Genomic DNA, 72,089 nt, shown 5'->3' with positions numbered 1-72,089 from the left:
TTTGCTTTTTGGAACGTAATACCAGCAACGCTTGGCACGCAGCAGTAATCTTGTTGTTCATCTAATTTAATATACACAATCAGTTACTCACCAAGCCCGATGACCTCGACACCTAGCAGGTCCAACAGGTCCTGCTCCCGGTCCAGGATGTCGGACCACCGGTGAGCTAGCTGGTTGTGGGTGCGCCGGATCCCAGTGCACCGGAACACGGCCCGGCGCACCTTCGCCCACCGACGGTGCCGCTCCTGGGTAGCGTACCCGGAGCCGGGCCTGCCGCCTGCTGCCAAGGTCAAGGGGAGGAGGCGCTGGATGAAAAAAACAAGAGCCGCCACCTCCTCCTCCCCAAACAGTTGCCGGGCCTGCACCCCTGCAGGACGCATTCTGCCGCAAGGCAGGCGGCGCTTCTCTGCGCCTGCAGGTCCCTTGCCCTTGGGACTTGGTGTGCCCTTGGCCATGGTTCTGGGGTGGGTGGGAGGCGGAAAAGAAAAGTCAGAAGGGGAAAAAAGTTAGGGGGAAGAAGATAGAAAGAACTTTATAAAAGTAACAAAAACACAGTAAAAGTAGAAATAAAATGCAAAATATAAACTGAGGCAAACAGAGAGATAGATAATAACTAAAAAAAGTCAGGAAAAAGGCTTAAAAGACAAAGGATTGCTGAGATAAAGGGAGGATACAAAAGTAGGCCCAGAAACATGGCATAGAGTGAAAAACAAGATGGCCGCGCCCATTCGCGACCGCGTGGGTAAGTTCGCGCGATATTTCTCGCGAACATGTACAATTTATCGCGAACAAGTAAAATGCGCTCCCGAACACGTCAATGCACATCGCGAACACGCTATCCGCGACCCGGAACAGGAAATAAGGCATCGCGAGCGGGCGGGACTATATAAAAACAAGATGGCCGCGCCCATTGGCGACCGCATGGGTAAGATCGCGAGATATATCCCCCGAGCATGCAAACAGTTCCCCGAACATGCTTACCGCGCTCGCGAACAAGAAAAAGCCATCGCGAACAGGTTGCCACAAGCAACTACGCAAGCTCGCGAAGCTACGCGAAGGTCGCGTAGTGCAATGACATCTTCGCGAAGCTTCGCGAAGCGCGACTACGCGAACTACGCCCAGGGTTAGCTGACATACGGGGGTACGGTGTTGACATGTGCGGGATGAGGGGGGCTGTACAACTCGTATTCGGGCACAAGTTTACCCGTGTACATGTAGGCTACTGGGTTTGCTCCATACGGGGCCTTTTACATGCGGTTGTGTATTCCGTCGGGCGGTACGGATCGTACTTGCGCGCTCGGACTTCTGTTTCACGATTTGCACGTTAAAATGTCCGGCTCCCACTCAGACCATTTTCCTGACGCAATTCGTATGCATTTTTCACGTACGAATCGTACTTCGCAGTTTGTACGGTACTTGTACGATTCGTACGTAAAAAAAAACGGATACGAGTCGGACGGTAAATTTTTTTCACGGATCGGAATCGGCACCTAAGTGTTATCATTTGGTGTCGTACAGCAAAACATGCAGTGCAGTAGTCCATTCTCACCGTATAATACACACAATTGTATTTGTACCCAAGAATAAGTATGAGAAACGTAATAGTGGGAAAAATGCATACCTCAGCACATCTCATCACATAAAAACGGTTTGAAGAATACATCAAAAATGATAGGTGTTGCAAAGGGGGTGACTATTCACTGTTTGTAAAAATGGAGTACATAAGGATAAAAAGTATTCAAAGAAATTATGGTTGAAAGTATGTAATATGTCTAATGGAATAGGAGATAATAGTAAGAGCAGTTACACATAGACTTTGCTACTAGCAAAAGCCCCCTAATTTTACAGCTACACAAGTAAACGGCATTATATGAAGTGGCCAGTCAAAGCCTATTTTTAGTTCAAGTATTTTATTAGATTTTGAGAAAAAGATGTACAGTCAAGGTATACTGCGATACAATTGTGGCAAAATTGATAAGTATATGTAAGAATTTAAACATAGTCACATTACATGAATACGACCAGATACATATTGACAGAAAGCAAACAAATTCAAATACTCCAAACATTAATTATCTTTCCAGAGTGTGGAAGTTAAAAAAATTAGTACAAAAATCAATGCCCAAAAACATTTTATCAATAATGCCATGTGTGGCAGAATATAGATCGCCTGCGAAATAAGGTATAACACAAGAGGGTAGGAAAGAGGGAGAGACAGAGGAAAAGGAGGAACAAGATGGGGGGAGGGGAATGCTATAATGGGAGATCTGCTTCACTTATTTTGAGAACGACAAGAAAGGGATCAAAATGGATGCTGACCACTAGAGCCACTAGACCCAGAGTAGACAAATTCATGTAGTTATCCAGGGAACGCCATACAGAGCTAGCAATTGGAGGTGCAGACTGTTTTCCCCTTAAAAGTGTATGAGCTCCTCTAAAATAAGACACCCATGCCCACCAAGTGTGATATGACAGGAGATGAAAAGATTTCCATTCTGTGAATTATGATTTGGAGTGCAATGACTAAAAGCAAATCTAATTGTTCCGGATCTGTATTATTTAGAGGGAGGGGAGAAGCTGCAGCCAATGGACACAACATAATCATGGAAAAGGAGAGATTAATGGGTATATTAAAGACTATAACATGTGTTGATGAGTGCCCGATTCTGGGTTGAAGTTCGTGGAAAGATCGTTATCACGTACTTTCAATTTATGTAAGAGAACAGGAGTCCAGTATAGGAGATTCATAGTGAAAAATTTGGATTGAATAAGCAATGGAGCAATTTTGTTATGAAGGGATATTTTCAAATCATGGGAAATGTGTTTGAAGAAATCCTTAGGCCTGGGCGGTAAATTCCGTTCCGCTTGCGGAATTTGCGGAATTTAGGTAATTTCGCGTTCCGCGGAGAACGCAAAATTGCCCAAAATTCTGCTTTCCGCAACCTCGCAAAATTTTTTGCTTGTTCGCGTTCTCAAAATGCGTGTTCGCGAGATATTTCTCCCCGAGCACACAAACAGCGATCGTGAACAGGAAAAAAGCATCGCAAACAAGCAATTCCGCGTGATCACGGAATTTCTGCGTGTTCGCGGAGATTTTATACCGTTTCGTGGAGATTTGCGTAACGCGATTATGCAAATTCCGCCCACCCCTAGAAATCCTCCTCAAAGTGGTGAGACCATTTAACACAAGTAATTGTGAAACGTGAAGAACATTGAGTAGTGAGAAATTTATAGATTTAGGAGGCTATATGAACTGGGCTTAGCCATAGGGAAAGAAGTGAGACCACATCCAAGTCTGTAGAATAGACTAATTTAGAGAGTTGAACTTTATTTATTTTTTTAAATATAGAAATCCATGTTGCTAAGGTTATACTTTTTAGCCAGATAAGAAAAGGGAAGAAGATCCTGATTAGTATCATAGAGGTCCCTAACTAGTCTGATACTATTAGAGGGCCACTGCGAGGCCATACTAGATTCAATGTCAGTAATGAGCATAGAATTCTGCCATAAAGAACTACATCTGGACTTATGGATGGGTTTTGAGAGTAGTCTATCAAACCATTTAAAAACACTAACTGTATCAGAGATAATACACTGAGAATGTTCTGTTGTGGATTTTGAAATTTTGAGGAGGGAGAACGTGCTAAAAGGAAAGCACAAGTCTCATTCTATCTGTATCCATGGTGGGATATGAGAGTCTGTTAGAAACCAAATTGCTACTTGGGCCGCTAGGAAAGATAATTGGTATAAAATCCAGTCTGGGAGATTGCAACCTCCTAATGCAGGTGAATTACTAAGATACTTGTAGGAAGTCCTCGCTCTCTTATCACTGCATAGAAACCCCCAAGTAGTATATCAATTTCATGGAAGAAAGATGAAGAACGTTTTAAGGGAAGCATGGATGATAGAAAATTAACAATTTGAGTAATCATCATTTGAAGTGTTAGTAGTCTGTCTCACCAGGAAACATATTTAGGTGACCAGCACGACAAGAAATAGTTCACCTTATTTATTGATAATTTTCATGTAGAGTATAGTATCTGCAAGGTCCCTACAAAACCAGAACCCTAGGTATTTAATGCATGTAGATTGTCATTTAAGCCCTGAGTCACTTAAGCAGGTCTTGCTATAAGAACTGTAAATAATCAAATGTACAAATTGTATGCTTTCTACCATTCACCAGGTAACAACTCCCCTTTCATAGACCAGTTAATGGAGATCATCACTACTAACCCTAACGTTCACACCAAGGATATATTCCTAGGTGACTTTAATTTACATTGGGACGATAGTAATGAAAAACTGGTCAAGGTTCTCAAAGATTTCTTAGCAGGCCTGAATCTTAATCAAGCCTGTACTCTGCCGAAACACTTAAGCACACTCACGAAATCACTACAACTCAACGATGATGAAGATAATCAACTCCTCCGTGCCTGTAAGACATTTGTTTGCTGTAACACTTTTCGCCCTAAGTGGGATGGGTACGCCCAGACGTGGGTCCCTTGCTCACTGTGCCACTGGATTCAAGCTAGCCTGGCTAAAGAAGGGTGACATACCCTGAAACCGGTTCCAGGATGCTTGTTTCCGGTCCAGGGAGGACCTCGCCTGGCAGTTCGGTCTAGACTGTTCCCATGAGGCACAGGGTCAAGACTGATTTGCATATGGCTGGGTTCAAACTGGGGTGGCTTAGTGGGAAAAAGAACATTGGATTTAACTCAGATCTTTTGACTGGGGGAGTATGTTTGCATTGTCAGCATTCCGTCCATCATTTGTTTGCTGTAACACTTAATGAAGAAAGGCATAAGCTGAGACTAGCTGAAAGGAAATGGAGACGGCACCGATTATCCCTGAAATAAAAACTCTCCGGAAAACTAGAAACGATTACAACAAAAGCATTTTTAGATCCGAAAGGAATTTTTTAGATCTGAACTGGATAATCCCAAAAAGTACAGACCTTGGAAACTCTTTGAGATGTTAAAACAACAATCCAATAAATTGGCCAAATATGCTCAGGAATGTATAAAAACCCAACTGAGCTGTGTGGAAATCTCAGCCTTTTTTACAGACAAAGTCAACTCTCTAGAAAGGGAGCACAGGATGTCAGCAGGCAACCTCTTTAGCCCATTGTCATCACAGAATGATGTTACCATGCACACAGCACAATCTATGACTAAAAATAAAGCACAATGGGGCATATGTATCAAAAATGCATTTTGCGAGTCCTTAATAGCGATTTTTTGCGAATTGCTAAAAAGGACTCGCAAAATGCAATGTATGTAGGTTTTGCAATAATAATTGCGATTCCTACATATTCCTTAATTGCGAATCGCAAATTGTGATTTGCAATTAAGGAATACCTTCCCATTCATTCCTATGGGCCTAGAGGCCCATAGGAATAAATGGGAAGACATTCGCAATTTGCGAGTACCCAATAGGTACTCGCAAATTGCGTATGCAATTTCAAGGGTGCATAGCTGCCAAAAGGACACCCTGTTGCACACCTGAAATATGCATGTGTGCATATGTGGCTCGCATACATGCACTAAGGGCATGTATGAGTTCCACATGGCACTTTGAAAAATGCAAAAACGTGCATTTTTCAAGAGAATCTCAAATTACCACCAACTTGAAGTTGGTGGTAATAGGTGATTTCTTAAGGCAAAAGTTGGGTGCTTCCAGAATTGTATTTAATAAATCGCAAATTGCGATTCCTTAAATGCATTTGCAAAATAGGGAATCGCAAATTTTGTGATTCCTTATTTTGTGATGGCCTTTTGAGATGATACATCACAAAAAGGTTTTTTCCTGTTCGCAAACAAGCCGATTCTGAGAATCGGCCCGTTTGCGAACGGGAAAAACGCCTGATACATATGTCCCAATGGTCGGCCTTCAAGTTATACGACCAGAATTCCATTGCCAAAACTCTCTTAACTGTTGAACCAAATAACCATTAAAATGACCCCCTCCCCTCAAAATGCTTGAAAATAATCAACCACGTCGTCGTCCCCATATGAGCAACAATAATCAATATTTCGCTGTCTCAAGGCTACTTACCAGACTGCCTAAAAACAGGTCAAGACCTCCCCATCATTACAAAACCTACCCAAACAATTTTGGTCCAGTGACCAATATTTCATTATTAGCCAAACTACTAGAAAAAGGTGTGCAACAACAACTGAGCCAACACATTGCTAAATTCAGTCTGTTGGACTACTGCCAATCTGGATTCAGACCAGGCCACAGTACGGAAACAGCAATCCTACATATAGTGGATGATGCACTACAGGCACTGGAGCACAATGAAACATGTCTACTAGTTCTTCTTGACCTATCTTCTGCTTTTGACACGGTAAATCATAAAAAATGTATAGCCCATCTTGAAGAAAGGATGGGATTATCCAGAAATGTGCTTAAATGGTTTAAATCTTTCCTACAGAACAGAACGCAAAGATTCATGGTCAACCAAGCACTGTCTCCACCATTCCCTAATTCGATTGGTGTTCCACAAGAGTCAACATTATCTCCATCACAATTCAACCTATTTGGCGAACCCCTTGCAGAAATTCTCCAACAAGCTAACATCTCCTATCACATGTATGCAAACGACATTCAGATCTACATCAAGATCTCTTCGCTGGAGGAGATCAAGAAGAAGAATAATGCGTTAAGGGGGTCATTACATTGGTTAACTAGCAATCATTTTAAACTAAATATGCAAAAACATAATTCCTATTACTATACCCCCTAAGAAGCTCCTCAGATGGGAAGAAATGGACCAAACTGATCACGGCGCGAAATTACACCCCTGTCCTAGTTGACTCAACCAAATTGTTAGGAATCACACTTCATAAGAACCTAGACATGCAAGCCCAGATCAAATCAATGGCGAAAAGTACCTGTTATCACCTGAACTACCTTAGAAAATTTAAACCAATCATTACTATGTCGGACCTCAAATTGGCAGTTCAGTCCTTAGTCATCTCAAGGATGGAATACGGCTGTACGACATTACCAGGACCACCTAAAATCTCCACAGCACAACTAACAGCCTGTCTCAATGAGGCCGCAAGCCTCATTACAGGTTCAAGAAAATACAACCATATTTCCCCACACTTGAACACATTAAACTGGCAAATATGAGGCCAGAATTCAGCATAAACTGGCAAGTATTGCCCACAAAGCGCTCCACTACAAAATACCAATGTACCTAGCCCAGAAAATTGAGTAATCTGGTGGAGGCAGACCATACCGGAGTGCCAGAGACCTGATGCTGAAGCCTCCCATCTTTCATAAGAAGAAAGCATATGACAGAGCATTCTCCGGAGCTGCCCCAGAATCTGGAGCTCTCTCCCTCCAAACATTGGAAGAATTCCAGACATGTCAACCTTCAAGAAGGAAGCAAAGATCTTCCTAATGAGCAAATCCCTACCATAAACCACTACTGATCATCATCTGCATGGTGGTCAGTTGCTAGGTTTTGCTAGTCCTTCTCAAATGGATTCATCCTACTCAGGAAGGATGACAGAGGCACCATAACTGTCCTCACCACTGACCAAGGAGTTAGTGCCAATTAGATCTAGTAGAGGAGTTTGCCTCAACAGGACAATAACGTATTTAAGGGTAAACTTTCTAGATCACTACTAATGCACTTAGGCTGTACATTACTACACTTAATTGGTCCTACTGTTGTTATTGTCATACCCAGGTACGAAAGGTATGCATTGGAACTGTATGTTTGTTACTACTTCTATATATGCTGTATCCTAAATGATTTACAACATGTAACTTTAAAGCGCTCTGATACCCATGGGTCATGTTCCCACTATATGAAACTCGGAATAAAATTAAAAATTAATATCAATAAAACAAGTGTGAGGGAAGAAACAGTGGATTCAAGGCAAACACCTCAGTTTTCTCCTTGTTAAGGGTATATCCAGAGAATCCTGAAAAATCCTGAATTGTATGAATTATAGAAGGGATCGCTGAATCAACATCTTCAGAAAAAATAAGAACATTGGCTACATAATCTGAATTAAGCAATCAGAGAAGTGGGTCGATAGACAAAAGGAAAAGCAAGGGTGAGAGTCAGCACCCTTGTCTCGTTCCTTGATAAAGTTCAAAATAGGAGGATGACATACCATTAATTCTAAAATTAGCCCTAGATTGTGAATAAAGAGCCATGACCATATTGATGAAGGAGTTGCCGTGGTTGTGTGATTCTGGAAGAGAATATAAAAAAAGCCAAGACACATTGTCTAATGTGTTTTCGGCATCATGGATGATCACCGCAAACGGCAATGAAGAGAGTTTTGATTTCTCTAGAATGTGACAAAACATGAGAATATTACCTTTTGCAAGCCTACCTTTAACAAAGCCCGTATGTGAATCATGAATAAGGTTGGGAATGTGACTTTCCAATCTATTTGCTAGGATTTTCACGAACATTTTTGCTTCCATATTTAATAAAGAAATGGGACGGAAGTTCCTTGGGCCTGAGTGATCTTTACCTTCCTTAGGCATAACTAGGATAGTGGTTTTTGAGGCTGTACCCCAAACTTTGCCCGCCAAGACTTAGTGGTCAAAAACCCCTTTAAGATATTTGATGATCGAGGAAGTAAATGTCTTATAGAAGGCAATAGGATAGCTGTCCAGACCAGGAGCTTTCCCAGAGCGAGGAGCTTTGATCACCTTAATAATCTCCTCTATTTCAATTGGTTTACCTAAATTGATTTTGTCCTCATCCGACATAGTAGCTACAGGAAGAGAGCTTAGAAATAACTGGCAAGATAATTTAGTACAATTCTTTTGTGGGGTATACAATTTTTCGTAAAATTCTCCAAAGACTTCAAGAATCTCTTGAGTGTGAAACCTTTTCAAGCTATTTTTATCAGTAATGTCGGTAATTTGTGTAGTACTGATCCTCTCTTTGTTTGTTTTCATCACCAAAGCATTGGAGATCTCTCCTAATGTCATCATTGCGTTTAGACTTTTTTTTATTGATGTGACCCTTATAGCACCCTTGAACGCATCCCATTGTACTATCGGGGAATCAACCAAAAATGTGTGTCCTTCGAAGCAAAGGACCAATATCGTCATTGAACTCCTTGACCTCAGAATAATCTTCTCAAATGTCTGTATTTAGGCGCCAAGTATCCTTTTGTATCTGCAAGGCTATGAAAGGATAGCGAAATTGCTGCATGAACAGAGAAAACTATTGGGTGAATCATAGCATTTGTTGTGTTTTTTAAAAGGGAAGCGTCAACAAGAAGGTAATCGATATGAAAAAAACTTGAATGGGGTGAAAAGAAAAATGTGAACTAACTACCCGTAGGATTATGGAGTCTTCACACATTTAAAAGATGGACTGAGGAGCACATACTAAGTAGTTGTGTATGTGCCCTGGGAGGTCCGAATGTAAAATCAGAGTTACCGATTCACAAAAGTAATCTGAGACAACTCCTAACTTTACAACTTTCGGTATTTACAAAAGGCATTTAGGAGTAGCAAAGTTAGGAACCCTAACTTTACTACTCCTAAACTGAGAAAAATCTTAACTTTATGACTTTCAGTATTCACAAAAGGAATTTAGGAGTAGCAAAGTAAGGAATCCTAACTTTACTACTCCTAAATGCCTTTTGTGACTACCGAAAGTCATAAAGTTAGGATTTTTCTCAGTTTAGGAGTAGTAAAGTTAGGAATCCTAACTTTACTACTCCTAAATGCCTTTTATGAATAACGAAAGTCATAAAGTTAGGATTTTGTCTCAGTTTAGGAGTAGTAAAGGTAGGAATCCTAACTTTACTACTCCTAAATGCCTTTTATGAATAACGAAAGTCATAAAGTTAGGATTTTGTCTCAGTTTAGGAGTAGTAAAGGTAGGATTCCTAACTTTACTACTCCTAAAGGCCTTTTGTGAATACCATATGGCGTAAAGTTAGGATTTTGTCTCAGATTACTTTTGTGAATCAGGCCCCCAAAGTGTCTATCTAAAATAGGATCCAAAGGGAGATTAAATTCTGCTCCAACAATTGTTTTAGACTTTTATGGAATATCTATACATTTTTTGTTTACTGCATGCCAGAAGTTAGGGTCATATGTATTTGGAGAGTATAAATTAATAAAATATAAATAGTCAGAACTATTAGTTAGTCCTGTGAGTAACCAGTTCCCGTTTGTGTCATGTTCTGCTGAGACTATAGACCGGCAAGATTGTTTAGCAATATGAGTAATAACCCCCTTCTTCTTCCCATTAGATTCAAAACAGGTTACATCCAACACCCTTTCTCTTCTCATAAGAAGGGTTCCTTTAAAGCCTATCTTCGACTCTTGGATTAAAATTAAATCACCAGATAGGCTCTTACAATAATCTAAAATATTGGCTCTCTTTACCGGTTGGTTCAAACCCTTAACATTAAGAGAAACAACATTCATACCACACATTTGTGTACATATTTTGTGAACATGAGACAAATCTGAGTAAGGGGCTCAGTGTAAGCCATAGGGTGTATTTGGAGCAGAAATAATGAAGCAGATATCCCATTAGTAAGGTGAGAGAGAAATGGGGGTAAAAAATAGGAAAAAGTAATGAGGTCCCAAACATTCTCCAGATATATCCGGAGCAACACTAAGGCCCTTTCCCACCAGGGGATGTCTCTAAGAGACATATTGCATGGGAGAACAAACGTGGATGAACAACAGCAACAGCTTCCATAACCGGTATAGATGATTGTATCAGGGAATATCAGAAAAACAGGAGAAACAGCGGAACCGAATTATGTTCAAAGGTTTGCATGCCGACATCAGACATGTGGTAATAATGGAACAACAAGCAAATCTTAAATTGTTCAATGTGATGGGGAAGACACATACATGACAAGATGACACAGTAATTCCTTTTCCTTCTCAGCCCAATACGTGGGCTGTGTTTCCCTGACACCACCCCACAATGGATATATGTACCCTTATGAATTTGAATCGATGACTGATGACTAGATATGTGGATCTACTATCCCTGACTGACCCATCTACTTACACACAATTTCTCCAGGTACCTTCTCTAATAGTCCTGTCTTCTTCTATTGTATATTGCAGTTTACTTAGCAGATTTAAAAACTCTTTCAAAGTTTACATTGGTTGGTGCACAAATTTTGCTCTCAATAATCATACACACAAGTGCTGCTGTCTAAATAGATGGCTTCTTAAACCAATAGCTAGCCCACATGTAAAAAGACATTTATCTTTCGGTCATGATTTAAACTTTTCTGACTATATCAAATCAATTATACACATCTAATAGTGTATGGCTCAGATAAAAAATGAGTTGAGATCTACCGAGTGAAAAGTTAATGTAAGGGTGTACAAAATGTGCATAATTACTTTTTGCGTGCTCACAAGAAATGTTGGCAAAATTATGACATGAGACATATTTATGCAAAATGCAAAGCTGTAATTTAGTGCAACATTTTAGTTCAAAACGTGTCCTGTTGTCAATTTTTGATAACGGAAGCATGTCGATATTGTGCAAAAATACCCCACCACAAATAACATCTGCTACCATTCTGTTGTTTGCATGCATTTGCAGTCAATTTTTACAGTGATTGGTTACATTTGTAGTTATTCTTTGCATCAAATGGTACATAAGTATGTGAAGTAGCATAATGGTGAAATGTTGCAAAGCAAACATATCATGACATTTCTAAAATTATGCAATTTATGCTGGTATAATTTAAATTTTGCCCAAGCTTAGTTGATGCCCTCTTAGCAAGACCAAGAACTCCCAAATGTCTTATAAGAACATGCTGAAAGTAACTAACTCAGAAAAAAGGTTATTTTATTTTACTCACAAGATGTCACCAACATACAATCACATGGTGAAATTAACATAAATATGAATCAAAAAAGATCAATAGTCAATCTGTTTAGAGCATCATCAACTGTTTAATAGTTAACACAGGTCACAAATTATCATCCTGTCATATCTAACCACCAATAAATTCTTAACTTGTGGTAATCATAGAATGTAATTTTAGCGTTGAGTTGAGTTTTTACGCACTCTCTTCTATGTCCTCCTGAAGAAAAGGTTTTTCCAAGAAGGTATTATTTTGTTCAATCAGTAGTCCTTCAATTCCGTTTGAACAGATACACGTTCAAACTGTCCTACCTGGTGGTAATTAGGGGTTGATTTCAATTGATGATAGATACTGATAGATTGAAGACTTGTCAGCCACAAATGGAAGCTCTCCAAAGGCAATTTACAATATGGTCCCTTTGCCTAGAAGCATAGTGTGATATAATATGTGTTTTTCAAATCCTGAGTGTTCCATACAATTTCCAGCTACTATGTTGAGGAAATGACAAAAACCGAAGATATACATTTTGTCCTCCGCTTAGCCTTTCCAGTGATTTTTTGACATCCTGCAGTATTTTGTGTTCCGTCCAATCGTTCATCTTCTGCAGTCCTACACATAGTCTCCAATAAGTCTTGAGTTTGATTTGACTAGCCCATTCTATAAAGTGTTGGGTTTATTTCAGACTGCCAACAAATATTCTCAAGAACAAAACACATGAAAGGCATGGCAGGTGGTTATCCATACCCATATTTTTTAAGTCACTGTTAAACTGAAAACAATGTTCAGGATTGTGGAAGACAGAAATTGGCCTTCGTACTGTCACAGAGATAATTATTTTTCGGGAAAATTAGTTTTCTCAGAGCTTAGATTGGAAAGATCTCAAGTTTAAAGAAGGAGCCAAATATCTCAAAAATAGTTATAGCTACCTTTTCCACTACCACACATATATGACAATGTGACCATGGTTAATTCACTATCATTTCAATGTGTCATCTTAAAGCAGAAACTCTTCCTTATTTTATTTATATTTGCCCTGGCCTGAAATAAAAGAGTCAAACGTTTTTAGGACCTGTGTTTAATGAAACAAAAGTTGCATACTTATCTCCCAACCACCATTTTTACTTTAGTGTTCTAAATACTAGAATGTCTCAGACACACTAGTCTACCAGCTCTTTTTCAGAATCTTCTCTGTGCCGGTTCGAGTGCTGGTTCTCCAATGTGATTGATTCTGTTATTATTTTAGTTTTTTTGAAGATTTCTTGTCCCATAGTATATTTGGCTGACAAGTGCTCCAAACTATTTGTAGTTTTTGTATCCTGACAGGTGATTTTTAGTTTTTTATACTTACATATTTTTCATAATGAATTATAAACAGATCTTAAGAATTAAGAGTCCGAGTAAGAGTTTGCTGGACATGATACTCTGTCACAAATGTGACAGAGCTCCCCGCCCGCCAATCCCTGGGTCTGTTCTCCTCACTTTGAGATGAACTGAACTTAAGCATTTCATCATTGGAGCCCAAGGTGGCTCCGTCAACAGAATGCTTGCTCTGCCAGCCCGACAGAGTAGGGGCCATTAGAGGAAAGCCATTACAACAGCTGCATTGTTTAGGATGGATGGTGTAATGTCTTTTTTTTGCTGTTCGTCACTGCCAGGAAAACCTGGCAGTGAAGAACAAGAAATAACCATAACAACTCTCATACCCTTGGAGATTTCTCCCAGGATGTCGAATTCATTTGTTTTTTTGTTTTTCAAATACAAACTTTCAGGTTAGAAGTTTGTCTTTGAAAAATAAAATATTGCCAATAGTTTGGTGCAAGGGGTGTCAAATTCAATGGCGGCTGTACACCAAACTTTTAGCACATTGTAAGGAACCATGACAGTTATTCCTTTCAATGTACAGAGATGACAGAATGTTTGTGGGTGGAGTATCCTCTGGATGACAGAGGTGAAGTCCTCTGCATTCCCAACAGACACCACTCCATCCACCACCAGTAAGGCTGCAATTGACTTCCCTTCATTACTGGTCACTGTATGCTTATGAAATACATATGGTTTCTGTACTATATCTCTTTTCTACCTCAAAGGCAATACACAAGATAATAATTTACATTTTATTTTGTGCCTAATACTTTACTTTTTACTACTTTATAATGCATGTTTTTATTCTAAGCAGGCATAATATGTTAAGCAATTTCTCTGAGACTAACGAACAAAGCAAAATAATAGGTGCTTACCATGCTGCTCATGAAAACAAGATAACCCTAGGTAATATTTCACTAATACCTTAAATTAAAATAGGATTGTGATTTAATTGTTTAGATTAAGTAAGTACAAAGAGTCTCTGCCTATGAAAGGTCCATGTTTTTCATTCCTTAATAAGTTTGCAAAGGGCATCTTCTATTACAAGACTTTATGAAAAACAGTATTGATATAAAAGCTGTAACCTGCACTGTAAACCGGGGAAACACACAATAAAAGAAGCAAAATCATTAGGATTTTCAAATAACAATGACAAGGCTACATGGTCTCAGTTACTCATATAAGATAGACGTTGCATGAATGAACATGTGTTGAAAAGATAGATAATGAATTTGCAACATTGCTATGTATACAACTGAACAACTGAATGAACATGAAGAAGACCCCGTTATTTATCCCTTAATTTTTATAGCTCACACTTGCACTTACTCACAACTTTCTTACATCCACACACCTCGCAATTGTTTATGTACAGGGCGGGCCACTCGCTGTTAATGGGTAAATTAACTTTGTGAACCACTCTTTGACACTTAATGAGCATTTTGGCAATCTGCACAATTCTGGTAACAAATTTTATTTTATGTCATTGGTGCTTCATTTGAGAAATTGGTTTGATGGTTGAATGGGGTGTTAACACTGGTCAAGAAACATGATGCCAATCAGGGTGAACCACAAAAGTCACTGAATTAACGTGTGCTTCACCTTCTGGTAGCTTGGTACAAACTCAGTCAGACTTAGTGTAGAAGCAATGTGTAAAGTATTTATCCAGCACACAAAAATGGAAACACAACAAACAAAAAATCCCATACCAATTTACAAAAAATAAATTAACATTTAATAAACTATTTGGTACCAAAATTGGAAAATTCCAATCATTACAACAGGAGTTATGACATTTTAAATTTTATGGTAAAAACTTGTGCCTAAAAGATCAAAGCACTAACCGCGAACATCTAGACATGCAATACAGGGTCAAAGACGAAAAACATGGCTGACTGCAATGTAGCATGGGTAGGATGCAAAGTGATTTAGCCCAGCATACACTTACCTTCGGACTTAGAAGAAATTTTGAACAAAATGTTCTTCAGCAGGGCAAGGCTGCAGGTGGTGTCTGAGGAGGAAACGTCATCATTGGGGAGGCACTGGACGAAGTCTGAGTGAAGATTTCTACATTTGGACTTAGTCTCTTTTTGTAAGTTGAAAATCTTCAGCTGGATGAAGCTGGAGGCTGAACCCGGCAAGAGTTCCAGGAGGCCAGATATCACTTTGATCAAGGTATGGCTGAACAGGATTTGCTGCTGCAAAGAAGCACGCAGCAGGAGCTACAGTAAAGTCAGGCCGACCGATGAAGCTCCTTGGATGGATCGATAAGCAGGTTTGTTCCAGTATTCCCTCAATTCTCAGAGCAGGTTTTAGCCAAAAATTCCCAAGCTTTGTGCGTTGGCTATTTAGGCCCCTTCAGCACCTCCACTAACAGTTCAGGACTAGAGGGGCACCCCTTGGGTGTTTGGACTCAATCAGGCTGTGTCCAGGTGCCGGTTCAAGATGGTGGGAGCCATTTCTGTCCCTGTGCCTCTGAACAGGAGACCAGCAAATGTGCCTACACTTTGAATTTATCAACAAAATTGAGTGCGTTTGTTTTCACTTTTTTCCATTTATCTGACGACACATGCATGTCACCAGTTGTGATTGTGCGACATCAAGCGGATTACTTTGGACATGTTTAGGTGTAGCTGATGTGGCATGTCTTTGGTCGGGGAGGTGCCGGAGAGGGGGGTTCCTGGGGTGGTGGCGGAGGGTGTTGTTGCCCTTTCAGCCCTCTGGGCTGCATGTTCAGTTGCCCGGGTGCATCTGTTGTTCTTCAGGTGTGGCTGTGGGCTGTGCTCCCTTTTATGGTGCAGGCTGCGGTCGTTGCACCAGGACAGAGCAAGTGTTATTTTCCTGCTGCTAACGCGCATTATCGCCTGTTTTGTGTTCTTATCGCAGTTCTGTCTGGTCGTTGTGAATTTTGTGGAGTGGTGTTGTTGCGGGTTTTGGCACTGGAACGCCTACTCTGCATCTCATTAGCGATAGTTGAGGGGGTTATCTGTGGCAATATTTTTTGCAGCTGCTATCACAGGGAAACTGGTGGTATCGGTTGTTAGCACTAGCTTGTGAATAGGGCTATACTTTTATCGCCACTTTGGCTGCGATAAAATGCTGCTAACTCGGCGATAAGTCCTTGTGAATATCACCCTTGGAGTAAAGTCCATAGGTGTATAGGCTGAGGAGTAGGAGTGCTGCTGAAAATCTAGATTTCTGGGCGAATGCCAGGTGATTTGTTTAATCAGGAAAGTAGACAAAAATAGGAAAATCAGAGGCAGGAACCTATAATACATATTGTATCCATATTTTTATGAATTGGCCACAGATTGTTTTTTTTACTATTGTGCATTTTTGATCAATGTCTTTGCATATGCTTTTCCATCGCTCCATTTCAAAGAAAAAGTAATTTTAAACATACATATTCTTTAGCATTTTCCATTTGACAGCTTAAAAGGCACAATATACAGATCTGAAAATGTAGATCTTTTAGACTACTAAACCTGAAATGTAACACCGGGAAGGATTGTTAAAGAGTAAAAAACTGCAATGTGGTGTTAATATTTATTGTTTTCATAATTATAAAATAACACGTACATTGATTATTAACATGTTTTCAAATTTTCATAGGAGAATATTGATCAATTACTGGTTAATAATTCAGGTTTTTATGGACCGTTATAATGAATTGTTTTAACTTGCATTTTATTATAATTGATTGCCACTACATAAATGAATGCTAATAGTTCATTTCATTAACCACACGCTTCAAACAGCATTCATCTTACATTCTAATAACTTTACTGCTGATTCCTTTTTAATAGCATTATTCTTCAACATGTCCATATGGTAGCCATACCTTCACATGAACGCGTTACAGCAACTAATGGCATACAATCAAAGCCTCCATAAAACACGTTAACATTGATCCATACTACCTTACTTCTGAAGAACAGACACTCAGAAAATCCCAGTCTCTTCCCTTAGACATACACATCGCTAATATTATATATTAACTCTTTTCACCATAAAAATACATTAATTTATTGTTTGTGTTAAAATGTTCTCCCAAGTCCGATTCTCAAATGTTATAAAGGAATCTAAAAAAAAGAAAGAGTTTACATACCACAGATATTTATTCATGCTCTCCCATTTTCATAAAAAAATAAAAGAAATCATGATTAGAAGGTTTATACTTATAATAACTTTCACAATGATGGTTCCTAATAATGAGTCACAAAAACCACTGATCAATTTAGCGAAATCTTTAAAAATTGCCAATTTCCATGCATATGCCTAACTCTAAGCAAGACCATTTTCTGTCAGCGAAATTTTTACGTATTCACAGATTTTTCATTCTTTTCTCCATTGGACAAATACTTTCAGGTTGAAGCAACGCCTTTCCCTGTATATGTAGCAAATATGGTGGTGCTCTTAGGCTTGAACCCGATTTGAACTCTATTACGCCAGCCTTGTTTGCCAGTAGGAGTATCGGTTCAAAAAGGTTTTAAATATCCATTATTAAAGTTTGTGACTACACATAATTTTGCAACTTTTTCGGTGTCCACCCCCCCAGTTGTCACCAATACTCCTCCGCTGGTAACATAAGGGTAACATCAGTGCTCATACCATTTTTGGAACTTTCTGCAAATATTCTGCACAGAAAAGTCTGGAGTCTGAAATCTACGAAATCTGATTCTGTGGCTCAGTGTTTGACATTATGTATAAAAATGTCAGATTCTGAACAACCAAAATATCTGAGATGTGTAGAATGGTTTTGGAAAATGGTCCTTTCTTTACTCAGAGCCTTATTGTGAGTTTGGCAGTCCGTGGACCACCGTATCCGTGGTCTTGGAATGGGCCAATAAGGGTGCGAGAGTCTCGGAACGCCAGTGAAACCGCTGTCCCAATTGCGAGTTGCTTTACATCCGGCGTGACCGTGGTGGTCCAACCACCACATCTGAGACAGCAGGAAGGGAGGTATGTAAGGCCAAAACTCACCTCTACATACCTTCACACGTCTTCTGCCGTCATGGAGCCCATTGGACACATAATGATGCTGCTGTACCTGCTCAACCAAGTTTCAAAACCCACTCCGTTGTGGAAGAAATTGGTAGTAGGTCATAAAACTACCAGTTTCCATGTACTCCTCATCAAAACAATGCCCAGCAATGAACCGGGCAAAGGAGTAGGGGTCCCTAAGTAATATGCACGTGTAAAGGGAACCTGTCTGAGATTGTTTCATAAGAATAATCAAAAATACATCTGTAGGATGCCCTCCTAAGACAAAACACTGGTAATGCACAGACACACTGTTTACAAATGAACATGTGTTTGCAAATTATACACAGTGATAAGGATATGTGCATTATTTTGCGTTCCACAACTGCATCCCTCATCAATATCACACCTATTAATCTCTGTCATACATATATCTTGCCCTTTATAACTTGTCTGCCATGTTACTACTGGTCTTCACTCATCATGCAGCTTACCATTTGTCAAGTGTTGATAAAGTGAGATTGAAGTGACTACAACTACCAAGAGGCCCTCTCACTGCAACTCTAACCAAGATCCTATAGTGAATATGACACACTCACATAGCACACACTCCTGGTCTTGTTTTTATATCAAAGAAACATCCGCATGGATGTGTCATACAACTCTGTATTGGACTCTCACACATTACCCACATAAAAAGGCAATGACAGCCAATGGGATTACATAGAATCAGTGTGAGAACCATTCTAAGAGCACAATGGAAACACTCTCTGCGGGATAGCTATACCTCTATCAGGGGTAACCCTGAAAGGCTGGGCCCTGGGGCACAGTAGATTTTGCACATGTCTGATAAACTCCATGTGCACTGGACCTGTGAACTGAAGTATATCAGGGATAACTAATAGCATAGCCAAGGGCTGTGCATGTGTAGGCAATGGGCAAATGCAACTTATGAATACAAATGCAGCACTAACAGCATTGATACCTTGCTGAATCACTAGTTCCATACCTACTGCTCATGCTAATTGCTCACCTTTTATTTGACTACTTTGCCTCTGCTATTTCCCAGAGCCCCCCTCTAAGGTGACTACCTTTCTTCCCCTATCTCTAAGTTTTCTCCTCTAATCAGGACTACTTCACCTCCTACATCTGATTGCTACCCACATCTTGGCCCAACCCACCTATCGCTCACTCCTCTGACCTCCTTGCGCAATCAGTTCTGAATTCTGAATGCTTTTACTAAGACAAACGCCTATGCCTTCACCTTGTGAAAAGTTACGGAAGTTCAGGAAGCCTTTGAAATCCTCTAGGGCCTTCAGCTCTTCCTTTTCGGATGAGTTGGTCTTCTCAGACTGTTAGGGCCTTCGGCTGATGACTCACTGAATCTTTAGTTCCATACCCACTGTTTCACTTTAAGTGCTCTCCTTTTATCTGGCTTCTTTCCCCCTCTATTTCAAAGTGCCTTCCCTCTTCCGGGACTTCCTTTCCTGCCACTTTCTCTTAGTAATCTCCTCTAAATTGACCTTCTTCACCTTCTCCCTTGGATTGCTACACACATCATGGACCAACACACCTATCCCTCCCCTGACCTTCTAGCCCAAGCAGGTCTGAATTCTTTTAAGATTATCTACCCCTCCAACTTGACGAAGAATACGAAAAAGAACTTCAAACACAACCTGCTCAAACGCTGGCCTAAACCGCTTATATCGGACACTTATATCTCCTCCAAGGGCACTGTGGTGACAGGCCTCATTCTTTACACTAACTTTACTGAGAACATGAGATAATAACTCACTTTACTCAGTGAGGTGTCTACTCCAAGGGATGTCATTTGTGTGTGGTTCCAGATCAGACAGACGATAGCCACAGCACAACAGCATGCATCTACTACTGCACTTACACTAACAATGACTCATCTTGTGTGTGGCACATGGGCTACCACCAATATGGTTGGTGAAATGCCTGTCTGTAACACTCAAAGTTGATAATATGACATCTAATAACCTGGCCAGGACTCACCCCCATGTAGCTGCAATTGGGCCCTCAACTGCCCATGAATTGGACAAGTTAGCAGAGGGGGTGCTAGAAACATTCCCTCAGCTGTATGGGGGCAGGGACCAGCTAAACAATGCAGCGCGCACTACAGTCTCAACCAACATTGCGGAGCACTGCAGTGCAGTGGGTGTGTACCACAGACGGGCCAGGGCATACCGTAAGTGCTGGCAGGACCTAAAATGCTGGTTTCGTCCGAAGGCCCAGGAAATATTGTGCCAGTCCTCCCTGCACCATGTGCATCTTCCTGCCTTTCACCACTGTTCATGAGGGTCCTGAGGGCAGTCTGGTTTACCTTCCATGCTCAGCTGGAGCAGTATGAGCAGCAGAGAGATGGTAAACACATTACCTGCAATTCGTGTATGAAAATATGATGTGAGGGATGACAGAGCTGTACCATCAGGAGTCCCATGTCTTCATTCACCCAATTTGAGTGGATGCAGCAGTTATTATAAGGCCAAATGCCCATTGTACCATAGAAAATTAACTGAGCAGAGTGAATTCTTGAACATGTAGTGTTTGTCAGCCACCGAGAGAAAAAAGCCTCACACATGCATCTGTAAGCAAAACTGCACTGCCAGCACCATTACTGGTGAACCATGGGCCTTATAGCTGCTGTGTGCATTGGGTGAGGAATGGTACAGACACTGTCTAGTGTGTAGACAAGAGGACTTTGATTGTTGAATGCTGTAACTTGCATGCCTTTGGTGAGAGTCTCATGTCTCCATTTACCCAATCTGCACAAATGCAACAGCCATCATACTGCCAAAGGCCCACTGTACCATAGAGAATGAACTGAGCAGAGAGCATTCTTGGACATGTAGTGTTTGTAAGCCACTGGGGTAAAAAAGCCTCAAATGTGCATATGTAGGTGAACCGCCACTGCCAGCACCATTACTGGTGAACCAAAGGCATTATAAATGCTATATGCCTTGGGTGGGGAATGGTACAATCACTGTCCAATATGTAGATGAGAGACCTCTGGATGCTGGAGGCTGTAACTTGCATTTCTTTGATGAGGTTGGGTTCAGATTAAGACAGATAATCATTTGCCATGGAGTAAAGCCAGACTTTGAGATCCTTGTCTCATTTTTAAGCGATAACACTTTTTCCAATGGGGTCCACAAACATGTCTTCACACCATGTGGCATGTTTAGCATGTGTCCTATCAATGTAGCTGTCACAACTAGACACAACTGGTCCCCTGGCACTAGACTTTCCACTGTTGCTAGGGAATATCATTAAACTTACCACTTAGCAAAGCTAACATCCACGTCCCTATTTGGATATGTACACCCAAACCTACATGTGTGTTGTGTCAGACAATGATACACAGCAGAATTGGTTTGATAGTAATTGTAAGTGTGCAGAACTACATATCACAGGATCTCCCAAAACCATCAGGACTTTCTCCCATTTCCTTTTGCTGACTGGCATTGAAAGATGCCTATGTTGCAATAACAGGAAACACAGATTACAAGAATGCTTAATGTGAAGGTTCGTCAGTACAGAAGTGTTGCCATCTACATTCAAGTAAGATGTCAATGTATGAGTCAGGAGGGCGTGGCCGGACGCTGATGGAGCAGGGCACCTGAACCGGAGCTCCAGCGGGTGATCCCCCATTTCAGACCATCCTGCCTGCCAACGGGGAACCTCCGACCTCAACTGCCCACCCTCTGACCCCTGAAGGGCAAGAGAACCAGCTGAGATGGGCGAAGGTGACAATGAGAAACGTCCTCGCTGAATAATCGTCCCAGTCAGGGCACCTGCGGGGCTCACCAACATGGCGCCCGTGACCTGAGACTGCCATCCAAGGATTGTCCAGACGCTGGCTGGTCAGCGCAACGGAGACAGACGTGGGCCTGAGATGGTAGAACTCCGGCCTGGTGTGGATCAGAGAGTACCGGGGTGGCAAGGCAAGCCTGATACGAAAGATCGGCTGTATTGGGGGAGTGCAGAGGCTATTCAAGATGGTGCAGTTGGCCCGGGATACGCAATACTAGCAGGGATCTGAGGCTATCAGCAGACGCAAGACGATGAGGAGCCGGGCGTTCAATTTAAAGGAGTACCAAGCGGAGTAGGGAGGTACCGTGGTGGAGGGCCCCAGCAGTAGAGATACGGGAGAACTTTCTCCACCATCCCTAAATAAATGCGAATGCCTACTAGCTAGGACCGCTGCGGGCGGCCTGCCCAGCGCAGCCTGAAGACCTGGGGCACTGCCGCTGGACCCCTGCAGCCGTGGACAGTGTCAGCTCCAGAGAGTGCCCACCTCTCGAAACAGGAACGGTGTACCACTCCGGTGAGTAGGGGCTGCCCGGGACAGTGTGGGATGCCCCTGGGGACAAAGAAGCAGCTGCCTCCTTCCTACCTCGCTTTCCCTCTTGGGCCTCTGCGGGGGAAGCTTCGCGGGCAACCTGCACCATGCTTACTGGACCCTGGGCCCTGCCTGAAGGAGGAGGTTCATGGAACATTGGCTCCCAGCGCTATCGCTCAAGCCATCTGCCTGAGGCCCGATCCCGGTATTCACAGCACCGGCATCAGTGAAGTCACTACCGCCTGGGCTAATTCCTGAGGGTGATGCCGGGGCGGGGCTGCACCCGCCTGCTGGGACCTGTGGTGTGTGTACCCCCGCCTGTGGAGTTTTACCCTGAATGCCACAGATACCTTCAAGGGTAACTAGGCACAGCACTACCCACTCAGCTGACACTGCAGCCCAATCACGTCCCACCAAGCTGGCCTAGAGGACACCCGATTCTGAGGGGGGTGCGCCAGCCAGTACTGCCACCTGAACGATCTGCCCTGTAGCCTGCACCGCCAGCTGAATACCTCTTAAGTGCCCACCGCAAGGCACAGTGGGCACTCGGGCACAGTCGACAACAGAAGGTGCATATGCTTAAGCCATACGGCATGAATGAGGCCGACTGGTGGAAGCAATGAGAACCTTTACCCCTGGGCACACACGAACTGGGAAAGACAGGAGGAACAAAGGCCCTCCCCAGGGGACTACAGTCACCATGGGGCGCGTTAACAAAAGGCGAGACGTAGAGCAGCAGGATTCAGTGAGAAGACACCGGGGGGGGGCGCGACCACACACAGGATCTCATTACAAAAAGACAGCAGCCCAAGATGAACCGTCCTTACATGACATCCTGCAGGCCATAGAGGCGTCGAGGACAGCAGTGGAATCTACAATTGACACTCTCCGAGGGGATCTGGGCTTACTGCGAGCAGACCACAGGAAGCTGGCGGACCGTGTCTCATCGGTGGAAGGGGATGTCAGAGACCTGAAACCACAGGTAACTGAGTCTACCCATAAACTCACGGACATTGAAAAACAAATTCAACTGTTGGAACTGCGAGCCGAAGATGCCGAAAATAGGGCACAACAGAACAACATTAGAGTCACTTGACTGCCAGAAAAAGTCGAAGGGAACAATATATGTGGCCTTCCTTGAGAACTGGATCCACCTAGAGGTGGCTGAGGAGGGTCTATCGCCATACTTCGTCAATGAGCGGGCGCACAGAGTTCTTGCATGGGCACTCCCACCTGGGAGGCCCCCAAGACCGGTGGTGGCTTGTCTTCTCTTCTATAAGGACAGAAACCATGTGCTGAGCCAAGCACGACTCAAACGCCAACTCAAAATAGAAAATAGCATCGTACGGATCTTCCCGGATTTTTCCCGAGATGTGCAGCGACAGCGAGCCTCATTCGTCGCGACCAAATGGAAACTGCGCAAATGGGGGTGTCATACTCAAGGGCTTGTAACCAATGCTGCTGGTGGGCTTGCAGCACTGATTGTGCCACCCACCGGAGCAGCTTGTAAACTGTGTCTCAGGTCTGCCATTGCAGAGCCTGTGTGCAGTCTGGTACTGCCATGCTGACTGGGCAAGTGCACCCACTTGCCAGTCCCTAAACCTTCCCTTTTATACATATTAGTCACCCCTATGGTACGCCCAAGGGCAGCGTGCATTGTAGGTAAAAGGTAAGACATGCCCTGGTGTGCGTGGCATGTCCTAATAGTGAATTACAGCCATTTTCGTTTTTCACTATTGCAAAGCTACCTGTTCTCCATAGGCCAGAATGGGCAGCTTGATTATTACATTTTATAATCCTAACTGACTCAGGGAACATGGTAGAAATTCGAGTTTAGTGTGCCGGAACTCAGAATGATAAAATAAATCTTTTAGTGAAGTTGGGTTTAACATTCTGTGTTTGAAAATGCCACTTTTAGAAAGTCTGCATTTTCTTGTCTAACCATGCAAACCTGCCTCTGCTAGGCTGTGTATTCCTTGTCTGAAGTTTGAGTGACAGGGGCTGGGGGATTCCAGGAGACAGGGTCAGTCAGCACAAGGCTGTATAGAGAGATCTGCATCTAGATGGGTGGGAGGGGTTGCACCTGGAACCTGAATAGGGCTGGGCCATCCCTCCACAATGCTGGCTCCACCTCCTGTGGTGTGTCTGATGTCCCTGCCCTGCACTGTGAAAGGAAAGTAGGAGATATGTCAACAAAGTGCTCCAGGACTGACCAGAACTGGTTTGGACTAGGCAAAGGCCTCTCTGCCTTCAGAGAACAAAGGGAAAAGGAGTATAAATATTGGGACCCAGACCCAAGAACTTTAGTTCACTTCTGGGAATCAAGACAAACCTTTGCTGAGGAGAAGAACCAGGAAGCTGAAGGAGGAGACTACCCCTTTGCTGTGTGTTTGGGGGTTGGCCTGCAGTGGTTACTTCATTGCCAAAGAGAGGAGAAAAGGACTGAGTGTGCTTTCTATCAACTTGAAGAAGAATCTCTAAGGGCTTGAACTAGAGCTTGCCTCCTGCCTGAAGTCTCAAGCATACAAGACTTCACCAACCAGCTCCCCCCTGAACTCCCTTGCTGGGAATTGAAGTGCCTGCTGTTGTGCTGGGCTTTCTTAGAGACTGCGTATCGCTGGGATCTGGAAGCACGATGCAACAACGAGAAGTGATCATCGCATCGCCAAAGCGCAGCGCATCGCCGGAGAAGCGGGATGCTGCCACAGAGGTCATCGTCGCATCACCGGAGAAGCGCATTGCAGGGCCTGTCGCGGCACCAAAGATCATCTAGTCGCTGCACGGCCGTTGGGCGTGCACGCATCACACCAACGTTGTTGCATCACAACCAATAGGCCATTTTGTCGCATCGCACTGGAGAAGAGTATCGCATTGAGGTGCCAGCATGTCGCATCGCACCGGAGAGCAGTAAGAAACCGACTCATCAACTCCCCACACAGTAAGGAAGCGAGCATCAACTCCCCTGTGCAGCAGTAAGGAACCGACGCATCCACTCCCCTGCGTATAAGGAACCGACGCATCACCTTCCCTGCAACCCTTTTGTTTTCTTTGCGCTATACATCAAAGGTACATTGAGAGTAAAGTGTCGCATTTACAACTTGAGAGAACTGAGCTATTTTATAACATTTGAGAGACTATTTTTGAGTACAGTATTGTGGATTTTTGTCGTTAGGTCTTGTGTTAAGTATATATAAAAATACTTATTTTTATAATACAACCTGTGTGGTGTCCATTTGTAGTATTGTCACTGTATTACTGTATGTGTTCACAAATGCTTTACACACTGCTTCCGAGATAAGCCTGCCTGCTCGTGCCAAGCTACCAAGGGGGTGAGCAGGGGTTATTTTAGGAGTGTAGTCCCTTACCCTGACTAGACGCAAGCGTCCTTATTTGTCACAGGTACCTACCTATGCCAACTAGAGACCCCCAAATCTAACAATACCCAATTGGTGGTATCTATTACCAATGACATAGAGGAAGTGGCTGAGCAATTTAACAACTGTATGAGAGCCATGGTGAACTGGATGAGCAGATATCATCCTAAGTTAAATTCCAACAAGACAGTGTTGCTCATCTTTAGTAATGATATTTCCTTTTGGGACAATACGTGGTAGTCTCAAGATTTGGGTGATCTGCCTACTCCTGTCCCAAAGGTAATACATTTGGGAATAATGTTTGACCCCAAACTTACCTTTTCGGATCAGATCAACCAGCTTGCATCATCATTTGTGCTAAGAACGTAAATGAAGATTCTACCCTTCATACCACTTGATCTCAGGAAGGCAGTTATTATCTCTATTGTCTTTTATAGACTGGATTACTTTAATGTCCTTTATTTGGCCATACAGCAAGGACTGTTAAAAAAGCAGCATAAGATTCAGAATGCACCAGGTAGACTGCTTTGTAACATCAAGAAATGTGATTCTGTTTTGGCAGCACTGGTAGACCTGCATTGGCTAGAAGATAAGAAAAGGGTGGCCTTTAAAGTGGTTTGTACAGCCTATAAAGCTCTCAATATGACTGGCCCAGAATATTTCAAGAAAAGATCTTTCTGGTATCTTCCCAAAAGGAATCTGCGGTAAGAAAAATCAATAGTACAAAGGATTTATAGAGCCTTCTGGAGTGGAAGAGGTTTTGTGTATCAGGCCTTGAAACTTTGAAATTGTATTCCAGAACAGCTGAGAGGCCAATCTAATCTGATGACCTTGAGAAAACAGCTAAACACTTGGCTTTTTGCTTTCCCTCTTTAATTCTGGAATGGTCCAGTGCAGGGGTCCCGCTTGCAGTCACATTGCACCTAGACGACTTTGGGCATTCATCACGCTTTATACATTTTTAAATGTAAATTAAATTCAAATTCAAAGCACATTGGGAAGGGTAGCCATTATTGCTACTTTTGAACTGAGAGTGGAAGTCCATTGCTATATTTCTGACATGAGATTTTCACTGACAACAGACTGTAAGTGATATTAGGTATTAGATTGCCAGAAAGAGATTTCACAGGTATGTGAATGAGTGTTTACTTTTAAAAATTATATAGAGAATAAATAAATATAGAAAGTTAAGAGTGTACTGAGGCTGAAAGAAGAAGCATGGGTTCAGTAAAAAGGAAAATAGAAGAGAGCGTAGATGAGGAAATTATGTAACAACATAGTGAGCAGTAAAGGAGGAAGAGAAACGGCTATAGAGAAAATGTAGTTCTTTAATGAAGCTACTATGAATTAGTATGTTTGGAAGGAGATGAGGGTGATTGATTACAGTATATAATTTAATAGTATATGATGTGTACACACTCACACAGTCAGGCAGGAATACACACACCTGGTTACAGTCCCAGAAAAACGCTTATGTACCCACCATTCATTTAGCCAGACTGTAACTGACATACTCAGAAAGACAACAATAAAACCATTCAGACACCAACTTACTCAGCTGTACATCCACTTAGACAGTCATTCATATACCCATATAGGCATTGTTGCATCCACTCAGAGACCTATAGAATCATGTATCCAACACTCAGTCAGTAACAGACACACTTACACAGCCATACACGCAGGTATACCTCTAGTCACCTACCCATACATTCACTCACATACCTGTTTACAAAACCATACAGACTCTCACAGATCCAGTCAGATAGTGACAGAGGCACGTGCACATCCACTCACATACCCACAAAGCACTTATGTATCAAGCACTAACAAAGCCAGTTGCACACATAGTTACATATCCAAGCACCCACTAACACAGCCAGTAACCAATCCATACAGACACTTAAATACCCATTTAGAGACCCATTGAGTTACTAAGACAGCCAGTCACACACCAACTTAGTTACTTATACATCCAATGACACACCCACACAGGCACTGATACACTCACGGGCATATGTACTGACACACCTAGTTACCCTTCTGTACAATAACTTATATGCATATTTATACATCCATACTGAACGACTTACATAGCCTGTTACACACTGACATAACCACTTATGTAGCTACTTACTTGATTATAGTATATACTTAATAATGTAAAGGTATGTATTGTTTATTTTCTTTTCAAACATCTACTTGTGCTTATAGAGGAGGATTTACAATGCCGAAAAAGACACAAACAATTAAAAAAACGGTAGGTTAAATCTTCTTAAAACTCAGAGTCAAAAGGTAAATGATGTCGAGAATGTGCTGCAAAAAAAGAGCTGCTGGTAGGAGAACTAAGGAGTTTCTGAAAATAGTGTGTGGAAAAATGCAAATTTGGGAAAATTTGCACATAAAAAGTGAGGTTTGAAATCAACTCAGAAAAGAGAAGGAGTAAGAGGAATTGAAAGTAAAAAATATTTTAGGAAAAAAGTTAGTTTGACAAGGATACAGAAACAATTAAATGAATATGAATAAGAATGATTCAAGAGCAAGAGAAGGGCAGTAATGAAGCGAAAACAATATATTGAGAATATAGTTGATAAAGCATTTGTCTTGAAGTGGAAACTATTTACCTTAATAAAAAATAGAATGAGAACACTAGATACAACAGTGTTGTTTATGAAAAGAAAAAGGTTCAAAAAGGTTTATTAATAAAAGTAATTTTTGCAAAATGTTCGAAGGAGAATGAAAGCATACATCTATTCCTGAGGCTTTCTTTAAGAAAGCTACTTACAAGAGAACACATTAGTGCAGGCAGTTGAAACAACTGGCCCATGCTATGAGGTAAAATATGATTCTCCCATTGCAAAAAAGGATATGGCTCCTAGAAATGTAGAGGATGAGATCGCTGAAGAAGTACAATGAATGCCTGACATACCCCTTTATATAAATGGGACTGCAGTAGTATTAGTAGTGTTCACCAGGAATCAAATAATATATAAAGAACTTTTTTGCATAACTTTCCAGGTAAGAGAAAATTGCAACATATATATTTTTTTCTAGATTTCCATAAAAAAAATCTTAGTCCTCAATCGCCTTAGATAAAAACAGAGATAGTTGTGGATTCTCTGGGGCCCCATTACTTAATCGGCGCAAACCAGAAAACTCTGTTCCAAAGGTATTGCACTTTACAGAGAGCTTCTCCTTACATGGTTAAATGTGCCTCTCTCTCAGCACCATCCAGAAGGTAACTCGAGTGGTGAAGTATCTCAGTGTAGAGGCATAATCATAGGACTATATCTACCACAGATTCCAGCCAGCTGGCACATGGTAGCCAAATATCGCCCTTCTTTTTCGGTGATGACCTATCCAACTTATATATTTCACAGTGTTGATCCAATCTCTTATAGTCCGAGGGGCATATTTAATCCAGTTTTTACACACTTCCCTTCAGGCCAGTAGAATTAAATAGAACACCAATTTATTGTTATCAACAGATAAAGATTCATGATATACCGGAACCCCAAAAAAGACAAACTCTGGGCTTACCTGAAGTTGACTTCAGAGTATTGTAGAGATACTATTATTTATATCAGCCCAGAAATGTTGCAATGTTGGACAATACAGGAACATGTGGGTATCATCTACCTTTTCTTTGAAGCACTTGCGGCATTTCGGAGTGGCACTCTTCCCAAATTTGGAGAGCATTAAGGGTGTCCAATAAACCCTATGGAGACAAAAAGTGCGGTTCCTCTTTAAATTTGCAGCCTGCACTGAGGAATAAAATAAGTCACAAGATACTTGCCATAATTCTTCTAGCTGGATCCTAGGCAAGCTGTTTTCCCACAGCTCCATCGGCAGTTTAATGTCCCCCTCCGAAAGACTGATCAGGAGCCAGGATAGGTTTGCCACCTCTTTATTTCTTGCCACTTTCTTTGTTTGCGCAGATTCTCACTCGTTTGGGGTGCCAACACTTAGTCCGACTGCTTGGTGCCAACTTCTCAATTGCAAATATTTGAATATAGATAACTCATTATCCTTTAATTTATGTCTAACAACTTTTCCAAAGGAAGTAGAGTACCATCATCGACTAACCGCTTCCAACACAATATTCCGGCTTTCCTCAGAGGTGCTGGTAAAGAATCCTTTGTCCATTCCGGAGAACCGGGAGCATCCCAAATTGGAGCTAACGCACTATAATAGTTATTTTTGAGCTCCTTTCTGATTTTATACCATGTGGTGGCTAGACATGGTAGAGAACTCCTGTAAGGAGCTCTACAGAATCCTAAAATAATTCACAACTCCTCCCACCCAGTTACTAACCCCAAATTCCCAAGAATGGACTGATTCTCTCTCCAATTTTTTGGAAGACAAAATCGCCACAATTCATCATTCCTTTCCATCCCAAATAACTAATGCTCATTCCGAAAATGTGTCTAGCCTGTCCTCAGCTCCTCCGTATACCCTGCAAGAATTTGTTAGTTGTAACATCGAGTCAGTGGCAACTGTTATGCAGAAAATAAAATCAGGTTCCCCCACCGGCACTGTCCCTCCTAAATTCTTCCCAATCATCGCACTGGTGTAATTGGAAATCTAACCAACTTATTTAATAAATCACTATCGGATGCTGAATTCCCGAAACTATGGAAAGCTGCCAGGGTAAAGCCTATTTTTAAAAAATCGACAGCCGATCCTAAACTCTGCCTCAACTATCGCCCCATTTCGCTGCTTCCCTATTTCGGGAAAATGCTGGAGTCATTAGTAAACTAACAGCGTGTCACTTATTTAGAGAGCCATGGGCTACAGGATCCCTCACAATTGGGTTTCAGGGCGGCCTATAGCACAGAGACAGCATTGGTGGAGGTAACAGACAACATCAGATTAGCTCTGGATAAATGTCAGTCAACAATTCTCATCCTGCTCGACCTGTCTGCCGCCTTTGACACCATCTCCCATAGCATTCTAGAACATCGGCTCTGGGAGATTGGTGTCAGGGGAACGCCCTGAAATGGTTTAAAAGTTATCTAACAGACCATGTTACAATGGTCCAGGTGGGAAACACTGTTTTATGTAACAGACCGGTCAAGATGGGAGTAGCACAGGGCTCCATCCTGAGTCCGACTCTTTTTAATCTGTACATGACGCCACTGGCCAAGGTGATCAGATCTTATGGTTTTGATGTAATGTCGTAGGCTGACGACACGCAGATCCTGGTCACTCTTGGACCAGATCCATCAGAATCAAAACAGCGCTTTAAAAGTTCTATGTCCCACATTGACAGGTGGATAAGTACAAACCATCTCCAATTAAACAGAGGTAAGTCCGAGATCATGCTCTTCGGCAAGACTCACGAGCATTGGTCTCAGGACTGGTGGCCCCCGAACCTTGGCCCTTGTCCAACACCCAAACAGACGGTACGGAATCTAGGCTTCCACATGGACAGTCAAATGTCACTGAAAAATCAGACCAATCACATTATCGGCTCATGTTTCGGAGTGATGCGTAATCTACGAAAGGTCTTCAAATGGATTCCGATGGAGGTCAGGAAACCGTTAGTCCTGGGACTGATAATGACTCGCATGTACTATGGAAATGCCCTACTGTTCTCAATAAACAAGGGCCTTCTCACTAAACCCCAGATTTTGCAAAGCACTGTGGCCAGACTGGTTCTGAATCTCTCGCCAAGATCCCCGTCTGCCCCTTGTTTGAGATCTCTACATTGGCTCCCAGTCAGACAGAGAGTCCTAGTTAAGACTCTCTGTCTGAAACATAAAAACATGTATGGAAAAGGCCTGGGGTATTGTTCTAAAAAACTACTATGGTACCAGCCTTGTAGGTCGCTAAGATCGAGCTATGAATCCCTCCTCACACCCCTTAGAATCCGTACTGTGAGATATGGAGGGAGGTCTTTTTCCTGTCTTGCTCCTGTCTTCTGGAATAAACTTCCCCTGAACTTACGTACCATCTCAGATCATAACTGCTTTCGCAAAAAGTTGAAATCATGGCTATTTGACAACTAAACGAGTACTCTATCATAGCCTGAAATACGACTAAATTGGGAAGCCAGATAAAACAGTATTGGAACCATAGAGGACAGATCTGAGGTGTACATCATTAGATCATCAGCGTACAAGGCCATCTTCTTTTCCCACCTGCTATATTTAAAAGGGGGGATTCTGTCCTCCTGCCTGATTTTTATGGCCAGGGGCTCTATATATAAATTAAAAAGTAAGGGAGATAAAGGGCACCCCTTTCTAGTTCCACTCTGGATTTTGAAAGGGGCGGATAGATTTCCGTTCACCAAAACCCTTGCTGTAGGTGTTTGATATATCAGGCTCACAGCCCTAATGAGGGTTTTTCCTAAATTGCACAGCCTTAAAAATGTTTGCAGATAGGGCCAGTTTACCCTATAACACTTTGTTGGCATCTAAGGTGATGATGGCCAGGGGAGATTTATGAAATTTAGCTAAATCTGTTGCTCTAATTAGGTTGTAGGTCAGGTCCTGAATACCTCTCCCTTGAACAAAGCCTTTTTGATCCTTGTGCAGAAGGCCTCCCACCATCCCCATTTAACCTCTCTGCTAAAATCTTAGCGAAAAATTTGTAATCGCAATTAAGCAGAGAGATAGGCCAATATGGATCACTAGAGTTGGATGGCTTTGCTGACTTTAGAACCAGCGTGACTGTGGCTTCATTCCAGGATGTTGGCATATCTCTACCTTTCTCGAAGATGTGTGAAAATAGCTTCTCCATTATAGGGGTGAGAACCTCACTCAAGCACTTACAAAATTCAGCGAGTATCCCATCTGGACCTGCCACTTTCCCAGACTTCCCAACCATTACGGCCTTCCTAATTTCACTCCCTATAATGGGACTGTTAAGGTTACCAGCCTTTCTATCCTCGATTCTAGCCGAAACATCCTGACCCAACCAGGCCTTGAAATCTTCTTCTGTTACTCGTAATTGCTCCTGATATAGCTCTTTGAAGTGATTATGAAAGGCCTTTTCTATTTCTTCGCTGGTTGTAAAGTTGTTGTCTGATACCTCATTTCTAAGTTCTTTTATAAACCCTTTTGCCTGATCATTTTTAGTTTTCCAGGCTAAGAGTTTCCCACACCCTTCCGGTATTCAAAGTGCGCAAGTTTGCTTACTTGCCACCTTTTCCTTATCTCTCTTTGATCACCCTAGCTAGTTCTAATCTGAGAGTCTGGAGAGATGCTTGTATACGTCCTTCTTCCTGTTCTGCCCCTGAAACTAATAGCTGTTGTTCCAGCTTCTGGATACTCAGCTCTATTCCCCGGACATCATCTCTATGAATCTCCTGTCTGCATATCTGTAAGGATGTTATATACCCCCTTAGCAAGGATTTGTAGTCATCCCATAAACCCCCAATGGGGCAATATCAAGATTGGTTGCAAAGAACTCCTGAGTCTCTCAACACTCAACTTCTCAATCACAGTTTCCTCCAATAAAATGGCACAATCCAATGTCCACCTCCCTGTGGTAATATAACTGGTAGATCCAAGACTAAAGTTATTGTAGAGTGATCTGATAAATGTGCACCTAAGTGTTTAACATCCTTCACCCATCTTTTCAGATCTTGATCAATTAAAATGAAATTTAGTCTGATCTAGAATTATGGCCATACTTTTTGTTATAGAAGGTGAACCCTCTTTTAGTGCCCATATTATCTCTCCAGATATCCACTCAATCTAGCTGTTTCCTAGAGGACTTTAACAAAGTTCGCTTCTTACTATTTAAAATTGCTCTGCTATTAGATGAACGGTCCAATTCTGGATATAAGACTACATTAAAATCTCATACTAAGATTATAGGTTTGGAAAAACGTATTAACTCCATGAGCAATCCTGAAAGAGAACTGGGATCATCTATGTTGGGCCCATAGTACCGAACCAATGTGAGTTTAAAATGAAACAACCTAACTTTCACTATGACCCATCTACCTTCCATGTCTACTTTACTATCGTCTACAGTGATGTATGGGTACATTGTAATCAGAATTACCACTCCTTTAATAGTTAGTTGTTTGGAGCTACAGATAAGATTCTGAACCCAGTGCCTAGACTTAAAAAAAAAAAACTTTCATTTCTATGTCCGTTAAGTGCGTTTCCTGCAGTATTAGAATCTGTTCCGGGGTATCGTTTGATTATTGTAAAATCTTCTCCCTCTTTTGTTTAGCTCTTAATCCATTCACGTTCCAAGACAGAACCTTCAACTGGGCACACTTTTCACTCATCGAATGGGCCGACTTTTTCCTACCCTCGGGGCGACGGAAACTATACTAAGGCTAACAGGACATATTTAAAAAAAAACATCCACTGCTTCCCACCCACTGACACTCACCCCACCCAATCCCTCCTGTGACACCCTCCCCGGTGAACCCTTCTTTCCCTTCCTCCTCGACCTCTACCTAAGCCTATGGGGCGCCTCCTGGAGTCGGAAGGATACAATATACCTTATCGCTATTTGTTGCTCTTCACCGCTTTTTACCCATTGGCATTATTTACTTGACCTAAGGATATTAATGACAGGTTAGATATGGGGGGATCTACTTCCCAGTTCCTCTAGCTTGTCCCTCCCTCCGAGATAGACTGTAAAAAATTATCCACATTCTCCACCCACCGAAAGGTGTGCATTTTGTTATTAAGCATTACCCGTAAAATTGTCGGGAATTTTAACTGTGCGGTGGCACCTAACTTCTTAAAAGCTCCCATTGCTTATTTGCGGTGATGCATGACATGTCTGATCTTATTTAAAAAAATTCAGTCTACCATTAACAATTTCATTTTTAGGGCTTTAACCAGAATGTCTTCTTTTATCCTGTATGTATGGAAGTGGATTAAAATTTTCCTGGACTTAGTCTTGTTAGGCGGTTAACATAAATGGGTCTCTAGGAACCCTCCGGATGTCTGCCATAAGGTCTTGAACTGTGCAGAAAACTTGGGTCCATGCTTTAATCAACCTACCTACAAATTCCTTTAGGTTATCCCCCTCCGCCCCGTCTGTGACTTTCAGCAAGTGGATGTTATTCCTTCTTTGAGCATTTTCAAGGAATTCAAGCTTTTCTTTAATACCCATCCCACTTTCCTTTAACAGGGTGATCTCGTTCTTGTTTTCCTCAGTTTAAGACTCTAGACCCTGCACTGCTATTCCAAGTGCTACAGTTCTAGCCACAAGAGCGTCCAATGTATTCTCCATTTTCTCACATACTAAGCTAATCTCAGCCAGGTTTGCTTCGGAGATATCAAATCTACTTCTGACCTCTCTCGTCAGTAACTGAGTCAGGTCTGAAACTGACTGTGGTGCTGTCTGACTAGAAGGTCCTGCCTTGAAGCCTGATATTACTATCTGGCTCTGATCTATATCCCCAGAGTTTGAGGCATTTTGCAACTCAACCTGTGGGGATGTAACCACATCCTCATCTGGAACAATATCGTCCACTAACTGAGGGTCTTCAGCTAGCACTTGCAACCTGTTAGGGCTGGTTATCATCTCCATCTTACTCCCTGAGGAACACACAATGTTATTTGGCATAGAGGGACCTGGGTGTTTCAATGTCAAAGTTTTTGGCATAACTTTGAAAAAATGTATCAATGAAGGGGTAACTCTTACTTTATGCTGTTGAGGAGGTACCCTTACCTTCCTTTATGTTCCCTTCTTGAGGCTGCCCCCCTCTTCAGTCCCTACCTCAGTAAGGCCTCGCCGGGCACTGGCAATTTTGACCGCTTTATTTAGATTTAGTTTTAATTGTATCCACTGGCTCCTAACTGTACCCAAAGGCTTTTCAATGTTAGTTTCCTTGCAACCATGTGCATTTGATAACCTCTCTGAACAAGACCTATTGCACTTTATCTTCTTTTGTGATTTTTATACCGAACTGTGAGTTAAACACATCCTACCACTTTTAAAAGATTGCCAATTGCACAAGTTAGGCCAGCATTGATCTACCTACAAATGCTTTCTTCCCCCTTTGTTTGTTACGGGGTTACACATTTTTTATCAGGGGCAATTCTTAAAAGAAATAATATGGTGGGTTAACAATTATGACCAGGTTCGTTATAATATGCCTTGTATTCTGAATTTATTTTAACTTTGTGTATTTTAATCTACAACGTAATTGTTTGTTTTATGTAAAATGTACTTTCGTGGCCAGAACGTGGCCGAATAAAGTTTTAATTGATTGATTGATTGACCGCTTTTAAGGTATCTTGCAATTGGTAATGCTTCCACAGTATTAATTTGTTCCCAGGGGATTTATTTTTCACCTTTGAAATCATCTTGGAATGTTTTGTGAGGGTAGCACCCCTCTTACTCCCCTGCAGCACACTCTCCACTCTACCTGCATCCACTAACAGAAAACTGTAATATTGCAATATTAGTTTCAAGCAAAGTGAGGAATGCATTAACTTACAAGGACACTCATTGGCATGTCTATCCAGGAAAGTATGTACAAGCATCTTTCATCATTTTCAAATGTTGACTGTTCATAATTCAAAAATGCTATATTGAGTTAGAAGACTTTACTTTTTAAAAAGCCCTACCTTGTGTTTAGGAGAAATGAACAAAGCACTTTTGTATGGTACAGTACCAGACGTTGAAAATGATTCAAATTCGCTTTATTCGATTTTCATTTTGAATTAGGAAACCATAAAAGCATAATACACAAATATAAATTTATACATTTTAAGCACTCTAATTAATTTCATTTGAGGAGTACCAAACACCACATTATATTAGTGCTTCCTTGTTCAGATTTACCAAGTAAAAACATTTATCCGTATAGTGCTCGGTTCGTTAAAACAGTTTATACAAATAAAACAATACATTAAAATGTACAGTTGTTTAATGAACTTAACTACTGCTTTTAAAAATAACGCAATATTTCTGGCATAACATTCATTTTCCAATAATTGCAATGCAAGATAGGCAGGGCGACATTGCCTCAAACCCCAATTTTTTTCAATTGGAAGGATCCACCTTTTTCTGTATTCCCTATATTATTTACAAAATAAGACAATAGGAATTGTCGATTGGGACGCAACACCATCGCAAGGGCAAGCTCCTAAGTTTTTTGAGGGAACGATAATGAGCAATAGAAAAAATCTAATCTAAAACGTATAAGTACGAATCCATTGTACCCAGTTCCATAATAGGTCAAATAGGGTTGCATTTCAGTGGAGGAACGAATCATCTGATTTAGCTGAACTGTTGGTTTGTGGGCTTCACTGGCGTATCTGAGTTCTTCCAGGTGTGACATACATTGTTTTTTAAAATCTTTCCTGGAGATATTATTCAACTTTGCTGGATTGTGAAAAAAATTGGGCTGTCCTAAGTCCCCCATAAAATCTTTAATGTACTTTAGCCATCTAATAGTTAGGGCCTGGTCCAGGTTTAGAGAATCTTTTATGACCCTTTGATTAAATGTTGTTTTTGTTGAGGTCCAGATTCGGTGCCATAATAAAACTGGCTGGACCCTTATTTTTCTGTAATGTATTGTAGCCCCAGCTCAGTGTGACAGACGAAGGTTGAGGGACAGTCAATATATAACGAATAAAAGCATTTTCCACTTTCTGTATGTCTGCTACGTTACTGTATCCCCAAATCCCAGCCTGGTACAGTACTTGGCTTGGTAGATCTTAATAAATTACAATGGTGGCCTTTTACCTAATTTCTGAGCCAAATTTACAAGGGCTGTAGTTGTTTTCATAAATATCAGTTTTTTTGCCCTTATGGCCAGTTGCCAAGTGCCCTTATTATCCACGAGGATACCTAGATATGGATACTTTTTTGTGTGTTCAAGTTTATTTCTTCCAATAAAGATAGATCTTTCTTTCTTACTAACTTTCCCACAGCTCATTATATAAGTTTTAGTAGCGTTAATCTTTAGGTCAAGGCTTTCCATGTAATCATTATAATTGTTTAGGGCCTGCTGTAGCTCTAGTGGTGTTTGGGCCATTATCACTGCGTCATCAGTGTAGAGTAGGGTGGGTATGGGTCGGTTTTGTACTTGTGGTAGGTCCTACCACCTCTCGAGCATCACCCGTTCAGGGTAAACAGGAAGGATGCCGGGACACAGCCCTGTCTAACCCCCCTCTCTACTGCAAATGGAGCTGTGTATTCCCCGTTTGGTGCGTACCGTACCCTGGCTCTGGCATCTTACAACTTAAATTAAGGGAAGTTCAACTCCCATCGCTTCGAGGATCTTCCACAAATTATTGTGACATACAGAATCGAACGCAGTGGAGAGATCCACGAAAGCTAGGTACAATTTCCCTTTTTTTGCCTTAACATATTTTCCTAAAACTTCCCTAAATCCAAATTGTAGATCTGTTAAAATATTATTATCTTCAGCCAATTCCTAGAGACAGGTTTAAAATGATACGACCTAACACCTTTCCCACCGAATCTAATAGGGAGATTGTCCAATATCATGTTGGGTTTTGCCTATCACCTTTCTTGGAAATTGGGACCATTAAAGACTCAGACCAAGTTCCTATAAGTCCTACCTTGCAAGCTGCTGCAAGGACTTGGTTTATTATGGGGCCCCATAGTTCCATATTTTGTTTAAATATGTCTACAAGTACCCCATCTGGTCCCGGTGCCTTTCCGCCCTTACTAGCTTTCAAAGCAAGTTGAACTTCGTCTAGACTAGAGTAAAATCTATATTAATTGGGAAGGACTCATTTGTGGGGCTAGAAAATATGGGACAGACAGTTTGATTGCTAGCCCTTTTTTTCTTCGCATACATTTTGGAGAAGTGGTCTACCCACTGTCCTTCATCAATTGCGATTTCTAGTTTTGGGGTTGTCTTAGGTCTCAGGAAAGGAGAGTTGACAACGCGCTAAAATGTAATACTGTCCCCCTCTATACTTGCCATGTGTAAATCGGCCCAAGTGTTCATTTTTATTTCCCTCTTTCTTGTTTTTAAAGCTAGATTATATGCATTTCTGCATCGTGCTATTTCGACACTATCCTGTTCCTTTTTATGCAGGGCGTGCTTTAAGGTAGTATATGCTCTCGTACAATCATTATCAAACCAACCAGCTTTCTTTTCTTTCCCATTTTTCACTTCCCTTTTCAGTGTGTTCCTTATAATGCCTGTTATACAGATATAGGACCCTAATATCTCTTCATGTGGTGTAGTCTCATCTAGACATTTCAAGATATCTTCCGTACTGTTTTCCACCACTACTTTCAGAATTACAGATGGTTCTACCTGGGCCCATTTTAATGAGTATCCATTGATTGTATTTATTACTAGACCCTGTAGTTGTTGAATCCTTTCGGAGTGTGCACTCCTTATTTTTGATGCAACTGATATCTCCAAGCTTTGGGGAAAGTGATCACTTAAAACATTGTTTTGGATTTTAAAATTTAGAACCCTAGAAGCAGACCTGTTCGGGGTTATTATGAAGTCTATGATTGTATTCGACCCTCTTCCATGGAGCGTCTGAGTAAACGGAGACAGATTCTGACCTTGTAGCCAGTGTAGGTGGGGGCCGGTGAGAGGAGCAGAACAGAGGCACTGCTTAGAAAGCTTCTCTGACATCGCATCTGTGTAATGCCTGCAGCCGGAACAACGGAAAAAAATGATGGCTGGCAGCCCAGGCTCAAGCCGCGCTGAGGGGCTATTTTTAGCTTCACTGATAAGACAGGGCAGCTGAGAAATGTAAGTCGAGATAGATTCCCTTGTTCTATTCTGTGCAAAACAAGTGTCCCGAGGAAATGTCTATGGAGAAGATTTGTTTTATTTTTTAGCAATTGTTATATTGCTTCTGGCCGGAAAGTAAAATGTTGCTCTTGCTTGGAATTTTAAGGGCTATGTGCCTATATGAAAACGATTTTCAAATTCAGACATTTTTGAATTGTGGCCACAAGCTGCCACCAGTTGCATTGGATAAATGATCCAGTGGTTACGGGTCTGTGAGGAAAGATGGGAGCTGCATCTTCGACTAGGACATGAGGGTACATTATGTACAAAGATGCATAGCTCATTTTTATAAAAAAAAAAAAAAAAAAAAAAAAAGAGACAGGTTCGTGTGTTCTTCATTTTTTGATTATTGTTGCTGGTCCTGTGTGTCAGACTTGACACGGTCATCATTGGGATGACCCACTGTCAGATGGAGGTGTATAGGGCAGGTAAATCAGTTATTGATTATAAGCCTGACAAATTAAGCAGGCCAGAATGTTCGCATCTGAGCTGTAGGTACTGTAATTGCGCATCACTGCTCATTTATATATGTTAGTGTAATTGTCTATGCTTTCTGTGCTTGGTATACTGATGGCTTGGCATATGTATTTTATATATGTTTTGTTTTTGTGTTGTATTGACCAGTCTGTTTAGCGTTTAATACAAAGTTCTCCTGTGCAAGTACAGAGATAGTCGTGACGACGGCAATCTTTGCACAGCGCTTGGCTGGAACTTGTTCACAATTACTAAATTTCACAGACATGATATTACCATTATCATGCTGTCAAAATAGCAGACAACACGTTATCAGTGTATGTCTAATTGGTGTTGGAGATGAATGAAACAAAAGAAAAAGGCTATGCAAGACTAAAATATTTTTCACATAACTGCCTTTCTCTTATAGACAGGCAGCCTCGGTCATATGTTTCCAGATTGGACATTAAGGAACAATTATGATCTGTGCACTTGCATCTTAACTCTTGAAGGCCTGTTTTAAATAAGGACTGCCACCACAGAGTGACAAATGAGGCTCGGTATTTAGGGTAATGAGAAAATATCTGACAGGATTTCCTTTTTAAAGTTTGCTTTAGTAAGCTCATTCTTGTAAGTGGTGGCCCCTAAAGTTGACTTGTTTTTAAATTAGGCTATTTATTGTATAGGTGGAAATTATTGCAAAATGACTGATTTCTTTAGCAGATAAATTATTAATTATCAACATTAACAACTGTTCTTAAGCTTGGTTTTCCGAATATTCAGGTACTTTAGCATTCCTATTAGGGCCTCCTAGCATTAATATTGACTTCAGGTTGGTGTAGGTTCATGTAATAGGGACATTTGCATATGAGATGTCATTTGGCCAGCTTATGAGCTAACACAATGAGGTTTGTACATTAATTTGAAGGATTTCTCGCCGTTTCACATACGCTGTGTATCTCCTATAATTTTGCTTACGCCCAGTAGCTACACACAGGGATTAATAGTGTTGACAAGACACAGGGTTTGATAGTGTTTGACAGCAGTGAAATCTGTTTCAGATTTCCTCCTGTCAAAAAGGGGGGGAAGGAGGAGAATATTGGCTTTCTGCTGGCCCCTGAGGAGGTTCGCTTCCCGCTAGCCCCTTAAGAAATTAAGCCCCTTAGAAATTAGCCCCCTTAGAAATTAAGTCGAGGAAATAGGTATGGTGCTTTCCCCTTTTTCTCATGTTTTATTGTGATCTTTCAGGGGAAGTAGTTGTGGGCACCGGAACGTATTCAATTGATTTCTGGTTTTTCCCAGCCCAAGACACAAAAAGACTAAAGTCCTCAAGAACACACTGTGGCATTTGAAGAATTAAAGAGAGCTTTATGTCAAGCACCAGTTTTAGCAAACCCTGATTACAACAAATCGTTTATACTTTTTGTGACAGAGCGGGATGGAACAGCACTATCTGTCCTAAGACAAGATCATGCAGGAAAACACGAGCCCTGTGCTTATTTTTCTAGTACATTAGACCCAGTAGCACAGGCTTTGCCTGCGTGCCAAAAATCAGTTGCAGCCACGGCCTTAGCCATAAGACAAAGTGACTCGATAGTGCTGAGCCACCCTCTGACAGTACAAGTACCACACGCAGTAGAGGTTCTCTTGAACCGGACACAAACACAACACCTGACTGTAGCTAGACTGACAGATTATGAGCTGACGTTATTTCAACCACACATAGAGATCAGACGATGCAACATACTGAATCCCGCTACCCTTTTGCCCTCCAGTACAGAAAGCGTTTCACCACACGACTGTGTTGAAGTAATACATACCGTGACTAAACCAAGACAAGACTTGACAGATGTTGCACTCCCAGACCCCGACCTAACACTATATGTTGACGGCTCATGCATGAGGACAGGGGCGGGAGAATTAGTGGCAGCATATGCAGTGACTACTGATACTGTAATAATAGAGACTAAAAGAATAGACATATTGTCAGCATAAGCAGCAGAGCTCGTCGCCCTGACACAAGCGTGCATAAGAGCTAAGCACCTGAGAGTAAACATTTACACCGATTCTGTGGAGAGAAAGAGGTTTCTTGACCTCTCATGGGGCCAAGATACAGCATGGCCCCCATATTCAAGCCCTTCTGGAAGCGATACATTTACTAACAGCCATAGCTATCCTAAAATGTAAAGCACATACTAGAGCCACAGATACCATTTCCCAAGGCAATGATCTGGCAGACCGAACTGCTAAACAGACAGCTCAGACCCCACTAGACATGACAAAATCACAGATACTATCACTGTCCAAAGCCATGACAGTTAGGGATCCTTCCAGGGATGTACAAGACATTCAGACACATGCTACTCTAGACGAATTAAAGAAATGGTCGGAACAAGGAGGGGTGCTGACTGATCAGGGTTGGATGAATAAGGGCAAATCCACATAGTTTCTTCCTGATTCGATGGTACAAGTGATTATAAATACCGCACATAGTCCTGCACACTTAGGAGAGAAAGCAATGATAGATAGCTTACAGAATATATGGTTCAACAAGCACCTGCGTGCAGCAGCGAAACAAAAGGTCAGAACATGTATGATCTGTTGCCAATTCAATACAGGTAAAGGCATTCCGATGGAACAAGGTGGATTCTATCCACCTGACCACCCTTTTGAAGTGCTCCAAATGGATTATATCCAAATAAACAGATGTAGAGGTTACAAATTTTTCCTGGTACTAATGAAGCAGGTGTCCCTTGTGTTAGGGTATACCTGGAAATTCCATTGTGTGCGACATCCTGAAGCAGCAGGCCTTGTAGGAAGACATAATCGGACATTAAAATTTGCGCAGACAAAGGTGTAGATTGGATGGTAGCCCTGCCGGTTGCCCTCTTTTACATGCGAATAGTAGCTCATTCTAGAACAGGCTTATCTCCCTATGAAGTGGTCTTCGGTAGACCACCAAATATGTGGGGCACTCCAATGCCTAAAAGATTACTTACGTTAATAGTAACATGCTGACAGATTACCTGGCTTCCTTGATGTCTGCACTACTCTCTTGTTGTTCGCAGGTTGCTGCCGCCTTCCCTGACAACACCCAGGTCAAAGAATACTCCATCGCTCCTGGATGGAAGGCGCCAAAGTCAGTGCTCTGGACCACGGGGACGGCCGTTAAAGTCAAAGTGCACCTTCACCACTCTTTTACAAAGGAAAAAGACTTTGAACTTGGATTTTGGATTTTGAACACCATTTTCTAGAGGAGACTCCCCAGAAGTATCCACAAAGCTAAACTTGGATTCAAGAAGTCAGAACCCGTTTGATCAATTAAGTCCACTAGGTGGTGAAGCGGTTGAACATGTATTCTGGCTTGCATAAGATCTTGGACAATAACATTGATAAAAAAAAAAGAGAGAGCAAGATGTGCATCACGACAATATGTATCAGCTTAATACTACATGCTATTTTTCCTCCTATTGCCTCACTTTTACACTCCTCCACTAATGATACCATAAAGCACACATTTAGTGATCTGCCATCCTATGAGCTATCATATCGACTTGCCTTACGCAACAATACCTTTATTCAGATGCTGCACCATTCATATCAGACTAGCAATGCTACAGACTGCTGGGTCTGTGGCCGACTCCCCCCCCTATCAGAACTATAAGGGAGTTTTTGCCCCTCTTTCTCTATCCGTTCACACACAATGGCTCCTGTGGAGCATGGTTTAGTTTGATTAATTCCCTAGATTCGAATTCCGCAGTTTATCAAAACAACTGGGTATGGGGAAACCTGAACTTAGTTTTGCTTAAAGTCTGCTACCCTAACAAGGAGGGACTTCCCAAAAGAACAGGAACTGATCTAAGAAATGAAGTATATGGATTAGGTAATTTTACACTTAACCTCATGATCCTGAACGTTGAATGTGAAGCTACACCAATCTTGCCCGCCATGTCCGTATTCCCAGTAAAAGGGGAATTATGTATAAGAAAGAATGGCTCCATACACATGGGCCATAGTAAATGCACCACTGTAATAAAATTCAGTGATCAAGGCAAGTCTACATTTAGAGCTTCTCGTCATTCCTACTTTATATGTGGCCAGACCGCATATATACGCTTACCTCTAGATTGGGATGGTACCTGTTACATAGCATTCCTCCTACCACCTGTTTTCCTAGCTCCTCCTGATTATCATAGAAATACTCATTTAGTACACAATAGACAGCAGAGAGATCTCCCAATTGTCGATTACACTGAAACAGCATGGGAAAAATACACAGATTTCAATAAAGGTTTCTTTCCCTATATAGGTACAGTTACCAATAGTAAGCTGATACGTAGATTAACCAGAACCCTTGAAGCAGTAGTGAACGAAACTATTTCCGCCTTAGGCAATTTAACAGAAGAGCAGTCTGCTATGCGGATTGTTGTGCTTCAAAATAGTCTTGTCCTTGACGTTATCCTGGCCGATAGGGGCGGAGCTTGTAGGGTCATCAAATCAAGCTGTTGCATTTTTCATACCAGAAAATTCCCCATCTGTATATAAAGCCATAACTCGCCTTCATAAGATTGTAAGCCAGATACACCAGAATCCAGGCACTTGGACTTGGTCCGGGTGGTTTTGGAGTGTGATATCAGCCTGGGGATGGAGAGTTCTATCCTTCCTAGGTATTGGCCTTCTTATACTATTCAGTTGCTGCTTATGCCTGCAATGTGGACCAGCGATTTGTGGCCTGTGTGCCACATCGTGAATTCCACATCAAGGTTTTCACTCACGATCCCGGAAGAAGAAAGAAAAAGAAATGATGCTCCATGAACAAATCGATGGATTAATGAAGATTGATGTCTCTTGATGGGCAAGTAGGGGACAAGGAGGGAATGTGGAAATATGGATTTTCATGATCAGTTATGTCCCCTATCTTGGACCCCAACGGTTCTATATGCATGTTACAAGTACATGTATGTTCCCTCCAGTTCCAGTTTTGAAGACGCAAATACATGTGCGTCCACCGTTAACATGTCCTCTGTCAGATCCGCCATGAATGGGCTGGATATTCAATTCCTAAGTATGAAAGGCCACCGACTTTATATGGCTCAGTTACTTCATTTTGCAGTTCAGGCAAGTAGGCCCTGATTCTGCCATCAAGCTCTCCCTTGTTCTCTGCCTCTGACAGCTTCAGCTTGAGCTCGCATCTGTATCCATGAACTTTGTCCTACTCCCTGTGCGGCTAACAGTGCCTGCCTCGGCTGGTTCTGCCTGCCTGCCAAGAAACTGTATTTCACCTTCGAATTATCTACTTTGCTCCTCAGCCGATGCATTCCTGTCTAGTAGTTTAGGTAAACATTTCCTTCAGCTTCCAAGCAAAGGGCCCGGCCTCTCTGTCCTCATGCAAGTAATTCATAGCCCTGTTACCATGGAAAGTTTCTGCCCCTTGCATCTCATATAGACACTTAGACGCTTGTGCACGCACTCACAGTCAGTATAGAATAGATTTTGTCCGAGAGCCCTTCCCTTGTGGATAACATAGTTCTTTAAACATAGGATGTTAGATATGATTTGGGATTAGGTTGACTTGACCCCCCAGACTTTTTGTCTCCACATGTAGAGCTAAATGTCAAGTCCCCTCCACCCTCTAGTTGCGCGTCAATCACACGTCATGCTGCTGCGCGCGCATCTCTGCCAAGTATTTTTGCTGACATTGCGAAATCATCTCCAGGTATCCACCCACACATGACAAATTACCCATTATCATCAAGTGGACGCCCACATGGACACCCACCTTCACGCCTACTTACACGCCCACATGCTCTTATCTCATTCTCTCTTGCTCTTTTGCTTACGTACAATTGAGAAATGTATATATACTGTACTCTGTGAATAATGTTTTGAGAATATTGAGAATACTTTTCAGCCCCGTCCAGATCCTTTTTTGGTGATGGAAATATTCTCCCTTTGACTCGAGTTATTGGAATAAAGCCCTTTATGAATCTGATACCACAGACTCAGCCTCTTGCTTTATGCATGATCTTATTGATATCTGAAAAATTATGACAGCGTGATATTTTATTTACCACAGGTGGCGAGGTCAGCACATTTGCAAATCCCATATCTAGAAAAAATAAAATCTCGTTTAAGGCGTCACCCTGTAAGCTATGGGAAAAATGAGGGAGGTTACATTCTCTTTCATCTGCTAGGCCACATAATACATCGTCACTGTGTAGACATAAAGCAGTGTTAAAGTCACCCCCCCCAAACTAGTAATACGTTGTCCCGGTTGACAATCACAGTATTTAACTTTGCATTTCTAAGCTGTTTTAACATATCAATTATTTGCTCCCTTTGTGCATTAGTATAAAAATTTACCAAAATGACTGTGTTTCGCTTATCTATTTTCATAACCAATACTTGATAATTGGGTTCTGAAAAAAACAGCCCTACTTTAGTTATCTTTAGCAAATTTGACACTTATATACACAGGCCACCCTTTGGCCTCCCACTTGCCGATGTCTTATAGCCTTCAATATGATTTTCTTTCAAGGCAAAGTATGTCAAATTTGCTCACAAAATGTTGCCATAGCTGATTATGTAGTTTGGACCATAGTCCTGCAATATTCCAAAAGAGTACTGTGATACTATTTGTGGTAACTGATCCCTGAGTTTGATTATCAATATGTGGGGGACTGTGTAGACTAGGCGGCGATATCCGGCGATATCCTGCTATGCACTTCATTTTGAAAATGATTGAAAAGATATTCAGTTATGTTTCATTGGTCCTGAGTGCAGTCTGGGCAAAGTCAGTAGTTGGTATGTTCATGTGTAGAGGAGCAGAACACAGATATTAGCACTGATAAAATTGTGCAAGAAATAGTAATATTTAATGTAGTTTCTACAGAGAAACCAAATTATATTTTCTATGTGTTGTCAGCGCACTGACTACAACGACCAAATTAAAAATGTGGATGTGTTCTTGAAGGCTGGACAGGAAACCAGAGAAAAGTGGCTAGAATTTGCAGTGTATTTATTTGTGGAAGAACATTTTGATTTGATAAATTAGATGAAAATAAAATGCCTACTAGAGCAATACATGGGGCATCATTTTGATGCCAGGCAGTTGGACCGCAGGCTGCTATTCCAGCAGTCAGGAGACCACCCAATGAGCATGCATCAGCTTAACCTCCGTATTTGGATATGACCGCTGAGCTGGCGGGTGGAAAATTGGCAACCCCACCTCGGCGGCATGGCTCTGCCACATAGAAGGCCTACATGCTTCATGTCATGCATGGCGGTAAATGGGGGTACTACATGTGCCCACTGGGCCACTTTTCAGTGATCCACGACAGACAGGGGCCCTGTTTAGGGTCCCCCATATTCCTTTCTTACAATCCTTTCATGGCAGGATTCCCACCATGAAAAGGCTGCCAGTAGTGCCTGCCTCAGCACCCCCACAAATGCTAGGGCACTGCTCTGACCACCACCCTGTCATGATTTCTGATGCTGGTGGAGACTGCAGTCTTGCGTTCGACAGCTGTGGGTTCGACTGCCAGCATTGTAATTCGTCATTCGGACCAACAGGATGTCAGCGGTCAGACCGCCATCGATGGCCTGTCAGTGGTCTGACTGCCCGGCATCCTAATTACACCCATAATATGTTAGAGTTAGTTCAACTTCCAGAGAAACTTCAACATCTAAATGCTTGTGAAACAATACTGGTACACTCTATACACCATTTGCACGCAATAGTTCATATGAAACCAAAGAGTTGGAATCTATTACCAACCGAGCTACAGAAAGACCTAAAAAGTGGAGTTGTGTACTTAACTTTTGATTTAAATGCAATTTTGAAACTGTGGGTGTAGGGAGAGATTTGGAGGAACCAATTGTTATTTTAGTAAATGGTGTACCCACAAAAATCAAAAAAATCTGGAAAGAGCTAGTGGATGTAAATAAGGTAGAGAAACCTACTTTCTATTCTATAGAGAATATTCTTTACTATAAAGATGTAGATGTTGGCACACATGGGCGTTGCACGTAATCTAGGCCTACCATCAACTCAAAACAAAGGGGCACATTTACAAGCCCACATCGGCTCCGGAGCATCACTATTTTTGACATTCGGTGGTGTAGCATCATTTTCAATATTTACAAGGTGGCGCTAAGCCTCTTAGTGGGACTTAAAGCCACCTTGTAAATATGCCCAGTCCTCTGTGGCAAAGGGGCGTGCAATGGGTGTTGCTGTGGCCTTTCCATCACAACACCCATTGCTTTTTTGTTATGCTACCCCAGATTTACAAGCAGGTGTTACTCTATGGCAGTGCCAAAAATGTACACCATGCAAGCGCAGGCGTTAGAATGGCGCAGAAGGAGAATTATTTTGTATTTCTCCTCCTTTTTGCTTTTTCCATGTGTGCTGCATTCTGCAGCCCACAAAAAAAGAGCAAAAAGCCATTAATGATTGTGTATGTGCAGGAAGGTGTCTCTTCCTGCACATAAGCAATCATTAAATAATGACGATTTGATACTTCTATGTGTGCTGTAGAATTCACCACACATAGAAGTAACTAATAGCCTCTACGGAGTGTTTGTGTACAGGAAGGGAGAACTTCCTGCACATAAACAATCATTAATGTCTTTTTGCTCTTTCTTTGTGCGCTGCAGGATCGAAAATCATGACAAAATTTGTTAACTGTTCCTTTTGCAATAAAACCCTATCAAGGGGCAAGGCAAAAAAATATTCATGTGGTACAACACGTGTTTTGTACCACTTAAAAATGTACCATAAAAACAACCTAAAAAGGGCAGAGAAGGATAGAGCTAGAGAGGGGCTGCATCACTTGCTCCTGGAGAGAGAGTACAAGTGGAAGTGGAGAGGTGGTGGCCTCAAATATATCCTGAGATGAGGTGCATGTGACATGCTGCCTTGACTGTAACACTACCCTGACAGCTGGTGAGCAGTCGGTCAATGTGATTTTAGGGATAGCAAGGCATCAAACATGATACTTTCTTTGATAAATTACTCCAGTTTTCCCACTTTTTTTGTGTTTGTGGTTCAAAAATATTTTCCCTTGTTGCAAAAAAACGCATTTCTTGAAAAAAAAGGTTCTTATCAGAACTTCCTTTCATGGTTAAAAAAGCTAAACTGTACTTCTGTGTACTGTGGTTAAATATGTGTGCAACTGGGTGTGTTAGTGGCTGCATGGGTGAATGTTTGGGTATGTAAGTGAGTGGGTTGCTGTATGATTGTGTAACTGGGTGGATGAGTGCCTGTATCAGTGTGTAAGTGACTATATGTTAGTGAGTGAGTATGTGAGTGGGTTTATGAGTGAACAAGTGGGTATATGAGCTGCTGTATGAGAGAGATATTCAGTGTGTAAGAGGTAGTATGAATATGTGGTATTAGTATGTGAGGGCTTGTATGAGTATGTGAGCAGGTGTGAGATTATCAGTTAGTGAGTGAGTGAATGAATGCATGTGTGACTCTATGAATGAGTGAGTGATTGTGTGAGTGGCTGCATGCAGACATAAGTGTCTGTTTAAATTGCTGTATAGGAAAGTGAGAGAGTGTCTGAGTAGTTGCATGTATGAGCGATTAGGTGGGTGAGTATTTGTATAAGTTAGTGACTAGGTATGTGTGTGGCTCTAGGGATGAGTTGCTTGGTATGAGTGGCTCTTTGAGTGAGTATCTACATGAGTAAGTGACTGTGTCAGTTGCTGTTTAAATCAATGAGTACGGGTGTGGCCCAATCCATGAGTTAAATAGGTGGTATGTGAGTAACTAATCATACAGCTATTCACATACTACCTATTTTATTGTGTGACTTGTTGTGTGAGAGGCTGAATGGATACATGACTGGTTGTGTGAGTGCGTGCATGACTGAGTGACTGTGTCTGTGAGTGCCTATATGGGTGAGTGACTGGGTGTGTTAATGGTTGTGTAACAGAGTGAGTGATTGTCTGAGGGGCTATATAGGTGAGTGACTGGCTGTGTGAGTAGCTATACAGGTAAGTGATTGTGTGCGTTAGTGCCAGTATCAATGACTGACTGGGTGGGTGAGTGTATAAGTGAGTGACTGGCTGGGTGAATGCCTCTATTAGTGTGGGAGTGAGTGGATGAGTGAGTGAGTGCATATGTTTATGAGTAAACAAGTAGGTATGTTAGCTTCTATATCTGTGGGATCATGGGCATATAAGTGGCACCATAAGTGAGTGAGTGTTTGTATGAGTGAGTGAGAGGGTACATGACAGGATGTATGAGTAAGTGAATGAATGTATGAGTACCTCCATAGGTGAGAGAGTGACTGTGTGAGTGGGTGCATGGGTATGTAAGTGGGTGTGTAAGTGAGTGTGGGTATGTAAGTGGCTATTTGGGGGAGTGAGTGAGTGCTTGCATGAGAGTGATTAGGTAGGTGAATGTCTGTATAAGTGAGTAACTGTGTATGTTTGTGGCTATAGGGGTGAGTGGCTGGGTATTATTGGATTTTTAAGTGAGTGTCTGCATGTTTGAGTAGCTGCATGAGTGACTGTCTGTATCAGTTGCTGTTTTAATCAACAAAGGGGGTGTGGCCCACAATAAAAGTGAAGTGGGTATATTAATGCCTTTATGGGTGAGTGATACAATGTGTGAATGGCTGTAGAGATGAGTGACCTTGTATGTGAATGACTGAATGATTGAGTGAGTAGTTGTGTGTCTGACTGTATAGGTGAAACACCGTGTTAGTGTCTGCTTGAGTTAGGGATTGGCAGGGTGAGTGAGTGTATAAGTGAGTGACTATATGTTCTACTGGCTATAGTTAAGAGTGAGTTTGTAGGTAAATATATGTCAGTCACAGGTTATGGAAATAGTGGTATATCCAACTATATGGAGTTGTTAGAGACTGTAAGATCAGTTACTGGAAGTGTGAGAAGTTGTGTGAGTGAATAAGTAACTGTACGAGTGCTTATATTGGTGAGCGAATAAGTGTGTGGGTACCTCTATGAGTAAGTCAGTAACTATGTCAGTGTTTCTATAAGTGGCTCAATTATTGTGTGAATGGGTGTAATAGTATATACAATAGTGTGTACTTGTATCAGAGTATGCACAAGAGTGTCTCAGGGTGTGTCAGCGAATACCTGAGTATTGTACTGTATCAGTTTATTGGTGGCTGTATTAGTGTATCAATGAGTGTGTGACTGAGTATGTAAGTCTAAGCATGAGTATATGTCTGGATGCTTTAGTGTCTATAAACATGTGCTAATGATTGTGTGGGTATCTATATAGATGAGTATGTGGGTGCATGAATGTGTCTATAGATGAGAATGTGGGTGCATTAATGTGTCTGTCGATAAATAATTGGCTGTGTGAGTGCCAGTATATGTGCCAAACTGACTTGCTTAGTACCTGTCTGTAATATTCAATATGTATGACACTAGCTGTATAAGTAACTGATTGGCTATGCTAGTAACAGTTTAGAGTAGTAAGTGTGTGTGTGTCACTGTTTAGAGGAGTGAGTTGGAAGTCTTTCTAGCTGTATGGATGAGTGATTGGCTGTATCAGTAGTTGCATGGGAAGGTGACTGCATATGTCAGGTATTGTGTACATGGTTGACTGGTTGTATAATGTACCATATAGGTGACTGACTTCAAGTTTTAGTACGTGTATTAGGAAGTACCTAAGTGAGTGAATATCTGTATGAGGGAGTAAACTCATATAATAGTAGATGTACTTGTAAGTGAGACAGGGTGTTGTTAACTGTGACACTGACTTAGTGGGAGAGTCAGTGGTTGAATAAATGAGTGACGGGGTATGATGTTCAAAATGCTGATGATCCATTTAGACAAAATCCATTACTGTAGGTTTTGTTTCTCCATAAATAAGACATATAACTTTGCTTGATGAAACAAAAGGAGTAATTTTTACGATGGAAAGGCATTTTTTGTTTCAACATAAGGTTGCTGTAATTAGATTGTGTCCATCCAGTTTCAGCCTTTAATTAGAGAGTGTAGTATTTAGATGCAGTAATACCTCATTTCGGGAAGATGAAAGGTCTCTTGAATTTTTAAGAACTTATTAAAGACATTACCCCAAAAGGCCGAATAATGTCTAAAACATTGATGCACAACATCGAACAAACACTGTATAATACTATTTTATCCAAAATTCCTTCTAGGAACTTTGGTGGAAGAAAGAAAAGATAAGAGTTTGTTAGGTTGAATGGAAGTTTTGATTTATTTTTAAGGTTGATGCCATTGTATTCCATCCATCCAGTTTTACTCTTTCAATACAGTGTAGTGTACAGAGGTGATATTAATTCCTTCATGAAAGATAATAGTTGAAGCAGTAAAAGTTCTTCCCTAAATTGATATTTGAAAAGATTTAAAGTTTATAATTTGAGTTTCCAATTCAGAACCATCTGCTCTGCATCTTTGTCGCATTATTATGAGGTAAATTCCAATTGTTACTAGAATGCAACGTAGACATAACATCTGATCTGTAGTTTGGTTAGCCTTCTTCAACAATTTATCAAAAGGCACAGTTTTGGAATCTGGTAATGTTAAAAAAAAACACTCAGGGGCAGAGTCACAAAACTAATCTGAGATAAAATCCTTAACTTACTACCTTTGGTATTCACAGAAGGTATTTAGGAGTAGTAAAGTTAGGAGTCCTAACTTTACTACTACTAAATGCCTTCTGTGAATACCAAAAGTAGTAAGTTTAGGATTTTATCTCAGATTAGTTCTGTGAATTGGCCCCTCAGAATTTATTTGAGTGGTAAATGAATAATCACCATCTTCACACTCATTGTTCCCAGTGTTGCTCATTCCACATAGATCATCACTACCTACATCTTCTTGTTCTAAAACTCCAAACATCACCATAAAGAATTATTGTGCGTCCTGTTGTGTGTTGGGAGTAAATATTACTGATCTTTTACATATACCTAAAAGATCTTGAATACCTGCAGCAGAATGTATCACAGTTCTGCCAGTCTATAAACATTGGAGCAAATGATCCAGTGCTGGACACAATCTTTTATCTGCTTTCTGTTGAATTTGGTTTTCTAGATGTGGTAAATGAAACAGCACATTGAGAACAACATTTGCATAGCGATTGACTGAACTGTTTTCCACTGCTAACCCACAATATATCTGTCATTATCCAGTTTCCTCTTCTTAACAGCTTCTTAATTGTCACTGTGTCATTTCTTTTCTTCAGCATCTGTGCACTCTTTTTGTAATCATCCATTTTGGACCAATTATCTGTTTCTCATAAACAAGGCATTGGCCTAAATGAGGAGCGTATACACTTCTTAACCGATTGTACTCTCTTTTACAACTTGCATCTGCACTAACTTTCTCTTCAACAAAATCAATCAAAAACAAACTGATCAATGTTCTAATTAGTAACAATACTACATATGACATTTCTTCTTTTCCTCATGTAAGTGCTATAGAGGGGGATTCCTGGAAGCTGGTCAGAGGCCCAGCCCCCTCCTCCACCACTCTGCAAACATGACTACTACTTAAAAAACCATTGAAATTGACAGAAAAGCAAAGGTTACAGTAACATTATAGTTCAGAAATGGAATTTTAAAAAAAATTGGAAATTCATTGAAAAAAAAAAAGGTTACAAGGAAGTTATAATGAGGCTCAGGTTTCACTCAAACAAAACCAGTGAAAATCAGCAGTTATAGTTAGTCAAGCTGGCTATAACTGGCACCCCCGCAATACACTCCTTATGACCTCACATATTACATCACTCATGATATGGTCAGTGATACCACTGATGCCATCTCAAATGACATCACTGATGAAATCATCCGTTTTGCATATCTATATTACCTACTGGCGGTCACCAGTAGGTAGTTATAATTAGTACTTGATTTCTATTAAAAAAGCAGTTTTTCACTTGCCTATAACTTTGGGACCCATTGACGAATTTTAACAAAATGTTTCCCAAAAAATCAACACTCACTTCAGCTTTTGTCTGGAAAGTTTTGCGATTGCTCAACAAGCAGGGGCCAAGAAACAGGGGGGTCCCAAAACATGCCTACAGACCGAACTGTTTGAAGGAATTACACCAAATGTAGCAGAAAGGTAGATTTTGCTCTGCAGATCATGCTTTTTGTGATTTGGTGTAAATCCGTTTTAGAGATCTTAATTGGAAAACAAATTTGTAGACATAGGGACGCGGATCTCCATAGATCTACCCGCGGAGGATCCGCAGATTCACGATCCACAGCAAAGTCTTGTTCAGCTGGTCAAACCTTCACAGGAAAGCTGTAGCAACTGTTTTGTTTGTTGGAGTTATGGTCTCTGGGGCTGAAAATGTGTTTGTAAATGGATGAAAGAGGTCAGATGAGAGGTTTATTGACCTCTTGTACATGTTATGAAAGAGGGCTGAGCATGTGTCCTGAGGTCAGAAATGTGCCAGCAACATTTTATTGGCCACTCGTGAAATTCACGGATGCCTTGTGTGGCTCAGTGCGGCACCCTGTGTAACTCCACAGAGGATCTGTAGCTTTAGCACATCTGAAAAAAATACACATATATTTTTATGCTCTCTCTCACAGCTACTCACATGCTCATACAGATACTGACACACCCCCTCAAATACCCATAAAGACTTTTTCACATCAACCCTTACACCCATACAGACACTGTCACACCCATTCAGAGACTCTCATGCACATTCACAAACCTATTCAGAGACTCTTGCACCCTCACTTATACAAACATAGACAGTTTTACACTCACTCACATACCTATGCAGACACTGTCACACCCATTCAGATATAATTTAGATGCTGTTGCACCCATTCACAAACCCATACAGAGACTCTCACATGCACACCTACATCAATACAGAGACTTTCACACCTACTCACATACCCATACAGACCCTTTGACATCCACTCTTACACCTATGCAGACACTGTTGTACCCTTTCACAAACCCATACAAAGACTTTCAAACCCATAATTACACTTATATAGACAGTTTTGCACCCACTCACATATCCATGCAGACATTGTCACGCCCATTTAGAAATTCTACAGGCACTGTTACACTCATTCACAAACCCATAGAAAGACTCTCACACTTATGCCTACACTTACTTCTATACAGAGACTTTCACACCCAGTCACATATCCATAGATACCCTCTCACACCCACTCTTACACCTATGCAGACTCTGTTATACCCATTCACAAACCCATACAGAGACTCTCACACCCACACTTACACCTATATAGACAGTTTTACACCCACTCATATACCTATACAGGCAGTGCCACACCCATTTGGATATCCTACATGCACTGTCACACACATTCACAAACCTACACAGACACTCTCACACCCAGAGTTACACCTATATAGACACTTTCATAGCCACTCAGATTCTGATATAGAGAGTCTCACACCTTCTGATATACTCATACAGGCACTGTTATGTCCACTAAGATATGCATTGAGACACTTCTGCACCTAAAATCATACAAACTGTGAAAGTCATGCAAAACCCTTTAGTAGAAATATTAAATGTGCTATTTTGCACTGAATGTGTGATTGGAGTAGAAAACCATATAGTTCTGTCTGACTGGCATGTCCCGTGGGAACAGTGGAAGATCCCTGGAGCAAAAATGTTTGTAAAAAAAATACATTAACATATTTTCAATAACAAAACAAATTACCAATAGTTTTTATTTCAATAAACCTTTCATTTTAAAAAGCAATATATACAAACAAATAAAAAATAGTTTTAGTCTATAAGAAATAAAACTATGAAATTATACATATTTTTGCAATTAAGCCAGAAACAATAGAAGCATTTGGAAAAAACACAGTTGGTAAAAAACACCTTAAAAATACTGAATGATTCTTGAAGGAACTAGTATTGAAATAGTACATACAAATAAAAGAAATCACAAACATTTTTAAAAATGTGTCAAAAAAACAAAGGTTACCTGGACATTAGCTAGAAAATAGAATTAAAACAAATACATTCACTGACAAAAACAAAGATTACAGGGTTATTATAGCTTGGAAATAGAATTCATTGTTAGGCTGACTTTTCATTCATACAAAAACCAAAAGAAATCTAAAGGGTATAGTTAGCTGAGATAGCCATAACTTACACCCCCGCAATGCACTGCTTATGACCTCTCTCATTATCTCACTGATGCCATCTCAAATTACATCACTGACTGCATCATTGATGACATCATCAAGTGAGTGTGAGTTTTTTCTAAAAGTTTATGAGTGTTGAACATATACTGGGTCAAAAAAAGGAAGGGGGGACCGGGAGCTCGTTATGGTCCAGTGTCTGTGCTCCTCAAATGTTAGCTAGATCATAAGGGACACTGTTCCTGGTGGAGGGTGCGGTATGTCACCCAATTTAAAAGAGGAGGTAAAGACTAGAATAGGGGAGAGGTAGAAAAAAGGGGGTGAAAAAGGGAGAGAGGCAGAGGTTCATCCCCAGTATCAAGGATCCAATCCAGAAGCGGAGGGCCAAGTCTTGCCTCTTAGTTGCCCTCACACACCCCGAAGGATGTCATGCTTCATCATCAGGCTTTTTTTTGCTCCTCGTCGGGCCGGCGCTGCAATGCCCAACAGGCCCCCGAAGGGTCTCTTTTACGGAGATCTTATAAAGAGAAAAGCCGTTTGGTGAGTGTGGGTGTGTGGGGGGGAAAGATCCAGTGAGAAGTGGCGGTGAGGTGCGTGCGGAGGTGGATAAAATTACCTAGGGGTTTCCACTAGTGGGTTATTTATTTGTGTGGTACCCCTGGTAGGTTAAAAAACCAAAGGGTTAGTGAGTCACAATAAGGCATAATGTGCCAGTCTAACTAAACACAAGGTCGACATGTTTCACGCTATGTATGTCCTAGTGATCAGTAGAGTTTCTTCAGGACATAAAAAGGAAAGTGAAAGTGCACGTCAGAAAGAAAAGGGGTTCCATAGTGGTAACCCCATAGCTGTGTGAGGTAGCTCGGGGTGGACCCTAGGAAGTTATACCTAGAGGGGTCCACAATCTCTGTAAGTAGATGTGTCCAAGCAGCACCTAAAAAGGGGATGAAACAAAAGGAAGAGAAAAGGAAACTCTTGCGTCAGGTGCCTGTTGGCCCATTGATTCTGCAGAAAAGAACACTGGAGGGCGGACCCTCCAGCATGGCCAGACCAAAATATATTTGAACACAAACACGTATATAACAATAATTACAGCTTGGCAGTCAAAAACAAGTGATCAAATGGCGGGGCGATCAGGTCACATACTGTCATAGTATGGCATGGTGAAGAAATGACAGTAGCACCCCTGATCCACTGCCTGTGCACCTGTGAATGTTGTTAATTTGCCTACACCCCTTTGCAGTAAGGGGCGCAGAGTGATCGAGGGCAAAGGGCACCTTGAGTGCCCCCCGCCTCAGAAGAATGGTCACTGTTGATGTCACAATGTGGTAAAGTCAAAGCCTGACCGGTGGTTGCGCCACCAAGTCCAGTGTACACTTCTAACTGCCCATGTGGTCAACTGGCTAGACGTTCGTCAGAACATATTTAAAGTTTAACCCCTTCAGCGCTGCGCGGATTCCTCCGCGGTGCTGAAGGGTTCGAGCGCGGGCGTGGCCATGACGGAACGGTTCCGTCATGAGCACAGCTCAACCGATGCTCATGACGGAACCGTTCCATCATGAGCATGGAAAGGGTTAAAAAAGTCCCGCTAGTAGATGGGGGCGTGTTACTGCTTACCCTCTCACTACACTGGAGATGTGTCCCATGCCTAAGCAACGCTGGTTATGTCCATATCATTTGGATTGAAGATTGGGGTAAAAAAACAATGCAGGCAATATTAAAGTACAAACTGGCCGTGGAAATGCAGGGTTGTAATAAGCAAGGTTTTTAGGCGTGCAACAGGTGGTGCCCCTATCCCAACCAACAGGTTGTATGTTTACTCACGGTTATGACGGGTGCCTGGTCCTGTGCACCTACCCTCGCCAGTGGCTGCCTGAGTGTAGAAGAGACTGGGGGCCTCCGTCTGCTCTAAATAGGAGGATGGAATCGGGGCCGGAGGTGTCTCCTTTTTCCGGTTCTCAACAAGAGTAGTGCCTAGTCATGTGTGAGAGTTATCTGCGCATGTGGCAGAGAGAGTGTCTCTGAACTGCTCGACGCATGTGTGGTGGATTGGCCAGTGTGAGGGATAATGGCAGTCTGTGAGGCCCCTGGGGGAAGAGGGTCAGCCAGTGTCTGGGATAATGGCAGCACAATGATGAAGCATGACATCCTTCGGGGTGTGTGAGGGCAACTAAGAGGCAAGACTTGGCCCTCCCCTTCGGGATTGGATCTTTGATACTGGGGATGAACCTCTGCCTCTCTCTCTTTTTCACCCCCTTTTTTCTACCTCTCCCCTATTCTAGTCTTTACCTCCTCTTTCAGATTGGGTGACATACTGCACCCTACACCAGGAACAGTGTCCTTTTTGATGTAGCTAACTGTTGAACATATACACCAAGGTACTTCAAAAGTTAAAATAGTATACTTGCTGTACTACTAATGAGTGATACTATTTGTAACCTATATTATGTGAGTGGCTGTGTGTACCTGTGTAAGAGTGAGAGTCTGAGTGCAGGTGTGGGTGTGTAAGTGGGTGTGTGAGTTGCTGTATGGGTGTATATGCAGGTGTGTGAGTAGCTGTGTGGATGAGTGAGTGGCTCTATGAGCGAATATGTTGGTGAGTGAGTGGGTGTGTCAGTAGATGTATGGGTATGTATGTGGCTGTATGGCTGGGTGAGCGAGTATGTAAGTGACTGTATGGGTGAGTAGTGGATGTCTGAATGGCTGTATCAGTGAGCAACTGGCTACGTAAGTGGCTGTATGGATGAATGAATGGCTGTTTGAGTGGTTGATTAGTTAAGTGAGTTGGTGTGTGAGTGGCTGTATTGTAAAGGAAGTGTCTGTGTGAATGTATATATAGGTGAGTGAGAGATCTGTGAGTAATTCTATGGATGTGTGAATGGGTATATAAGTGGTTGTGTGGGTGTGTGAGGGAGTGTGGGAATGCTTGTATGGGTGAGTGAATGGCTATGTTGATAGAATGTATAGGTGAGTGAGTGGATATGTGAGTGGATGAAAAAGATGAATAAGTGAATAAGTGGGTGTGTGAGTGTGTGAGTAGCCACCTTGTAGTGAAGACCGGGTTCTGCTTGCACACAATGCTATGTTAGCATAAGCGTACTAGAAGTTAAACGTCATTTTGCCACTCTGCCGCTTTTGCACACGACACTACATGTAACTGTTGTTGTAAGTTAAACTACTTGCTTTTCTTCTCATGAGAACGGTCTGTTTTTTACATCCCTAGACTCTTACCGCGACCTTAGTCTGTACACTGTGTGCAGAAGTCTTCAAGGTCATAATAACAATGTATGTTGTTGATTCAGGTTGATCGGCTCCCACTCTAGACACAACATGCACACAGCTGCAACTAACTGAAACTCGAGTGCCTTTAATATTGCATTGCATGCATGATTCGGTCACTTGGAGAAAAAACCTTTCCAGACAGAGAGCGTTGCTGATCCTGTGATTTGATTCACCTCAGCTGATCTTGGAGGTATGGGGTTCCCTGTTTAAACCTAGAGACCTTCTATTATTATAAAACCTAGCTCCTAGCCAGGGGAGGGTGGTTCACAAGGCGCTATACAACCTGTTTCCACTGTCATTGTAACATGATTTCTCCCTTTGTGTTTTATGGAATTGTAACAATGCTGATTGTTTTATTTCTAATCATTTGCCTGCTTATGTTAGCCAAAATACTGCATCTTAGAGCACATAGTTAAAAATAAACATTTTAAACTTTTCAGTGTCTCTAATTACTCACATTGTGGACTGGTATGAGAATAAAAACGAAAGAGTGTTCTTGATTCCCTCCATTCCTGAGAGTACCCTAAGACGCTTGTTCTGTGTTGTGTAATCATTGGTAGCTTCGTTGTAGTACGGAGAATGAATGAGACACTGATGCTAGTCGGATAGGGGTTCTGGGTACAGAGGTGAGTTTTTGGTACACTACAATTCACTGAGGTCCTGTTTTCCTGTGCATAGTTCTCTGCATGAGCAGGATCCCCGCAACAACCACCCCAGGGCAAAATATGTAAATTACTGGAGGGAGAGTCATGCGGCTCCCCCGCTGCACTGGGGACGGCCACCTCACCGGGGAACACTGATTTCTTTGAAAGAAATGTGGTGGAGGTCCTAGAGCCACCCCCACAGGCCCAGGGACTGCCACATCCCAGGGGCAAAATATGTAAATTGCTGGTGGGGGAGCCACAAGGCTCCCTGGCTGCCTCGGACACCACCACCTACTGGGGCACACAGATTTCTTTGAAAGGAATGTCTCTCCTGCAGCACTGGGGTAAAATATAAATCAATTACTGTTGGGGGAGTTGCATCTCCCCTGCTGCCGCGGAGACCGCCATCTATTCGGGACTAAACACTTCAAAGAGGGGTCCCCGCTCATGGAGATGACCAGAGAACCACCACCCCCAGCAATGTCCCAGGGTGCCCACCCCTGGGACATTGCAGTTTGCAATGGATTAGAGGGAGGTAGCAAGAATAGAAAAAGGCTCTTGCGTACTAGAAGTGGAGCAGAATTGCTTTTGGACAAAGGGACCTGAACGTTCAGCCGCTCCCTCTGTCCAAAAGCAATGCTGGCTCCCACAGGATGCAGGGCGCTGGCAATGACCATGGGGGCCTTCAGGCTCCCACAGTCCCCAATGTGAGAAACTGGGTGCCCTGGGTGGTACCAGGGCTCCCGGGTATTGTGGCTGGGCCTCGGGGGATGGGGTCTCAGGGCTAATACCCGCCCCGGGAAATGGGGCCATGGGGAATTAGCATTTAAATAACCTTAGAAATGTACTGAAAAAAATAAAGACTTTATGGATGTTATATTTAGGGAAAGGTTTTACTTATACAAAACCAGTGAAATTCAACCATTATAGTTAGTGAGGTAACCAAGACTTGTGCTCCAGCAATGCACTGCTTATGGCCTCACCCATATTACATCACTCATGGCAGTGACATCACTGATGGCATCTCAAATGACATCATGGATGATATCATCCATCTCCCGGCCCCCTCTCCTCTGCTTGCCCCCCTAGCGCCTCTCGCTTTTGCCCTGCAGGAGACTGCTGCCAGGCCTCGCCTGCGGTGCGACTATGGCACGCGCGCGGGGCTTGCTGCCCGTACGGGGGGGTAACCTAGGACTACGGATGCAGACACAGCGGGCTCTTGGCCCTTTTGACAGCCTCCTATCCCCCCTCCCCCCCGGCCTGCTGCTCGGCGCACCTCTCATGTGGCCCAGCTGTGCCCCACTTGGCAGCTGCTGTCTCCTCCTACTCTAACGCAGAATGATCTCCTCCTCCCCCTCCCCCCTTACCCTGAACCTCACCCGAGTTTATGACCCTAGTCCTGATCCCTCCAATCGCACTACACACACGGGGAGCAGTTTGGTTGTTGGTTACGCTCCCTGACCGAACCCCTGCCCAACCACAGAAAACAGTTGCTGGAAGTGTTATCCGACGCCCCCGAGGCGCTGCCCCACCTAGCATGCCCTGTGTAGCACTGATGAGGCAGCAATGGCGCGCACTAAGTGCAGGCGGCGGTTATGCCCGGAAAACGCGGAATGATCCGCTCGAAGCGCGCAGCGTTGCATACCAGGCTTCCACAGGCACTCGGCGGCTTGGGGAACGCACCGCTGGGGGGACGATAGCGCGCCACGTATCGCGCGTATAGAGTTGAACTGCGAAGCTGCACACTGGGCTCGCCGGATATACACGCTGACATGTATGTCTTTGTGAGCTATACTGCAACCTCCTCGTCGCGCTCCAGCTTACACCAAGAGTAGGACACCAGGGCTCCGTTGCCCGGAGACCTTGGCATTTGGGGGTAAAACCGGTGCCTTGTGCGACTCCCCCTACGGGCCTAGGTGTTAATCGACGGCGCCGCAATATGGGCTGGAACACAGCGCCATCCTCTATTGCAGGTAATGCGCTTCAGATACGACACGACAAAACACAGAAAAGCACCATAGACCCACTTTCACACAATGTACGCACCTGATTCCTATGCAAATGTTCAACTGTTTACCGCCGCCGGACCTCCGGGTTGTCGGCTGAATGGCTGTGTCTCACCATCTGGACATGTGTGTCTTTGTCTTGCTGATTCGACACTCTGGTTAGTGAACGTACATTGTAAGTTGACGCAACTGCGGTTAATAAAGGTTTTCAAAAAAAAAAAAAAAAAAAAAAATGGATGATATCATCCACAGAATCTCTGATGCACCCACTCACACCCCAATATAACCTTTCATACACCTACTCTAACCTTCGCACTACCATTCTTAAACTCATCCACACACCCATATCAGTACTTATACAGCCACTTACTGATTCATGGGTCAACATGCACATCCACTTACTCACCCATACAGCCACTCACTCACTCACTCAGTCACTCACTCACTCACTCACTCACTCACTCACTCACTCACTCACTCAATCACTCAATCACTCACTCACTCAATCACTCACTCACTCACTCATTCACTCACATACTCAATCAATCACTCACTCACTAATGCAGCCACTGAGATATCCACTAATGCACCCATAAAGCCACTCACACTCTGTGTTAGTCACCCATAGAGCGATTCACTCACCTACTCACTCCCTCATACAGTCAATCACACAGCCACTTACTCACCCATAGTTACACATACACTCACACACTTACTCATACAGATACTAATACGTACTTGCTCACCCATACAGCCACTCTTATATTCACTCACACACCCATACAGTCACTCACATACCCCATCATTCACCTATACTGCCTTTCACACACCCAGTTACTCATCCATAAACCAATGACACATGCACTCACTCACCAACACTGCCTTACACACAGTCGCTCACCCATAGAGCCTCTCACTCATACACTCACTAACCCATGGAATCACTGACTCACCTACTTACTCATTCATACAGGCAATCACACATACCCTCACCTACCCAGACAGAAACTCAAACACCCATACGGGTACTCAGACAACCAATCACTCACCCATACATAAACTCACATACCCACTCACATGCCCATACAGCCACTTAGACACCAGCTGACAGACTGATGTAGACATTTACACAGCCAGTCACTCAACCATACATTGACTGAGACACCTAATCACTCACTTATACAGTCACTCTTGCACCCACTGAATCTTCAGTACAGGCACTCATACACCCATTGATTCACCAATACACCTTGGTATATGTATTTAACAGTCATAAACTGGTTTTAAAACACTCACAGTCAGTGGATGATGTCATCAGTTATGTCATTTGATATGCCATCAATGATGTCACTGACCATTTCATAAGCGATGTATAATTATTTTCTTTTTCTATTTTATTATAATTATGTAATGTCCTTTGTCTTTTAAAATATATATATATTTTTTTTCAAAAAAATATTGAAGTCACGTACCCAACACACACCTAACATGGCGGGTACGCGTATTCCAACCGCCATATTGGAAAAGTCGTGAAGGAGCTGCGTAAGGTGTGCGACGGGTGTGTGGCCCCACGTTACATCATATACGTATGACATCAAGTCATGTGCGCGATTGGTATGCGACAGGTGCGCGACTCCTGGTGCCACGTAACGTTATATATTTATGACTTTGTGTCATGTGTGCATTTTCGTACGCGACGTGTGCGCAGTTGCTGGACCCGAGTGACGCCATATACGTGCTGGGTCGCGCCTGGGGCGCATATCCTGTAAAACTTTTTATGTTGTAAAACTATATGTATGTAACTTTAATGTACATATCAGGGCAAGCGATTATCTAAACTATTTATAAAAATAATAGATTTGTACCTGTAAGAAATGTATATTATTGTTAAATATATTTACGCAAAGTCGCGTCGGGTGCGCTCCCCTAGCGCGCTGGGTGCGCAACTTTCATGTGACCTTAAAGAAAAGCATTTGATTAGTTCATAACATTTCCCATTGTAACAGTTGAAGGACCCCACCCATTTTAATCATTCTGTTTGGAGCAGCTTATGGGCGACATCTCTTCTGCTTGCAGAACTTCTTTGGATTTTTTTGGTTGTTGTTTAAAAACTTCTCTGGAGCAATGGCATCTGGACAGCAACAAGTTCATGTTTCTTCAGATGAAGAAGTCTTGGAGGAGGAACCACAAAAGCAGAGGCCTGAATCTGTTGTTTGGGAATTTTTTACCTTTCCTGCTGGAGAAAAAAAGGTGAATGCTAGGAAAGTGACCTGCTTGCTGTGTGAGAGGGTCCTGTTGTGAGGCAGTGATAACAAATATTTATGTGGTACATCAAGTATTTACAAACATCTGCGCACCATTCACCCCTGGAATCTAGCACGGGAAGAGATGAAACGTGCATCAAAAGATCCAGCACCAGGTGCGGCAAGCACTTCAGGAGCGTCAACATCACTACCTCCTATGGACATGAGGCCTGAATTTGCTTTCCTGCAGCAGCACTGCATTAAGTGCAAAAAAGTGATTTGCTACGGCAGTCGGTGGATGCTGTTTGTGCAGCACAGCGAAACCACCATTGCTATTTTTTTTTGTTGTTTTTGTTTTTGGAATGACATTTAATTCCAAAAGTTAACTGTTTACTCTGTTCCTTCCTTTCAGTTTTTTAAAAAACACCCAAAACAATTCAAAATTGTTCGAAAAAATACAAAAAAATATATAAAGGGAAAAAAAGAAAAAAAAGAGTTGTTTTCAGAACTACCTTATCTGGTTTAAAAAAAGAAAATGAATTGCATGGTAATGTCTGAAAGATTCCTTGAGTATATGTGTAGAGCATGATTCATTGAAAGAATGCATTAGTAGTTCATGTTGAATATATGACTGCATCAGTAGAGCCTACATGATTGCACAAGGGTATTTCTAACGCATGAGGAGCATATTAGATTGGAGGTGGTTCGGGGACTGCATAGATTGTATACATTTGATTGTAGCACTGCATGTCTTAATGCTTGAGTCATTGTACAAATACATGGATTGTGACTGGATACTTACAGTGCTGCAAGTTGAGAGTAGGGTGAGTTTGAAAGTTCTTGTGTTTTGGCACAGTAAGTAGATAAGGACGCGGTTCTGTCATGATGATTGGAGGAATGGGCGGAGAGTGACAGTGTGATTGCTGGACTGCATGGCTACTACTTGGGTAATTACAGAAGTGAATCAGTAGTGTAGAGGGGGTTAGGGGCCTGCATAGATTGTGCACTTTTGAATGTAGCACTGCATGTCTTAATGATTGAGTCATTGTACAAATACATGGATAGTGACTGGATTCTTACAGTGCTGCAAGTTGACAGCAGGGTGAGTTTATAAATGCTTGTGTTATGACACAGTGATTAGATAAGGACATGGTTCTGTCAGGATGATTGTAGAAATGGACGGAGAGTGACAGTGTGATTGCTGGACTGCATGGCTACTACCTGGGTAATTGCAGGAGTGAATCAGTAGTATGGAGAGGGATAGATGACTGCATAGATTGTGCACATTTGATAGTAGCACTTTATGTCTTAATGCTTGAGTCATTGTACAAATACATGGATAGTGACTGGATACTTACAGTGCTGCAAATTGAGAGCAGGGTGAGTTTATAAATGATTGTGTTTTGGCACAGTAATTAGATAAGGACATGGTTCTGTCAGGATGATTGCTGGACTGTATGGCTACTGCTTGGGTAATTGCAGGACTGAATCAGTAGTGTGGAGGGGTTTAGGAGACTGCATAGATTGTGCACCTTTGATTGTAGCACTGCATATCTTATGCCTGAGTCATTGTACAAGTTCATGGATAGTGACTGGATACTTAGAGCGCTGCAAGTGGACAGTAGGGTGAGTTTACAAGTGCTTGTGTTTTTGCACAGTGATTAGACATGGTTCTGTCAGGATGATTGGAGGAGTGGATGGAGAGTGACAGTGTGATTGCTGGACTGCATGGCTACTACCTGGGTAATTGCAGGAGTGAATCAGTAGTATGGAGTGGGTTAGATAACTGCATAGATTGTGCACATTTGATTGTAGCACTGCATGTCTTAATGCTTGAGTCATTGTACAAATACATGGATAGTGACTGGATACTTACAGTGCTGCAAGTTGAGAGCAGGGTGAGTTTATAAGTGCTTTTGTTTTGGCACAGTGATTAGATAAGGACATGGCTCTGTCAGTATGATTGAAGGAATGGACGGAGAGTGACAGTGTGATTGCTGGACTGCATGGCTACTACTTGGGTAATTACAGGAGTGAATCAGTACTGTGTAGGTGGTTAGGGTACTGCATGGCTAGTGCACATGTGATTGTAGCACAGCTTGTATCCATGTCTGGGTCATGGCATGAGTACATGGGTAGTCACTAGATAATTAGAATACTACAAGGAGACTGTATGGTGAATTCTTAAATGCTGGGGTTTTGGCAGAGTGATTGGATAAGTACATGGTGGTGACTGCATTGTTTGAAGAGTGCATTGGGAGTGACAATGTCATTGCTGGAGTGCATGCGTAGTACCTGCGAAAATGAAGATGTCAATGAGCAATGTGTAGCTGGTTAGAGAACTGCATGGCTAGTGCACATGTTATTGTAGCAGAGCATCTGTTAGTGTCTGGCTTATTGCATGAGAACATGGGTACGGACTGGATGATTACAGGGCTGCAAGAAAAGTTTATTGTGAATTCATAAGTGTTTCGTCTTTGGCAGTTACTGGATTACATGGTGGTTGATGGCTGATAGCAGAAGTACGTAAGGAGTGACAGGGTGATTGCTGAACTGTATGGGTACCACCTGAGTAATTGAAGGTGTAAATTAGTAGTGTTTATGTGGTTAGAGGATTGTATACATAGTGCACAGGTGATTGTAGCAGTGCATGGGTAGTGCTTGGGTGACTTAATCTTACCTGTTTTAAAGTAGATATGAAACTTATTGAAACAGTTTTTCCCTTTTTTTCTAATGTAAATTTAAAATATTTTAAACTTTAGTAGTAGGGTCCGTAAAAGAGAAGAAAAAAATACTGTTATTACTTATAATTTTATAGCTTTAAGAACACAACATAATGTTATAATTATATAACATTCATATTGCCTGTTTTGCTGTCTTCAGAATCTATTGAATTTCACCATACACAGTGATTTCAATTTGAATCATCAGGTGACAGCGGGGAAAAAAACTACAATCAATAAGATTGTTATAAAAACCCACATGTATCTTGAAAATATCTACAACAAAGTCAATTCTCTATTTACATTTTCACAAATGAACATCCTTATTAACATTGTATATAATACAAAGATTAGATATATGAGCACCTTTTTCCGAACATATTTTTCAAAATGCAATATGAAAAAAGAGAATCAATTATTCAAAACATAATTCTGAACATCTTTCCAATAGGCCAAATGATGTTTCTGAAAACGTTTGCATTGAGGACATCCAAAATAAACTTCTGAATTCATATTAACACCTTCCCAATTGGCCAAATGATGTTTGTGAAATTATTTGATGTGAATATATCCAAACTATACTGATTCATTCATTTTGACATCTATCCAGATGTTGGCATCAGAAATATTAGATATGAGTTTGGTAATTTGGTAATTCATAAGGTAACCGAAATTTGAACTCTAAATGTGCATCATTGCACAGTGTCCATCCTTAATTGCATTTTAAATACATAGTATAGTGTCCAGATGTTGAAGTAGGTCCATTGTGGAAAACAATAGCCACTGTTTCAAAAGTTCTTCCTGAAATTGACACTTGACCTGCCACAATTTTTAATTTTGGTTTCCAATTTTGTCCCATCTCCTCTACAACGTTGCAGCATTAAAATTATATATTGTCCACATCTTTCTATAAATAATGTTGATAACATTTCTGACTTGCACTGAGTACATTCCATATCTTGATTAGCTGATTTCACTAATTTGTTGAAAGACACTGTTTTCAAATCTGGTATTGTCAAATATATGAATAGTTCAGTGTCTGTTTTAGTGGTAGATGAAAATGAACAGCTGTCAAATGTATGATCCCATCTGTAACGTAGTGCCAAGAGATTTTCAATTTGTATTCCTTCATCTTCCAATACTGCAAGCATAAACATAAGAAATTCCTGATCATCTTGCTGTACATTCTGTGTAAATTGTGAAGAACCAGAACAATACATCCAAAAGATTTCGCACATCAGAAGCAGTATTGATTTTCGTTTTATCATTTTTCAACTTTTCAAAAATATAATGTAACAAAGAACAAAATCTTTTTTCTCGATTTTCCATAATTGCGTGCTGGAGATTTTCTAAATAAAAGACAATGTTCACGATTACATTAGCATAGCAGTTGATACCTGAACTATTTTTTAACTGATATCCTACAATATTAGCAACCGTGTTCCCTTCTATTTTCTTTCCAGACTCACCATTCTTTTCAATTCTTTTTTTCTTTGGAACCTCAGTAAAATATTTATCATATTTTCATTTTGGACGTATTAAACTTTTTCCATAAATAGGATATTCACCTAAGCTATGAGCGTACAAACTTCTTAACCTATTGTACTCTTTTACACAATTTACATCTGCACTAACCTTTTGCTCATCAAAATCAATCAAATACAATCTGGATAATGTTCTTACTCGAGACAACGCAACATATGCCATACCCTCTTTAAACACAGAATTTCCAATATTTACCAAAGCACTGTCCACATTTAAGAATGGTCACTGCATATGCTAAAGAAACAGGAAACTGTTTTCTACGAGCATACAAATCTTTTACAAGCAAGAAACGAACAGAACAACGTCCAATCTGTTTCACCTCTTCAATCTGATCAAATTTAATCTTCAAAAATTCAATCCTATCTCTATTTGCATAATGAACAAAGTCAACAACTTTCCCCATTTACTAAACCTTTCTCAACATCTAAATTACGCCGTAAAATTACCCGGCAGTTTACAGATACATATCAGGTCTTTCTAAACCAGTAGTCTTAGATATTGATTTTTCCAAAGAGTCAAATTTTAACTGTAATTTCTCTGACAAAAGAATAGTTACTCCTTCATGGTCTCTTTTATCAATGGCTTCCATTTTCATTATCGGTTCATTCTCCAGTTTCAAGAGTTCTTAATTGAATGTAGAGCATTCTTTCAGTGCTGGCATAAGGCAAATTATAGACTTCTTTTCTGCAATTTTTTGGTAGATTGTTTCAGGTTGAAGAACCAGAACCTTTTGGACCTGGCGGCGCAGGGTTTGCCCTCTATCTCCGGAGTTCACCTGCTTCTCTACACAGAGACACGGGACACTCTGTCGGCGTTAGAAGATTGGATTTATTTAGCTGCAGCTAGTACAGTTATCCTAGAAGTACACAAAGTAGGTTCTCAGGAGACTGTCACTTCACTCTGTGGCACATCAGATTAAATACTATACAATACATAATTATTAACGAGACACACTCCCCAAGCATATAAGAAAAGAGCCAATAGGGTAAGTTGAAAAACAAAGCGGAACCAATAAGAAAGGTTCGAAAACAGAAATATCAGATGACTCGAAGAGACCTCTCCTCCAACTGTGTTTGTCACCCCACCCCGAACTAATTCATTAACAGATTATAACTAACTTGCAGGTAGTGAGATTCGCTTGTGTGTATTAGAGGACAGTCGTGACACGAGAGAATGCTAGCAGGAGACAGTGAAGGCCAGTTGATAAGATATAATCAGGAAAGAATAGTGTGAACCTACAGATAGTTGAAACAGGGATTAGGAAAGCCAGACAAGGATTAGTGTACTCAGCTAGTCCAAACACTAGCTTCGCAAATAAAGGCCAAGGACGTATTTTGACACCGAGCTACAGGAAAAGCAGAATAGACTTTATTTGCCGTGCTGCCTGTGTGATGGCAACACAAAATGGCGGCGGGTCACAAAATGGCGGGTCAATTTGATCATGATCGAAAATCGAAGTTCCTCAAGGTGCAATATTTTCTTTTGGAATCAAGTTTCTTAGTAGCCAACTTTCTAAAGCTTTTTTCCATCCTCTGTTAAGACACCAATTCTAATATCTTGACGAATGTTTCCATAATCTTCGTCATTTGCTTGTCGCATGTTCTTAGTAAGTTCCTTATATTCAAAATAAGTCCAAATGTTCACATTTCCAATACTCCCCAATGAGTTTTTTAGTGTCTTCATGAAGAAGGGTCTTAAAAACCGGTTGGCATTTCACAGGTGTGAGTTGTAGTAGATCAGCAAATAGCATTACATGTTTTTCTCCAAATAAAACATTGTAATTTGTTTTTAAAATCTGCTGCATCCTCAAATGTACAAAAGCAAGCATTAAGTTTGAGACCATGCTTACTTCATCAATTACCAGAAGTTTCATTTTCTTCAGTACTCTTAAAAACTTCTAAACAAGCTTCTCCAGATAGCTTGTGATATTCCAACTAATTTTCATGTTCTACTGGTAACATATGTAGACGATGTAATGTAATCCTTTTAATGTTGTCTGCTGCAAACCCAATTGGAGCAGTTACAACATAAGACAAATGTGAATCCGTTGTTTTCTGTAGATAACTTCACAAACATTTGATCAAGAAACTTTTCCCCGTTCCAGCTTGTCCACTGATGTACATAAGAATAGGTCTCTAAATGATGTACATTGACAATCATTCTTTTCATGCAGTAATCCATGTTGTATCTGTTGTGTAACTTGGTGATATATTTATTTCTGTTCAGTATTTAGATGTTCCTCTAAATTTTCCAAATCAATATTCTGCTGTTGTGCTTGCTGCATCACCGTTTCCACTTCACTCATTGCTATTGCCGCTTCATTTTCTAGTATCCAGAATCAAAAGATATCCCTTCTGCCCCTGATGCACAGCATTTTCAGCTATATGTACACAGCGCCAGGATGCCCGTAGGGATGCAGAGAGCTTTACAAATGCGATAAATAAATAAATAAATAAATAAATAAATAAATAAATAAATATGGCTTCTCCTAGTGGATCTTGACTGTGTGGAGCAGAACTCTGAGTATCTTGAGAACTATCTCTATCTGCAATAGTTCTTTCTTGATTCATCTCTTCGTTCAACATTTGGAGATAATTTGGTAAAATTGTACATTCAATGCTATCTTTACATGCATTGAAAGTATCTTCATAGCAATCGCAATCTCCAAGTAATTCAATTTCAGTCCGCCAAGGTTTGAAGAGTTGCAGAAGAGCTAAATAGAAAAACTCTCTTTTATCTGGAGTATCGCAACTTAGTTTCCTGTGATTAATCAAATTTCCTTTGGCATGCTTTACCAAACATCCTTCAGATCCAATTACAGCGTATTTTCCTTCATTTATATTTTCCATAACATTTTTTTTTAAACTATAATGTTGCAGATTTTAATATAGGCATCGGTTTTCCTGGTATTGACTTCTATTTGGATAGTACGAATCGAACATATTTGTTTTCAGAATATCTGTACTTTCCGGTTCATTAGGTGCCAAGTTTCAATTTCTTGTACAGATTTCAAAACTCGATTTCGTGTTGCAGCAAGACCTAGACTTATCCAGATGATTCCTCTCGACTTTGAATATAAACTTTCAGATGTCAATCGATCTGAACATTCACATGATCCAATTTCTCGATGAGAAAGCATCTTCAAGGTGAAGCTGTACAATTCTTTGCTAAGTGTCTTCTATTGTGAAATTTCCTCCCACATTTCTTTTAATTCTGTCTTCTCAGATTTGATAATATATGACGTGACATAGCGAGCAACAGCAATTGAGTTATCTGCAACATATTGAATGTCCATATTTGCATTCCTCATCTTCAAAATTACCGGATTGTAATCATTAATATACTTTGATTCCTCTGTTCTTTTTATATTATAAGTATTTTCTGGTGATTTTCGAGTGATAGTCTGCCTCACTGCTGACATAAAACTGTTCA

The sequence above is a fragment of the Triturus cristatus genome, chromosome 2_2 (assembly GCF_964204655.1).
Source record: "Triturus cristatus chromosome 2_2, aTriCri1.1, whole genome shotgun sequence".
Lineage (NCBI taxonomy): Eukaryota > Metazoa > Chordata > Amphibia > Caudata > Salamandridae > Triturus > Triturus cristatus.
This window is presented reverse-complemented; position numbering follows the sequence as displayed.